The sequence below is a fragment of the Haematobia irritans genome, chromosome 1, assembly GCF_050003625.1.
Source record: "Haematobia irritans isolate KBUSLIRL chromosome 1, ASM5000362v1, whole genome shotgun sequence".
Taxonomy (NCBI): Eukaryota; Metazoa; Arthropoda; class Insecta; order Diptera; family Muscidae; genus Haematobia; species Haematobia irritans.
The window spans coordinates 80,968,592-81,040,680 of record NC_134397.1 but is presented as its reverse complement, the minus strand read 5'-3'; the positions used below and the strand labels follow the sequence as shown (position 1 = coordinate 81,040,680).

Sequence of the window (72,089 nt, the reverse complement as noted above, 5' to 3'; positions counted from 1 at the left end):
CCGGACCCCAATGATAAGCAATATCCGAGCACAGGTTGCACAACTGCCGAATTTCCGAGCACAGGTTGCACAAGTGCTTTGTACGTTAAAAAACGATACCAAAGGTCCTGGACGTCCACGCGCAGCTCCTCAAAACAAAGGTCATGGTAAAAAGTCTTTTTTACCGCCTGTAGAGATTAGCTTTGATGGAGTGGAACGTTTTCCAGAATTTTTGCCACGAAATTGGGGAAAAAAGTCTTGTAAAAATCCACGGTGCGCTTCTGAAACGCAAGTTATGTGCCGAAAATGCAAAATACATCTTTGTTTTTCCCAGCAAAAAGATTGTTTCTTTGATTTTCATCACAAATGAACTTTTCTTCATCTTTTCTTATATTATTTTATGTTGAAACTATTGGAATAATCCCTTTTTGTTTACCGAATATGTTCTTTTTTGTTCAGTTTTAGAATTATTTTTTAAGAAAATTAAAAATGTATGAATTTTACCCACTTTTTTATGTTAATAAACAAAAAAAATAAAATGTTATGTATCGTATTTTTTTGCTTTGTTTCCCAAAACCGCCTGTAGGCGGGGTAAGTATTTGACGCTATAAGTCCAAATTCTCTAAGAATATAACATTTTTCCAGAACAAACATTTCATTTTGAGGCGAAACCAATACAAAAATAATTTTTTTTTTTTTGAAAAATAAATTGGGAACTAGAGGATTAAATGCCTATAGATTTCAAATTTCAGAAAAAACCTTTAGATTTCCAATTGCGGCCTTCATGCCCGCCAATATAAACTATATTTGGCCCAGCTTTATATGGACCTAAAATACATTTCGATTTAAGGAGTAACGATGGCATTTCAGAGTCAGCAGTAGTTCCTAGAAAAAAAATCGGTACTTTAGTTTTGCATATGTGCGGGACCGTTAACTTACTCGACTACGGTGTTAACCTTTAAAATTGTCTTGAGTAATTTGACAAAATGTTCGGCAATAAGGCAATGCCTGATTTAAGCAAAAAGAATAACAAAAAAATTATATTTTATCCAAAAGTTGAATTGCTAAATCAATTATATATATTTTCCTAAGTTTGTTCAGTCAAATAATATAAGGAATATTGTGTTTGAGGTAAAAGTCCCATTTCATAAATTTTTTAAAGGGAAAACATTTCAAACTCCAATACATGTTTGGTGTGAACGTCTTATATCGATTTGAACGGTGAAACAGAGTGAAATATCAGGAAATTTGAATTTCAATAATCTTACCTTCGATTTCGCCATATGAAATGCTATCCTCCCGAATTGAAGACAATTCACAGTTATTATGTACTCAATTCCGATTACTACTTAATCCACTTACTACATTTCCGACACATGTTTTCCAATTCAATATTTCTCATATGACTGCATTTATGTTAACATATTTTTGCTGCCCGAGGTTTTTTTCGAATCTGACAGACAAATTCGTATGGCCTTTCAAAGCCGGTGACCTTGTATGTCCAGGAGTAAATCCTCTGGGCAAAGGCCATTGTTTGTATCAAACGTGAGATTAATTAATAGCAATTAATCACACTTTTTCATGTCAATTGTTATGTTGTCTGTTAAATGTCATGACGAAATGTATTCGAGTTAATTCACTTTTTATTTAATACAGCATATGTCATATGAATGTGATAATACTTCAGCGGATTCGCGTACACCAAAAAATACAAAACACGCACTGAAAAAAATAAACTTTGTCGTCAATCAAGAAATTAATTTATCCAATTAATTTTTAATATGAGTTTCTTCAATTACAGAAATCATCAACGTAAATTGAATTTTTAATTGAAACCTTTTTGAAATTCAATTAAGAATTTTATTGGAATCAATTCCTCCCTCAATTTTGAAAATTGCCTGTACTTGCATATCGCATTTCATTAAGACCAGATCATTTCATTATGTAGATAGTGGTGATCTTTAACCAATATTTCTCGTGTGCCGATTTATATATCGTTCAAAGTTATTGTACAAATGATCTATAAATATGCCTCATCCACCAGATCTTAGTTCTCTATCATCAGATAGGTATCATTTCAAGGAGACGAGTTTAAAATGCCTTCTTGAACCAAATGAACAAAAATGGTGGTTGCCTGCAAGCAAGTCAAGTTCGAAGATGGGTTATATCAATCCAGGCTTTGATATAGCCCCCCTATAAACCTATCCCCGCTATGACTTCTTATTCATTCAAAAGACGCATTTTTTATCAGATTTTCCATTTTGAAATTTGAGATCTACACTGAAAAAATATTATGCAATATAAACTTATCCAATATTAAGGACAAAATTCGTAAAAATAAATGAAAAGACAGTTTATACCCTTTCCTTTAAAAATATTTTCCAATAAGTTTAGGACTCACATCTTCGAAAATTGCGTTCCCCCGTTAAAGTCGTACGTCTTGAGCTAAGGTAATCAATCCTTAAAGTAATTAACGCATTTTTAAATTAAAGAAATTTAAGATAACTTCTATATTGAATTTTTATATTTAAGATAAAAAAACTTCAAATATGGGCCAAGAATTATTTTGAGGATTGTGCATCTTTGGCTTAATGTTGTTTGGAATTGACAAAACAAAACTTTTACTTTGAAGTATCTGTTATAATTTGGATTTTTAAAGTGGTATAAAAGTCCACAATAATATAAAGCCCTCCCAGCTGTCTCTTGGGAACCTCTCGGAGTAGTAACTGTAATCCGATCCGATTGAAATTCGGTACTTGAGGTTACTATATACTATCTAACAACCATGTAAAAAATTTTCCATATCGGTCCATAAAATATTTAGCTCCCATAATTTCATTTCATTTTATTGAGTACCTACACAACAAGATTAAAATCTTATAATTACTGTGCAGGATTATAAATGTTAAAACATCTCCGACTTATAATAAGTATATACAAGTAAACAAGTAAGTAAAGTAGAAAGTCGGGCGGGGCCGACTATATCATACCCTGAACCACCATTACTGAATTAGTAATCGTAAGCATTTGTGGGGTAACATTGATATAGGTCTGGGAGATAAACCGCAGTTGCATATTTAAGAAAATTAAGGGGTACATGTTTATGGATGCTTTGTCTCAATCTGACTATAGCTCATAGTCAATGTTGCCAGGGAAAATGTTCGATTTACCCTACAAGGACAAAAAAAAAGTTCCCTACTTTCCCATACAATTGATTTAAAAAATGTTACAAAACAAAAATGGTTCTAAGTACTTTATTATCTTAAAACATGAATATGCAAAGAATATAACTTAGAATATAAATTTGTATTACCACCACGGTTGCCACAGTTGGTAGAATTCTACCCAAAATAGTAATCTTTTTTGTTAAATCTCTATAAAAATAAAATTTTGGAAAAAGTTTCTATAAACAATTTTTTTTCTATAGAAATACAATTTTGACAAAATTTTCTATAGAAATAAAATGTTGACAAAATTTTCTACAGGAATAAAGTTTTGAAAAAAATTTCTATAGAAATATTTGTTTTGGTAGATTTGTGGTAATTTGTGGTAATCTTAAAATTTTGTTACATTTTGTTTGCCTAGATTTTGTTTCCCCTACTTCTAGCATCACTGGCTGTGTTGATATTGCACCTACGGAGCTAGTATGCCACTAATAATGAGCCCATTATTAAACAAGTGAGTAAAGTAGAAAGTCGGGCGGGGCCGACTATATTATACCCTAAACCACCCCTACTGAATTAGTAAATATAAGCATTTGTGGGGTATCATTGGTATAGGTTTTTGAGAACAAAAAGGGGGGTACATGTTTATGGGTGTCTTGTCACAATCTGAGCAGAAATGTATAATATTAGGAGCTATAGTTTATTTTGCACCAAAAGAGTTAGTATGCCACTAATATTGAGTCCATTATTAAACAAGTAAGTAAAGTAGAAAGTCGGGCGGGGCCGACTATATCATACCCTAAATCACCATTACAGAATTAGTAATCATAACCATTTGTGAGGTAACATATAGGTCTGGGAGATAAACCGCAGTTGCATATTTAAGAAAATTAAGGGGTTCATGTCTATGGGTGCTTTGTGTCAATCTGCCTATAGCTCATAGTCAATGTTGCCAGGGAAAATGTTCGGTTTACCCTACAAGGACAAAAAAAGTTCCCTACTTTCCCATACATTCCCAAACAATTTTCCCTACTATATATTTTTGGTTAAATTTAAAAAATTTTACAAAACAAAAATGGTTCTAAGTACTTTATTATCTTAAAACATGAATATGCAACGAATATAACTTAGAATATAAATTTTTATTACCACCACGGTGTCCACAGTTGGTAGAATTCTACCCAAATTAGTAATCTTTTTTGTTAAATCTCTACAAAAATAAAATTTTGGAAAATGTTTCTATAAACAAATTTTTGTGAGAAATTTTTCTATAGAAATAAAACTTTGACAATAAATTCTACAGAAATAAAATTTTGAGAAAAAATTCCACAGAAATAAAATTTTGAGAAAATTTTTTATAGAAATAATATTTTGAAAAAAATTTCTATAGAAATACAATTTTGACAATTTTGATTTCCCCTACTTCTAGCAACACTGGCTGTTGATATTGCACCTACACTGAAAAAAAATCATACTCGGTTCCAAAGATTTTGTCTTTACTTTAAAAAATTTGGTATTGATTCCGAGCCAAAGAATACAAGTAATGATACTTTTAAGACACAATTCTCTTTTAAATTTAGGTTTTGTGTACTTGCTTCTAGGAAGCAAATTTTAATTTTTCGCTTTCTCAGCTTTTTTTCTTCATATGCTATCAAAGTCCTTTAAAAACGAGTTAACAGCAACTTTATTTTCCAAATTAGGACTCGACTTGCAGTAGAAATTATGCTATGTTTGAAGTAAAAACAGTTTTAAAAAACATGTCCTATATTTGAACGATTTTTTGCTTTGTAGCCAAGATGCAAAAAGACAACAAATTTAAAGACAATTTCATTAAATTTAAAGAATTTTTCTGAATTATTAAAGTCAAGTTGACCTTAGCCTATAAATTTTTTCTTTCATGTTAAGATACCCATTTTTAAGTCAAATCACTTAATTATAAGGACAATACGACTTCATTGAAAAGTTTATCGACTTTTGGACAAGGAAAACAACTTTATTTTGGAGAAATGCGTCTTCTATGCTAAGCAAAATTTGTATTCGTATTTTAAAGACATGAAATCTTTGACCTCACGACAATATTATTTTCAGTGTACGGAGTTAGTATGCCACTAATATTGAGCCCATTATTAAAAAAGAGAAAATCGTTAAATTAGTGTGGGTAATAAATACAAATTTGTAAAAATCGAGCAATATTCTTATGTAAGAGCTACAAGTACGTATAAGTACGATCGGCTAGTACATCAAAATGTGAAATTTGAGTAACATTGGTTAATAGATAAGAGTGCTATGGCCAAATTTGGGAAAATCGAGCGATGCATATATATGGAAGCTATATCTATATCTACATCTAAACCGATTTCGATGAAATTTTGCACATATAGTTAGTACTATAGAGGACTGGATCTAGCCAACTTTTAGTAAGATCGGTTAATAAATAAGGGTTCTATGGCCAAATTTGTGAAAATCGGGCTATACATATATATGGGAGCTATATCTAAATCTGAACCGATTTCGACGATTTTTTGCACATATAGTTAGTGCTATAGAAGACTACATTAAGCCAAATTTGAGTAAGATCGGTTGATAAATAAGGGTTTTATGGCCAAATTTAGAAAAATCGGGCGATACATATATATGAGAGCTATATCTAAGTCTGAACCGATTTGGATGAAATTTTGCAGACTTGAAGGGCGATGGAAAAGAGTACCTCTTGCCAAATTTGATGACGATCCGCTTGAAAAAAAGCGCAACGTGACCCTATTTGTCGAAATCGGGCAATACATATATATGGGAGCTATATCTAAATTTGATCCGATTTCTTCCAAATTCAATAGCGTTCGTCCTTGTGCCAAAAAAAAAACTCCCTGTACCAAATCGGTTAATAATTGCGACCGGAATCATGTGAACAACAAATACATGGACAGACGGACGGACGGACACCAAGCGCTAGATCGACTCAGGGGGTGATTCTGAGTCGATCGTTATATATTTTATGGGGTCTAAAATCAATATTTCTGGTAGGCACAATTTTTGGCCGGTCAAACTTATTATACCCTGACCACTATGTGGTTTAGGGTATAATTAATGGGATCAATTAATTTCGTGATTGAATCCGAAAAAAAAATTTTTTTGTGTACATTAATTTAATTAGCTAAACGAAATAAAACATAAGGATTTACTTTTCTTTCTCACTCCACTCCACCATAGGATGGAGGGTATATAAACTTTATCATTTCTTTTGAAACACATCGAAATATTGGTCTCAGACCCCATAAAGTATGTATATTCTGGGTCGTGCGTCTGTCTGTCTGTTTATATCACGGTAACTGCCGAAACAAGCTATCGACTGAAACTTGGTACAAGTACCCAGTCAGAAATTTACGATGGTTATAAATATTGAGCGTTGTAACAGCGTTGGAAACCAACGTTGAAACAACGCTTGCTAAACAAATTAATTGACGGTTTTTAAATAGTAAATTTTCCATAAAATTATCGTTGAAAATGCATGTTCCATCAATGTCCAATGGTTTTTAATGAGTAATGGATCTATTAATGTTGATATGAATTGATTTATAATAGGATAATGTTCCTTTATCATATAAAGTGAATATGTACATTAACAGTGAAAGCACTAGGAACAACAATTTTGGTTAATTTTACAAATGAGGCAATTGTAGAAAGTTTTAACTAAACTAAACGCTAACATCACGCCAAAACCCAAATATAAGTACTTATTTATCGACTAATTGAAGAATTTTGTTAGACATAATTACTTTTTTTCACATGTTAAGGTGGGTATTAAGTTCGAGTTTAGCCGCCAAAATAGTCATTTTTTCACGATTACTTCTCTTTAATAATCCATTTTAAGGAATACAAATTTTGTGAAAATTTGCTTTGGGATATTCCCCATCAAGTTATAATGAAATCTGCAACAAATATGTATAATTTTATGACTTTTTTACTGCTTTAGTTTTCACTTTTGTGAAAATTAGCCGCTAAACTCGAACTTAATACTCACCTTTAAGGTGAGTATTAACTTCGAGTTTAGTCGCTTAAATCGCTAAAGTGAAAACTAAATCAGTAAGAAAAATGCATAAAATTATACATATTTGTTGCAAATTTTATTATAACTTGATGGGGAAAAGCCCAAAGCAAATTTTCACAAAGTTTGTATTCCTTAAAACGGATTATTAAAGAAAAGTAATTGTGAAAAATTTGCGATTTTAGCGGCTTAAGGTGGGTATTAAGTTCGAGTTTAGCCGCTAAAATCGCACATTTTTCACAATTACTTTTCTTTAACAATCCATTTTAAGGAATACAAACTTTGTGAAAATTTGCTTTGTACTCTTCACCATCAAGTTATAATGAAATCTGCAACAAATATGCATAATTTTATGCCTTTTAAGATTTAGTTTTCACTTTAGTGAAAAAATGCGACTAAACTCGAATTTAATACTCACCTTTAGTGTCGGGAGTTTTCTTTGTATAATTTAGGAATTTGAGATGGTAACACTGAAAAAATGCAACTCTGTGTACAAGAAACAACAATTCATAAACAAACGTGAATAACGGCGAAAACAAGCGTCACTTGGAAATAAGAAAATAAAATAAAGAATAAATATTGGTAAAATGTCTCAAAATCTTAACAAAAGGAAAATTAACACCCTTGGTGCAACTGAAGGTAAGAAAAATGTCGTGTAATAAAGAATTCATTTCTTTATATTTTCAATTTGTTTCTACAGACACTGATAAAAGGTTGGACTCCATTGGAACGATGCTTTTCGTAGGAAAGGCGACAAAAGCTAAAACACAGAAGAGGTACATTTTGAAATCCTGAATTGATATAATTGTTTTAATTCATTTTTCACTTTACAGATGCTATAGATGATAATTTGGATTTTTTTCGAGACGGAGGATCACAATATGCCATCCCATTCCGTAAATAAGGATGACGAGAGTAAGGTAATGTATTTCGCCCAATAGAGACCATTATCAACAAATATTATTCTTTATCTTTCTATGTAGCTTCATTCAGGGATGAAGTTAGAAGAGAGTTAAGGGCTATTAAGGACGAAATTGGAGAGATAAAAAATGAGTTGAAGAATGAAATTTGCAGTTTACGGAGAAGTTTACTTTATAACTTCAAAAAATGGAGGAGTCTATTATTTCCAACGTGAACACAATATTAAATAACCATATTAAAATAATTTTTTTTACCAATTAGAAATGTCAATCTTAATCTTAATTATATATTTTTCCTATTAATTGTTAAGTTTTCTGATGTTCCTTTGTAAAGTGTAAAACACTAATATAAATAAATATAACAATAAAAATTTCAACGTATTTTGTTTTGTTTCAATAACGGGTTTAAGGTACTGCAAAATTATAATTCTAACCCTAATCCTAAAGCATTCTAGAAACAATTGGAAAGACGTATGAAATGTTGTTTTTCAGTGCTTTTTATTGGTTGTAAAAACCATCGATACACCGTATAACGATGTTATCATTTTGGGGTTGTCAAAGCGTTCGTTAAACCATCGGAAAAACGCTTTTTCCCACCGTGTATCAACCGTTCACAACGCTTTTACAACGCTTTTCCGATGGTTTTTTTCTGACTGGGTAGTTATTATTAGTTTAGGTCGGATGGTCGGGCCATATCGGACCATTTGCAATACCACCCGGGCCATATAAACGGAACCCCAGATTTGGCTTGCGGATCCTCTTTGAGGATCCAATTTCATCCGACCCGGTTGAAATTTGAAACGTGATGTTAACATACGGCCTCTAACAACCATACAAAAATTGTTCTATATCGGTCCATAATTATATATAGACCTCATATTAAGCTTCCTGGAGAAGCAAATTTTATTCTATAAGGTTGAAATTTGGTATAACTATATTGACAATGGACTTTAACCACCATGCAAAATTTGGTTCATTTCGGCCCATAATTATATATAGCCCCCATATAAACCAATCCCAAGATTTGTTTTGGAAGTGCAAATTTCACCTCATCCCTTTTAAAATGACGTAAAATGGCCATATATTGTATGACCTCTAATCACCATACTAAAATTGGTTATATCGTTTCATAATTATATATAGCCTGTTTTATATAACATAGTATCCATGTGGAATAAATTACAATTTAGAGGACAATGCTAAGAAGATTTAAGTAGTAGTGGTAGTGTATCTCTTTATTAATACAACATTTTATATACATTTTGTATTTAAGAATTTAGGATATTTGAATGTAATATAATTATTTTTAACATATGGTTTGTAGATTCTAGGTTTTGAAAAAATATATAATGCGATTAATGAAGAGATTATACGGCTATGACCTTTGTCGGCAGCCGGATCTTAAATTGTACTATTTCAATTTGTATTGTAAAGTAGAACGATATAGTTGTAGTATATTCGAAATGAAGTGTGTAATCATCTGAATGCGGTTATAATAAGTTGCCTATAATTTAATGCAGTTTTGACATAGGCTATCATTTTTCTCCAATCTGCAGTTTCTCCACAATTTAGTACCGCTATTACTTCGTCTTCTGATAATTGAACTTTTCCAAGGTAGTGTAATCTATATGTACTCAGCAGCGGACATATTCCCATGAAGTGCTGCAAATTTTCCGTCGTTCTTAGGTTACATAACGTGCAGTGTGTGGTGAATTGTTCGGTGATAGTGCGTCTATTACCATTGAGATATATAAGGTCGCATCTAGCTTTCAGAATCTATGTAATATCTCTCGTGCTGTTTTGACCGTTGAGATATAGATATCCTTTTGTATGATTGAGGTCTCTGTATATCCGTGTATTACTTTGTAGCGCTTTTTGTAGGTTGCTTTGTCTACACCGTTCATTTGAATACCTTATCAGGTTATTAGCGATACAGTTGAATGTAATCTGTGTCAATAGAACCAAATCTATTGGTTGCAGCCCCATTTCTTCCAGAAGACCATTTATATGCTTAACCCAAAACACGTCCTTCTGCATGTTTATGTGTGTAAATCTACAAGAGAGTCAATCTTCGCCATTTTTAAATAGAGTTTTGTTAATATAGTTCAAATGGAGCCTCAGAGTATACAAATGGCCTTCCTCAAGTCTGGTTTCGATAGCTAAGGCGTAATTTGGTGTAGATTCTGGCAGCTGCAAGACTTTTTTCAGGAAATAACGGTGTAGTTTATCTACTTTTGCGAAATTTCCATATCCCCAAACTTGTGCTGCGTAGGACTGTATTGATCGACAGACAGCTTGATAAAAGCTCCACTCTTGTACCAAACTAATGTTGTTTTTTTGTATAAAGTTTTTCCAGCTAGTTTTTATAGCACTTTTAGATTGCGTATTTCTATTTTGTATGTGCTTCAAGAATTTCATCTTGCTCTCCACGAAACGTCCAACGTTCTTGTTCTGGAAGTCTTCCTCCTCTTCTAAATACTAATACTTTTGATTTATTTATGTTTACCATCAGATTCCAATCATCGCGATACTTTTCCAGGTTACGAATCATACTTTGCAGTTCTGTTTTATCTTCTGCTAAGATCACGATGTCATCTGCATATAACAAAACCCTAATGTTCATATCGCTTATTGTAATGCCACCTTCTAATGCCTCATGTATGTCATTCATGTATAGTGCAAATAACAACGGTGAGAGAAGACAACCTTGCTTAACACCTGAATTCGTCTCGAAGTAATCGGACAGTTCCTCTCCCGTCCAAACAGCCGAATGTGTATTTCGGTAGATATTTTCAATCATTCGCACAAACTTTAAATATTTAAGATACCTTGCCATCGACAGGATCTACCACAACCTAAATAATTCGATTGTGCAGGACTACCTTAGTGTGAAGTTTCTATGCAATCCACTGTGAAGCCAGATAAGATTCGCCCTGGCCGAACTTACAGCCGTATCTACTTATTTCCTTTAAATTTTAATTTAACAAGTGGAAACCAAATATCGTATAAAAAAGTTCATCAATTTTTATACCATCCACCATAAAATGGGGGGTATATTAACTTTGTCATTCCATTTGTAACACATCGAAATATTGCTCTAAGACCCCATAAAGTATATAAAGGGTGATTCTTTTGAGGTTAGGATTTTCATGCATTAGTATTTGACAGATCACGTGGGATTTCAGACATGGTGTCAAAGAGAAAGATGCTCATTATGCTTTGACATTTCATCATGAATAGACTTACGATCTGCCATAACGTCGAATTTTCAGTGAATGGGCCCTAGAAAAGTTGGCAGAAAATCCGCTTTTTTATCGACAAATTTTGTTCAGCGATGAGGCTCATTTCTGGTTGAATGGCTACGTAAATAAGCAAAATTGCCGCATTTGGAGTGAAGAGCAACCAGAAGCCGTGGTTTGTACGCTGGTGGAATCATTGGACCGTATTTTTTCAAAGATGCTGTTGGACGCAACGTTACGGTGAATGGCGATCGCTATCGTTCGATGCTAACAAACTTTTTGTTGCCAAAAATGGAAGAACTGAACTTGGTTGACATGTGGTTTCAACAAGATGGCGCTACATGCCACACAGCTCGCGATTCTATGGCCATTTTGAGGGAAAACTTCGGAGAACAATTCATCTCAAGAAATGGACCGGTAAGTTGGCCACCAAGATCATGCGATTTGACGCCTTTAGACTATTTTTTGTGGGGCTACGTCAAATCTAAAGTCTACAGAAATAAGCCAGCAACTATTCCAGCTTTGGAAGACAACATTTATTTATTTATTTATTTATTTCAGTCTTTAGAACAAAAATTCCTTACAGACTATGATGAATAAAATACATCTCTAATTTTCTAAGTTATGTTTTAACTAAATTTAGTAGCAAAATACAATTTAAAATCATTTTTCGAAATGCTAAACTCTATAATCTTCCCAAATTTCTTTTGAAATTTTAAGTTAATAGAATTTATGTAGAAAAACACACGCGTCAGCGGACTATGGGAAGCATAATTCACACGGTGTAGAGGAATTTCAAATATATCAACATATCTCATAGTTCTAGGAGGAACATAAAGAGGAATACGTAATAACAAATCCGGACAATCAATTACATTATTGATCAAATCAAAAACAAAAAGAGCAGACTGAACTTTACGACGATCTTCAAGAGTTTGAAGACCTAATAACAGACAATTAGAAAAATAACTGGAAGGACAACTTATTGGGAGAGATTTCAATGCATATTTCACAAATACTCGTTGAACTCTTTCTATACGAGCTATTTGATTATTACAACGCGGATCCCAAACAATTGAAGCATATTCCACTCTGGACCTAACATAGGCTGTGTACACAATTTTCCAAGTATTTGGGTCCGAAAAATCACCACAATTTCTTTTAATAAAACCAAGCATTTTATAAGCTTTTGGAAGTATATAATTAATATGAGGAATGAAAGACATGTCTGAATCAAAAAATACTCCAAGATCTCGAATACAGGTAACCTTTGTCAAAACATTATCACCAAATTTAAAACAGCACTGAATAGGGTGGAGTGTTTTATGGAAGGAAATATGATAACATTTCGAAATATTCAATTGCAACTTATTTAAATGACACCATTTATAAAAATTATCTAAATCCAACTGCAAATTGGCAACATCAGATAACGAGTCAACTTTAGAAAATATTTTCAGATCATCTGCATATAAAAGGAATTCAGAATTTTTAAAACATAAAGCAACATCATTAATAAATAAATTAAAGAGCAGGGGACCTAATACACTCCCTTGTGGAACCCCTGAAGTTTGAACATATGGATATGAAACATATCCACCAACTTTAACTCTGCAGATCCTCTGAGATAAGTAGGATTCAATCCATGTTAAAAAACACGAGTGAAACCCCAAGCATTGAAGTTTATATATCAGTAAAGTGTGGGAAACTTTATCAAAAGCTTTGGAAAAATCCGTATACAATGTTTCCAATTGACTACCACTTTCCAATGTTGATAAGCATCGCTCACTAAACAAAGTCAAGTTAGTGATTGTAGATCTGCCAGTAAAAAATCCATGTTGATGAGGTGAAATCAAAGACTTCGTAAGAAAAAACAACCTTTTATAGATGATATGCTCAAAAACTTTCGATATGCACGATAACTTAGATATTGGTCTATAGCAAGTAACATCATCTCTTTTGCCGTCTTTGAAAATTGGTGAGATTGTAGCCGATTTCCAACAATTTAAAAATATGCCTTCCTTCAGAGATCTGTTGAAAATAATAGAAAGAGCGTAACATATACTATTACAACATCTTTTAAGAAAAAGAGGACACAGACCATCAGAATCCGTTTTAGTGCCATTATTTAAGTCATTTACTGCCTCGCAAATTTCATCTTCAGTAATGACCATTGCGCCAATATTCAAGATAGTACCCTGTATATCAATTTCTTTATTCACAGCAGTGGGAGCTTCAAAGTTAGACTTGAAATAATCTGCAAAAAGATTTACGGCTTCAATACCTGTTTGAGAAGTCTTGCCCTTAAAATGTACTGTAGATGGAATATCAGTCTGCTGCTTTTTGGACTCTATATAAGACCAAAATGATTTAGGATTCAATTTAATCTCGCTCTCCTTAGTGAGAATAAATTGTTTATATAAAAATTTATTCAAAAAATTGAATTGCCGTTGATAATGAAGAAACATTTCCTTATCCTCATTACAATTAGTCTTCAAAAATCTTTTTTGAAATTTATTACGTAAGTTCTTTATTTTCATAAGACCTTTAGTATACCAAGGTCTCCTGTATGCTCTACATTCCCTTAAAGGGACATTCTCTCTAAGAACATTTAAAACTTTATTTAAAAATATTTCAAAGCAAATATGAATAGACTGTTCGGAAAACAAATCAGCCCAATTTATCGAATTGAATATAGAGTTAAGCAGATCGAAGTTACAAAGATTAAAATTAAAGTTCGAAAAATCATCAGTTAAAGAGCTGGGCAAATATTTGAAAGAATCGATTGTTATAGCTAGCGGGTTGTGATGCACATTAGATGGGGAAATCGAAGTAAGAGCTTCATTAATATTAAATTTGCAATCATCAGAAACGAATACAAGATCCAAAAACCTATTCAATTTGTTAGAGATATAATTAATCTGAATTAAGCTCATCGCCAGAAATGTATCAATAAAGTTTATTTCGTGCTCCTTGATAACATTTGAAGGAGATAAAAATTCGCTGCAACCAAATTGAGTCCATAAAATATTAGGCAAATTAAAATCACCTAAGACACAAATAAACGATTCATTACAAGCATCCCCGTCTAAAGCCGCTATATTATGTAAATGCTTCTCATAAAGGCCTCCTGGGCAACCAGGTGGTATATAAGAAACAGCAACAAAGAGCTTAATCCTAAAACCAAAAATACATATAATAAGCTGATCAAGTAAACCATTATCATCATTAATCGCAAAAAGAGATGCCTTGTATTGATTTTTAACAGCCACAAGAACACCGCCTCCTCTAGAACAACCAGTGATATTTCTATTTCTATCTTTTCTAAACACTTTATATAGACTGGGATCGAAAAATTCAGAACTAAAAAAGTCCGAGTTAAGCCACGTTTCAACTAATACAATAACATCATAATCAAACTGAGATGAAAATTCAAAAATATCCTTAGATTTAGTACGCATTCCTGATACATTTTGGTAATAAATTTTTAAACCAACATTGACATTAGTTAACCTAGATTGTTTTGATTTGGATTCAGTCGAAAATTTACAAATGGGCGAACTTTAATATCTACTGGCCAAATATTTGGATTCAAAATATCATTATAAAAATACGATGAAACGCCAAATTTGAAGTTAATTTTTTTAATACTAGCAGCATCAGCATCTTTCTTTACGAGCTTGAAACAAAGCAGGTGCTCCTTTGCAATCTTCGTCTTATTATGGACATAATCAATAATTTGTTCACTAGAAACAGTTGGTTTAAATGACGACAAATGAACCCATTTCTTTGATATTACAATATCTAAGTCATTTGGTTCAGAGTTAGCACCAAACCCAATATTACGCCTTTTCCGCCTACGCCTCTGCACAGAAACCCACTCAGATGTATTAGCTGCACGTTGCGACGCAACATCAAACGCATCACTGCCACCATGTTCTGTCTCGCTCAAGTTGGATACAACATTAATCGCATTATTCATGTCAGTGTGTATTGTAGACACCGATGAAACTGAAGGAACAGGGAAATCGTTCGGTTTACTTTGACCAATAGTTTTAGTATGCTTTCTTATTGTTGAATTAGAAGCATCGTTGATCGCTTGAATTTGAGCTTTGTTTTGATTTTTACCATTATTGTGGTGTTTATCTTCACTGTCTTGTTTATTACTGTTCATTACTTTCTGTTTTAGATCTTGCAATTGAGCAGACACAGATGTCTTTATTAACTCTCTGAGCTCTCTCACTTCATTCGACAAAGAAGAGACGTGAGAAATTAAGTCAGATGTAACTTTTAAACAGGAATTGCAATTGAATACAATATTAGCATTTTTCAAAAAAAGTTCACTACATTTATCATCAATTTTTGCACAAATAAAATGGTATTTAGCTCTGCATAAATGACATGCGATAAATTTATTATTTAGCGCATTGTAACATTTCGCGCACAAAAGTTTTGATGGAGGATCCATAGAACACAACCGAACACAAAAGCAATCAGTCAAAGACTCGAAGAAATTCGGGCTATTCCGGCCGAAATGCTCGAAAAAGTTGCCCAATATTGGACTTTCCGAATGGACCACCTAAGACGCAGCCGCGGTCAACATTTAAATGAAATTATCTTCAAAAAGTAAATGTCATGGACCAATCTAACGTTTCAAATAAAGAACCGATGAGATTTTGCAAATTTTATGCGTTTTTTTTTTAAAAAAAGTTATCAAGCTCTTAACAAATCACCCTTTATATTGTGGGTCGTGGTGAAATTCTGAGTCGATCTGAGCATGTCCGTCCGTCTGTTGAAATCACGCTCACTTCCGAACGAAACAAGCTATCGACTTGAAACTTGGCACAAGTAGTTGTTATTTATGTAGGTCGGATGGTATTGCAAATGGGCCATATCGGTCCACTTTTACGTATAGCCCCCATATAAACGGACCCCCCAATTTGGCTTGCAGAGCCTATAAGAGAAGCATATTTCATCCGATCCGGCTGAAATTTGGTACATGGTGTTGGTATATGGTCTCTAACACTCATGCAAAAATTGGTCCATATCGGTCAATAATTATATATAGCCCCCATATAAACCGATCCCTCGATTTGGCTGGCGGAGCCTCAAAGAGAAGCAAATTTCATCCGATCCGGCTGAAATTTGGAACATGGTGTTGGTATATGGTCCTTAACATCCAAGCAAAAATTGGTCTACATCGGTCCATAATTATATATAGCCCCCATATAAACCGATCCCCAGATTTGGCTTGCGAAGCTTCAGGGAAAAGCAAATTTCATTCGATACGGCTGAAATTTGGTACATGGTATAAGTATATGGTCTCTAACAACCATGCAAAAATTGGTCCATATAGGTCCATAATTATAAAGGGTGATTCTTTTGAGGTTAGGATTTTCATGCATTAGTATTTGACAGATCACGTGGGATTTCAGACATGGTGTCAAAGAGAAAGATGCTCAGTATGCTTTGACATTTCATCATGAATAGACTTACTAACGAGCCACAACGTCGAATTTTCAGTGAATGGGCCCTAGAAAAGTTGGCAGAAAATCCGCTTTTTTATCGACAAATTTTGTTCAGCGATGAGGCTCATTTCTGGTTGAATGGCTACGTAAATAAGCAAAATTGCCGCATTTGGAGTGAAGAGCAACCAGAAGCCGTTCAAGAACTGCCCATGCATCCCGAAAAATGCACTGTTTGGTGTGGTTTGTACGCTGGTGGAATCATTGGACCGTATTTTTTCAAAGATGCTGTTGGACGCAACGTTACGGTGAATGGCGATCGCTATCGTTCGATGCTAATAAACTTTTTGTTGCCAAAAATGGAAGAACTGAACTTGGTTGACATGTGGTTTCAACAAGATGGCGCTACATGCCACACAGCTCGCGATTCTATGGCCATTTTGAGGGAAAACTTCGGAGAACAATTCATCTCAAGAAATGGACCGGTAAGTTGGCCACCAAGATCATGCGATTTGACGCCTTTAGACTATTTTTTGTGGGGCTACGTCAAGTCTAAAGTCTACAGAAATAAGCCAGCAACTATTCCAGCTTTGGGAGACAACATTTCCGAAGAAATTCGGGCTATTCCGGCCGAAATGCTCGAAAAAGTTGCCCAAAATTGGACTTTCCGAATGGACCACCTAAGACGCAGCCGCGGTCAACATTTAAATGAAATTATCTTCAAAAAGTAAATGTCATGGACCAATCTAACGTTTCAAATAAAGAACCGATGAGATTTTGCAAATTTTATGCGTTTTTTTTTTAAAAAAAGTTATCAAGCTCTTAACAAATCACCCTTTATATAGCCCCCATATAAACTGATGCCCAGATTTGAACTCCGGAGCCTCTTAGAGGAGCAAAATTCATCCGATCCGGTTCAAATTTGCAACGTGGTGTTAGTATATGGCCGCTAATAACCATGCCAAAATTGGTCCATATCGGTCTATAGTTATATATAGCCGATCCCCAATCACACAAAAATTGGTCCATATCGGTTCATAATCATGGTTGCCATTCGAGTCAAAAATAGTCTAGCAAAATTTTATTTCTATAGAAAATTTTGTCAAAATTTTATTCCTATAGAAAATTTTGTCAAATTTTATTTCTATAGAAAATTTTGGCAAAATTTTATTTCTATAGAAAATGTTGTCAAAATTTTAATTCTATAGAGAATGTTGTCAAAATTTTAAATCTTTTGAAAATTTTGTCAACATTTTTTTTTTTCTATAGAAAATTTTGTCAAAATGTTATTTCTATAGAAAATTTTGTTAAAATCGTATTTCTATAGAAATTTTTTTAAAATGTTACTTCTATAGAAAATGTTGTCAAAATTTTATTTGTATAGAAAATTTTGTCAAACTTAATTATATACGTATTTACCCAAGTAATTCGATTGTGTATCTTCATTCTTCAGTAGAAGTTTCTACGCAATCCATGGTGGAGGGTACATAAGCTTCGGCCTGGCCGAACTTACGGCCGTATATACTTGTTTTTTTTTTTTTTTTTTGAAGAATACTGACTTATTTGTGTTACGAGTATATCGGCGTTTATAATAATGTCTAGTTAAATTTTTCTAAAATTAACCTACATTTTCCAGTTAGACTCACTATTTTTACGGTAAAATTCGAATTTGTACCTCATAATCTATGAGAAAAACCTTAACGTAGACAAAAAAGTCCATCTGCCGAAATACTCACAGGAGTGTGGTCGAGCGTAAAATAAAATCAGCTTCGACCGACTTTCCTAGCTTGCTTGTCCTTAATTGTCTACTATTTGGCTCTTGGATGTTATTTACTTTACACGGTGCTTTAACTTTTGAATTCTCAATTAAATTCGAGTAAAAAAAATCAGCTGAGTAATCAGACATTGCTGCGTGACCTACTAAGGCCAAGTGCTTCTTTAGCGTTTGCTGTTTTCCTTAAAACTGTATGGGTTGCATCCTGAAACAGTGTTAAAATAAATATAAAAAAAGTTGGTGATGAAAATATTACAGCACAAAGGAAATACAGCTCAATTGTTTCAAAATAAAATTGGTGTTCGAGTCCACCAACGGATTCCAAACAATATGCAAACGAAGTCCTCAAAAAAAAAAACGCGCCACAAACGAACCGATACAATGTTTTTGATAGTTTAGTTTATGGACACATTCAATTTCTTTTTTTTTAATATTTCAATACATTGTTAAGCCTTTCAGTGTTATGCGACCCAACTAGACCAATCCAACAATGCTTGGAAATTTCCATTTCATACTTTGAGCCCATAAACATGAAATATTCCCATTCCCACAGAAAAAAAAAACAATTGGAAAAAATCGGAAAACAACAGTTTGTAAAGGACAGAGTGAACCAACCACCAAGAATGTAACGAAGCAACGGTAATTTTTGTGGTACCCACCACGACAATGGCAGCGAATTGCCCCGTTCCCAAGGCAACAGTGTCAAAACCTAAACAAACACACGTCAACCCAAACTCGGACTGCTTGCAATACTGGGCAAAGCGGTCGTCGTCGAAGAGGACGACTAGGACAACGACCAGACTCAAGTGTTGGTGGTGGTTGTGTTAACTCGTTGCCGGACAGGCTGGCATTTGTTAATTGCAGTTGGTGTATTCCCTCTCACCCCCCATCCCAACAGTCTTTCTTAAAGTGAAAGCCAACATTTTGGTTGCATAGTTAAAATTTAAAAGAAACCAAAATAAAATATCGGATATCTCGTCGACCTCTGTTTTCAACTGTGGTTAAGTACTTGTGAACATAGGACACAAATTTTATACGGACTTGCATTTAGAGTTTGTACATCCATATTCGTGGCTTTTTGGCTGAATGCGTCACTGGGTGGCGGTGGAGGAGAACAGTCTGTGTATGTGCGCCTCAGTTTGCAAAATGTAACTGCGTAATTGTGGTGACCAAAATATTTCGAAATTCCAGCTAAAAATTAATTACGGTACGGCAATGAGTTCGGAAATTGCCAGAGATGCCTCTGGTAACTCCAGCACATCAACTGTGGAGGCAAATTCAAGTCACATGTTGGCCGTTGCACAAGCTGCCCCGCCACCTCCACCAACAGCCGCCGGCCGACCACCTACATCATTACTTTTTTCGGTAAGTATGGTCTATGGCATTGTCCGTCTGTTCGTCTGGTGATGTTTGTGTGGCTTTGGATGAAGAAAAAGTGTTGGGGGAAAACTCAGTGTCCGTGATTCCGTGTCCATTGCGACCTGGGGATCCGTTTTATTGAATAAAACGCCAGACCAGACACTTCCACGCACAAAAGAACTTTGACTGTGCTGCAACGACCTCACTCATTTTGGACCCAGAGCCAACTGACAACTGCCAACACAGACACACAGCCATACTCATCCATATGTAAATTTGGTTTGAAAATGAATTTAAATTTGCAAAAAAAAAACGAAATTGTTTTACTAGCGTGGAAATTTAGTTAGCAGCCGCTTGGGAGGTGATAAAGGCACACAAGCACGTCCTTCTACGTCTGTACGTGCCGTTGGCTATGCAGCCAACAACAGCGGTTCGGCCGGTCAACGTTTTGATCAATTCTTTGTGGAAAAGGCCAAGCAGCAAACACTCTCCTCAGCCAATGCAGCAGTGGTGGCAAAAAAAGAAGTCAGGTGAGAGTACTGGAAAGAATGAAGTGTCCATATATGGACTGGCCAATAACCTGAGCCCATACTTCTCCGACACAAACACATATATACAGGGAGCGTAATGACACGTTTCTGTTTTTCCTTACAGCCCCCAGGTGAAGTATAAAAATCTTGAAGCTAAAATTGTCAAATTACTGGAATCGTCCATTGTGTTGGCAGCCAAAGCTTCGCCTGTCAATAGGCTGGGCGGTGATTCAGTTGGCCAGGATACAACGGCAACGACTGAAATGAAAGCAGCAGCTGCTGAGGCCCTTAATAAAGCCAAGGAAGCATTTTCCCTGGATAGAACATTGCATAGATTTCGGGATCAACATGGAGAAAATATTTTTCACAATTTCGACCTAACGTATGCAGTAAGTATAGCATGTAGAAAATCATACCAAACATCTTACATGTTCCCCGTTCAATAATAGCATCATGCACATGCAACCAATTTGAGGTGATCATATGCCTTCTCGCAATAAATTTGTGTTTATTTGTTTCTAAAGATATTTGATAACAAAGGGTAATTTCCTTTGTCTAAAATTTCTCTCCGGGGGAAAGTATTTTTTCTTTGTGTGTATGCTACCACACTGTTAGAAAAATATGTTTTTCATATGTTCCAATATAAACAAAATGTGTTTCGGGCACAATTGTTAAACACAATATATTTAAGTGCAAAAATGTAATGCTCCTAAACTAGCATTAAATGTTTGGGATACATATGTTAAAATGTTAGAATCTATTATGTTTACGACAAGAATGTTTCACAAAAATTATATGTGTGAATGTAAACATATATAAATTTACAAATTTCGAGAAAACATATATATGTTGTGATATTTTATTCAGGTAGCGACAGAGAGAGAGTATAGAGAAACAAGCCGGGAGGGTTGACGAGAGATATCAACATAACACAGTGAGAGAATCAAAAGAGAGCAATTTTTGTGAAACTGCTTGTATGTTGTTTCGGAAAACTGTTTTACGTGTTCATTTGTTTTGGTTATGCGCTTGACATGTTAATAAGGCTTCGCCAAAAATTGGCTATGCTTAAGTCTAAATATTATTTAATTTGAACATTAAATTGCGTATTCGGAATAAAGAGAATAGACATTCAGCATTGTTTGTATTACAGAAAAAAGTCCTAAGAACTAAAAACTATCGTGGAAGTGAGAAAGCTGTGAGGGAATATGCAATTAGACAGAAATATATATATATTTTTTTTTTAGCAAAATCTTCTTTGGGAGAAAATTATTCCAAGCATATAATAGTTTTGGGCTCACATAAAACAAACATAATAATGTTTCGGCAATATCCAATAATATATTTGGAACCTATGTTAGAGAAGCATGTTTTTTGAGGGTGCAATATTAGGATAGCTAAATTTACACACCACGTATTTAGCATTTCTTAAATAAAAATTTGTAACAAATCGCCAATATTGGTCTCAGAAACCAATATAAATATTTAAAATTTAAGTTTTTTTTTTTTGTCAAAAATTGGTTCAAATAACGGTGATGGTGTAAAAAAAATGAAGGTATGGGTAGTGATTTTTGAACTAAAAAAAAATTAGCAAATGAAAATGTTAACAATTATTTAAAGTTTTGGGTTTTTCCAACCTGGAAAGGATGATTTACAAAGGACGCCAAAAAACATATCTTTCAATTGTGTTCTCACGCTATTTTTTGAGTGTTTTGTGTTTTTCTCACTCCTCATTTATGACAGCGAAGGGATTTTTGGATGAACGAATTTTTGTTATGTATTGCGTTTTATGTTAAATTTATTATGTTTGAGGCTTCGACTTTAGTTTATGTTTGTTGTTAACTATCATCCACAAAAATAAAATTCTGAAAACTTTCTGTAAATTTTAACACTTTTGCCTTTGTGATCATCTTAGTGGCACTTGAGGACTTGTAAAAAATTAAATGTCTGAATTTCATTTCTTTTTTGATTTTTTTTTTATAATTGTTATTAATTTTCAATTCAAAAAATCAAATTTTGCTAATTTTGAAAATGTAACATTATTTGTGCAAAAGTTTATAAAACAGTTACAATTAACGGTTTAATCAAACTAGAACCATTAAATCAATTAGGTCAATGATTGAAAATTTTAAAATTTTTAATTAAAAAATTAATTGATACACTTAAATTGTTAATCAAAATAAAAACACAAAGTCAATTACAAAAATAATTGATAAAATCATTTTCATAATCCAACCAAGAACACAAAGTTAGTTAAGAAAATGACTGAAAATTGTTGTGGTTTTTATTAAGCAAATTATTATTCCAATTAACAATTTAATTGAAATTAATCGATGATTTACTGACTGATTTAATTAAAAAAGTTTAACTAAATAATTAATAGAATCAATCAATTAAAAACCCGATTGAGTTGTTCAATCGACATCAATTAAATTTTTAATTGAATTAACTAAAAAATTAATTGATTGATGGCCAACATCAATTAAATTTTTAATTGAATCAATTAAAAATTAATTGAAATTTTCAAAACAAATCAATTACTTTGTTAATCAAATTTGTTGACGCCCAATTACAACTGTGATTGATACTAACATTTTCGTGATTGAAGACATTTCAATTAAATAAAAATTTGATCAATTGATTTCGTGATTGAATCAGAAAAATTTTGTTGTGTGCAGTTTTTCGTGCCAGTAATGATATTTTTACTTACACATCTTACAAAATATTTTCATATCAATCAGTTCAATTTTAATAAAAATTAATGACTGTTTCTCTTAAATGCTAGTAAATATTACCATGATTTTGTCCTTAACCGTCTGCGAGCTCAATTATTTGCTATGGTGCACGAAATTTCTGCAAATTTCAATGAAATTTTCTACGGCTAAGTAAAATTATTAATAATAAATTTTAGTACTATTTTTACCTGAAGCGAGTTCATTGTTTTTTACTGCATTTCTGTCAATTTTAAGGAAATTTTTGTACGGTTAAGTGAACTTCTTGTTCGTATAGAAAACTGCTTTGTTCTTAATACATTTTCAATATAGTTCATTTTTATACCCTCCACCATAGGATGGAGAGTATATTAACTTTGTCCTTCCGTTTGTAAAACATCGAGCATGTCCGTCCGTCCGTCTGTTGAAATCACGCTAACTTTCAAACGAAACTAGTTATCGACTTGAAACTTGGCACAAGTAGATCGGATGATATTGCAAATTAGCCATATCGGTCCACTTTTACGTATAGTCCCCATATAAACGGACCTCCGGATTTGGATTGCGGAGCCTCTAAGAGAAGCATATTTCATCCGATCTGACTGAAACTTGGTACATGGTGTTAGTCTATGGTCTCTAACAACCATGCAAAAATTGGTCCATATCGGCTCATAATTATATATAGCCCCCATATAAACCGATCCCCACATTTGAACTCCGGAACCTCTTGGAGGAGCAAAATTCATCCGATCCGGTTGAAATTTGGTACGTGGTGTTAGTATATTGTATCTCCAACAACCATGCAAAATTGGTCCATATCGGTTCGTAATTATATATAGTCCCATATAAACCGATCCCCAGATTTAACATCCGGAACCTCTTGGAGGAGCAAAATTCATCCGATTCGGTTGAAATTTGGTACGTTGCGCTAGTATATGGACGCTAACAACCATGCAAAAATTGGTCCATATCGGTCTATAGTTATATATAGCCGATCCCAAATCACACAAAAATTGGTCCATATCGGTTCATAATCATGGTTGCTACTCGAGCCAAAAATAATCTACTAGAATTTTATTTCTATAGAAAATTTTGTCAATTTTTATACCCTTCACCACTACTGTGGTACAGGGTATAATAAGTTTGTGCATTTGTATGTAAAGCCAAGAAGGAAAAGTCTGAGACCCATCGTTTAGTATACCGATCGTCTTAGAATTAAATTCTGAGTCGATTTAGCGATGTCCGTCTGTCTGTCCGTCTGTCTGTCTGTCTGTTGATGTATTTTTGCGTGCAAAGTACAGCTCGCAGTTTTAGTCCGATTGTCCTAAAATTTGGTATGGGGTCCTGTTTCGGCTCAAAGACGATCCCTATTGATTTTGGAAAAAATCGGTTCAGATTTAGATATAGCTGCCATATATATTTTTCACCGATCTGGTCATAATTGGCGTGTATATCAACCGATCTTCCTCAAATTCCATACATCCCAATATTTTATGAGTCTCGAAAAACTTGCAAAATATCATCCAAATCGGTTCAGATTTAGATATAGCTCCCATATATAGCTTTCGCCCGATTTACACTCCTTTGTCCACAGAGGCCAATTTTTTGCTCCGATTTAGTTGAAATTTTGCACAGGGAGTAGAATTAACATTATAGCTATGCGTGTCAAATTTGGTGGAAATCGGTTCAGATTTAGATATAGTTCCCATATATAGCTTTCGCCCGATTTACACTCATATGACCACAGAGGCCAATCTTTTACTACGATTTAATTGAAATTTTGCACAGGGAGTAGAATGAGCATTGTAGCTAAGCGTGCCAAATTTGGTTGAAATCGGTTCAGATTTAGATATAGCTCCCATATATAGCTTTCGCCCGATTTACACTCATATGACCACAGAGGCTAATTTTTTGCTCCGATTTAGTTGAAATTTTACACAGGGAGTAGAATTAGCATTGTTGCTATGCGTGCCAAATTTGGTTGAAATCGGTTCAGATTTAGATATAGCTCCCATATATATGTTTTTTTTTGATTTCGACAAAAATAGTCAAAAATACCAACATTTTCCTTGTAAAGTCGCCACTGCTTAGTCGAATAGTTGAAAAAATGACCCTTATTTTCTTAAACTTCTAATACATATATATCTAGCGATAAATCATAAATAAACTTTTGCGAAATTTCCTTAAAACTGCTTCAGATTTATATGTTTCCCATATTTTTTTACTAACATTGTGTTCCACCCTAGTGCATTAGCCAACTTAAATTTTGAGTCTATAGATTTGTAGAAGTCTATCAAATTCTGTCCAGATCGAGTGATATTTAAATGTATTTTTTTGGGACAAACCTTTATATATAGCCCCCAACACATTTGACGGATGTGATATGGTATCGAAAATTTAGATCTACAAAGTGGTGCAGGGTATAATATAGTCGGCCCCGCCCGACTTTAGACTTTCCTTACTTGTTTTCTATAGACAATTTTGTCAAACTTTTATTTCTATAGAATTTTTTTTTTCAAAATTTTATTTCTATAGAAAATTTTGTCAAAATTTTATTTGTATAGAAAATTCTGTTAACCTTTTAATTCTATAGAAAATTTATGAAGTACCTCTTAGTTGGAGAAAAATATTTTGCAAAGTCTACCAAAACGTCAAGAATTCAAAAGTTTATTTCCATAGCAAATTTTGTCAAAATCTTATTTTAATAGAAAATTTTGTAAAAATTTTATTTGTATAGAAAATTTTGTCAAACTTGTATTTCTATAGAAAATTTATGAAGTACCTCTTTGTTGGAGAGAAATATTTTGCAAAATCTACCAAAACGTCAAGATCTACCAAACAGTAAAAAATCTGTCATTTGTGGCAAAATTCATAATTGTGTATAGCCGCCGTAAAAAGTGACCCTCATATTTCAATTCTGCCTCTCTAATTACCGCGCAAAAGTTCATATCGGTTCGTAATTATTTGTAGATTTCCCTATATAAATCGGCCAAGAACTAACGTACAATTAAGAAGACGAAGAAGTTTTAAGATACCTTGTCATCGGCAAGTGTTACCGCAACTCAAGTAATTCGATTGTGGATGACAGTCTTTAGTAGAAGTTTCTACGCAATCTATGATGGAGGGTACATACGATTCGGATTGGCCGAACTTACGGCCGTATATACTTGTTCCTACTGTCAAGTACTCGTTAAAATGATGTTAAACTCATTCGAACTAATGCCCTGTTCCTGTATATCGAACGAAAACCAGTTCGAAAGAACGGCAGTCACTCGAATTCGAATGAATTTGGGTTTTTCTATTTTTGAAAGTTCGATTGGTTTGTATGAGAATACATTGATTATTAAAAATGAGTATTTTTAAATTTTTGGCCTGAGAATTCATTCAAATGTTAACAATGCTTTTACTTTTTTCTTGACACTTATTGTATATGTTCGTTTATTACTCGACAACAAAATATGAAGTGACTTGCCTTTCGAAATAAAAGAACAAAAATCAATTTTCTTTCGTTTGGAATACGAAAGAAAGCTTTCGTTCGATATACAGGAATAAGCCATAAGAGTAAGAATATGGAAACTAAATAAAAGCATTTTCGATACTTACAATAAGTTAATGATTTAGCATAGTGAGCATTTCGTGCAACATAGTAAAAAATGAACTTACTGACGGTAAAACTGTATTAAGGACCAAATCATGGTCATTTTTACTAGCATTTACGAAAACTCGTCATTAATTTTAATAAAATCAAATTGGCAGGTATGAAAACAGTTTGTAGATGTTTAAGTAAACATTTCGTTACTTGCACGAAAAACATCATCTGAAATATGTATTTCAATCTGAATCGGTTTGGGCAACATTTCACACTTCTACAAACTCTCTACAATCAAAATTGAAATTGGCTAACGCCCTGGAACGATGTTAGTAAACAATATGGGAAATACAGTAATCCCTCGATTTACGTCGTCTCGATTTACGTTGTTTCGATTTACGTCGTCAAATTGTTTGTTCCATCAAACTTCGATTTACGTCACCATTCGATTTACGTCGTCGACTTTTTGCCCACTTTATGAGAAACGCCTTCCATATGTAAAATAAGTATCAACGATAATGATGGAATCGAAACATGTTTTCTGAAATTCTTACGGAAATTACTAAATTACCTTTATTTTTGAAGTTTTTTCTTATGTACACGCACATACATACATAAATGGACTTAGGAGTAACTATGAGCAATTTTTAATTCGGTTTACGTCGTTTCGATTAACGTCGTCAAATTCCGGAACCAATCACGACGTAAATCGAGGGATTACTGTATATGAGTTCATATCGGGCGAGAGATATATATGGGAGCTATATCCAAATTTGGCACGCATACACCCTCGCTTCTGTAACAGATATTCCCAAACACATTCTGCTTCAAGCATATATATTTTCAGGATTGGTCCAAACTAGAGGTGTGCACGTGACACGAAATTCTTGTGAATCACGAAAAATTCCGTGCCTCACGTCACACTGATGGCAACGGCGTGAGTGTGAGTTACGAAAATATTTTCTTCGTGAGTGTGCGTGAGAAACGAATTTCGGAAAAATACTATCACGAAAAAATCACGCCCGCGGACATAAAACGCTTACAGGATGAATTCATTTACAATTTTGATGACACATGGGATGTTAAGAGTTTAATATCGCTCTCGATTTTAATCATACTCATGTTTTCAAACACGTCCCTAAGGAAAATTAGTCATAAAATTAAATAAGTCATAAAAAAGTCACGACATTTTTCGTGAGTCACGGTATTTTTCGTTAGTCACGACATTTCCTGCGTGAGTACAAATTTTCTTTACGTAAGTGTGCATGAGCATGAGTCCTACCAAATAATGTTGTGCGAGAGTAAGATTTTTTCCGTCGTGAGTGTGCGTGAGTAAAATATTACTCACGTGCACAGTTCTAATTCAAACAAAATATTGTTTGTATTGTTCAAATATATTCTATTTCACCTTAGGCATAAGGCGCCAATTGGTTACTTTACATTTTTTTACTTGCAGCATACTCTCTCGGTCTCTTTTTCTAAACACATATATGTTTATAAGCAATTTTTAAATTAGTATATGTTTGAATCCATACTTATTATGTTTAAAAAATGTTATGTCCAAATATAATATGTTTTAACATATATGTCTCAAACATGTCATAAGCTTTATATACTTGCACTTAAAAATATGTTAATGTGCTTAAAATGTAACTCGTTCAGCCATTATCCATTATTTAAAAGCATGCATGTACGAAAACATGCAAAAGTTTTTATATTCTATGAAAATGTACAAATTTATATTTTACTTGCATTTTTATCTTATTAAAAGTTGACTGAATCAATTAAATTTTTAACTAATTAATTTTCTGTACACAGAAAGATGAATCTTTACCTCAAAGTACATAGTGTTAAATTTGAAAAAAAAAACTAAATTTTAACATTCACTACACCCTCAAAAAAAATCCCTTCTCTAACATATGTTCCAAACATATTTTGCAGGAAGCACATATATTATTGGATACTGCCTAAATAAAGGGTGATTTGTTAAGAGCTTGATAACTTTTTAAAAAAAAAAAACGCATAAAATTTGCAAAATCTCATCGGTTCTTTATTTGAAACGTTAGATTGGTCCATGACATTTACTTTTTGAAAATAATTTCATTTAAATGTTGACCGCGGCTGCGTCTTAGGTGGTCCATTCGGAAAGTCCAATTTTGGGCAACTTTTTCGAGCATTTCGGCCGGAATAGCCCGAATTTCTTCGGAAATGTTGTCTTCCAAAGCTGGAATAGTTGCTGGCTTATTTCTGTAGACTTTAGACTTGACGTAGCCCCACAAAAAATAGTCTAAAGGCGTCAAATCGCATGATCTTGGTGGCCAACTTACCGGTCCATTTCTTGAGATGAATTGTTCTCCGAAGTTTTCCCTCAAAATGGCCATAGAATCGCGAGCTGTGTGGCATGTAGCGCCATCTTGTTGAAACCACATGTCAACCAAGTTCAGTTCTTCCATTTTTGGCAACAAAAAGTTTATTAGCATCGAACGATAGCGATCGCCATTCACCGTAACGTTGCGTCCAACAGCATCTTTGAAAAAATACGGTCCAATGATTCCACCAGCGTACAAACCACACCAAACAGTGCATTTTTCGGGATGCATGGGCAGTTCTTGAACGGCTTCTGGTTGCTCTTCACTCCAAATGCGGCAATTTTGCTTATTTACGTAGCCATTCAACCAGAAATGAGCCTCATCGCTGAACAAAATTTGTCGATAAACACATTTTGAACCGAACACTGATTTTGGTAATAAAATTCAATGATTTGCAAGCGTTGCTCGTTAGTAAGTCTATTCATGATGAAATGTCAAAGCATACTGAGCATCTTTCTCTTTGACACCATGTCTGAAATCCCACGTGATCTGTCAAATACTAATGCATGAAAATCCTAACCTCAAAAGAATCACCCTTTATTAATATGTTTGTTTTATGTGAACATATTATATGTTTGGAAGCTTTTTGAGCCCAAAAATATTATATGCTTGGAAGAATTTTTCCCAAAGACGATTGTGCTCAATCCCTAACATACTCGTAATTTTCACTTTCACGAAATTTTTTAGTTCTTGGCACCTTTTTCTGTAAGATAAATAATGTTGAAGAAATTATTCAATTTTATACATTTTTTAAATTTTACCTTTCGCCTGGACGGAGAATCGAACCGAGGACTATACAGTTTGTAAGCCAACACACATCCACTGGGCTACATAGCTGTTATAGTCACCAGTAGACAATTATCGTTATAAGTTACATTTATATAGCATAGTTTGCAGCGCCCACGAGCCCATGCAAACATAACATTATTTAACAGAAAGATACATTTGTTGGCCACGTGGAGCAGTGGTTAACATGTCTGCTTTGCATGCAAAGGGTCGTGGGTTCAATCCCTGCTCCGACTGAACACCATTTTTTTTTAAATTTATACATTTATATTTATACTATATTAAATTTTTAGTATGAAACTTCGAAATGTGTGTTATTAAAGATTTACAGTCACAAAAGAATAGTGCTTGATATAAACGAAATGGACTGTGCTTTTGGATAAAATATTATGTTTTATTGCAAAAATAACAATTTTATAACAAAAAAAAACTATTTTTGGTATAAAAGTTTGAAATTTTGGAAGGAATTCAAAAACTCTAACAAAAGAAAAACGTGGAGTCGAGTATAAACATACATAAATAATTTTATAATATACACATAAATTTATTTAGGCGTGAACAGTTTTTTACTAGCATTTAACATCATTTTAAATGCATTTAAAGCTTATTGTGTTTTGTACTTAATTTCATGTTTGCCTTTAAGGCCGGTATTAAGTTGGCATTATCGTTCTAAAATGACCCTGTTTTGCCTTTTACTTTTTTTTAATACTTCATTTTATAGAAAAATAAACTTTTTCAATTGTTTTGCAGCTAACTCGAACTTAATGTCCTCTTTTGTATTTGAAGGTATCCGTCAACTCCTCTTGGAATACTTATTAATAAAAAGGAACTAAACTTTATTATTATTTTTTTTGTATATTTTCCACCGTTGTTGTTTTTTTTTTTTAATTTCCTTTGCCTGAATATTTTGACTTACTCCTCGCAAATGTCTATTCTCTTGATTCCGAATGTTTATTCTCTTTACTCCGAATACTCATTCTAACATATCAAAATTTTGGCTAAAGCATATCAACATACAAGCTGTTTCACAGAAATTGCTCTCTTTTGATTCTCTCGCTGTGCTATGTTGATATCTTTAGTCAACCCTCCCGGTTTCTATCTCTATTTCTTTCTCTATACTCTCTCTCTCTCTCTCTGTCGCTCTCTGAATAAAATATCACAACATATATATGTTTACTCGAAATTTGTTAATTTATATATGTTTACATTCACACATATTATGTTTATGAAACATTCATGCCCCAAACATAATATATTCTAACATATTAACATATGTGTCCCAAACATTTAGTGTTAGTTTAGAAACATTACATGTTTACACTTAAATACATTGTGCTTAAAAATTGTGGCCGAAACACATTTTGTTTATATCGGAACATATGAAAAACATATTTTTCTAACAGTGTAGGATAAATTACCATAGTAATGAATGATTGTGATGGGAAAGAGACTTAAGTTATTCGTCAACTAACAGTTTCATTAGCTGAATCATTGCTCGTCCTTACAGATCTCATCTAGTTAAGAAAAAAGCGGACTTCCGGCAAGAGGTTTCTATGCACTTCCTTTTATTTCGCACCTTTAATTTTATTAGCACAAATTCATTATGAACTTTTGTATCATGAATTTTTTCTGTGCAAAGTTAAAACTTAGACCAATTTCATTTTTCATCTGCTGTCTAACGTAACCCCTACGTCACTCTGGCCCGCAACCACTTAGACTATAAGGTATCTTGCTCTCATTGGCGTAGGTAGGAAATTTTTCACATTGAAATTTTTGATTCAAAAATTTCAAATGAACACAGTTGTAGCGATTTAAAAAAATGGCATATACACTGAAAAAGTACAAAATAGTTAAAAAATTCTTTAAAATAAAGAAATATTTTTAAGCTTTGTAGTCAAGATACAACAAATAAATTAAGATAAAGTTTTCATTAATTGTGAAGAATATGCCAGAATTAAGGTACGTATTAAGTTCGAGTTTAACCGCTAAAATCGCCATTTTTTTACGATTAAATTTCTCTAATAATCCATTAAAAAGAATACAAACCTTTTTAAAAAGTTGCTTTGGGATGATCCCAGTCAAGGTTTAATAAAATTTGCATAAAAGACGTACAATTTTATACTGTTTGTACTGATTTAATTTCGGATATAGCGTCTAAACTCGATCTTAATGCCCACATTTTTTATTGACTGGAAGCTTGTTCAAGAAGTTGATATCATCACTTGATTGATAATTATTATAATAATAATTATTATAATTTTTATACCCTCCATCATAGGATGGGGGATTATTAACTTTGTCATTTCGTTTGTAACACATCGAAATATTGCTCTAAGACCCCATAAAGTATATATATTCTGGGTCGTGGTGAAATTCTGAGTCGATCTAAGCATGTCCGTCCGTCTGTTGAAATCACGCTAACTTCCGAACGAAACAAGCTATCGACTTGAAACTTGGCACAAGTAGTTGTTATCGATGTAGGTCGGATGGTATTGAAAATGGGCCATATCGGTCCACTTTTACGTATAGCCCCCATATAAAGGGACCCTCAGATTTGGTTTGTGGAGCCTCTAACAGAAGCATATTTCATCCGATCTGGCTGAAATTTGGTATATGGTGTTGGTATATGGTCTCTAATAACCATGCAAAAATTGGTCCACATCGGTCCATAATTATATATAGCCCCCATATAAACCGATCCCCAGATTTGGCTTGCGGAGCCTAAACGAGAAGCAAATTTCATCCGATCCGGCTGAAATTTGGAACATGGTGTTGGTATATGGTATCTAACAACCGTGCAAAAATTGGTTCACATCGGTCCATAATTATATATAGCCCCCATGTAAACCGATCCCCAGATTTGGCTTGCCGAGCCTCAAAGAGAAGAAAATTTCATCCGATCTGGCTGAAATTTGGTATATGGTGTTGGTATATGGTCTCTAATAACCATGCAAAAATTGGTCCACATCGGTCTATAATTATATATAGCCCCCATATAAACCGATCTCCAGATTTGGCTTGCGGAGCCTAAAAGAGAAGCAAATTTCATCCGATCCGGCTGAAATTTGGTACATGGTGTTGGTATATGGTCTCTAACAACCGTGCAAAAATTTGTCCACATCGGACCATAATTATATATATCGCGCCCATATAAACCGATCCCCAGATTTGGCTTTCGAAGTCTCCAAGAGAAGCAAATTTCATCCAATCCGCCTGAAATTTGGTACATGATATTGGTATATAGTCTCTAATAACCATGCAAAAATTGGTCCACATCGGTTCATAATTATATATAGCCCCCATATAAACCGATCCCCAGATTTGGCTTGCGAAGTCTCCAAGAGAAGCAAATTTCATCCAATCCGGTTGTAATTTGGAACATGGTGTTAGTATATGATCTTTAACAACCGTGGCAGAATTGGTCCATATCGGTCCTTAATTATATATAGCCCCCATATAAACCGATCCCCAGATTTGGCTTGTGGAGCCTCTAAGAGAAGAATATTTCATCCGATCCGGTTGAAATTTGGTACATGGTGTTGGTATATGATCTTTAACAACCGTGGCAGAATTGGTCCATATCGGTCCATAATTATGTATAGCCCCCATATAAACCGATCCCCAGATTTGGCTTGCGAAGCCTCAAAGAGAAGCAAAGTGCATCGGATCTGGCTGAAATTTGGTACATGGTATTGGTATATGGTCTCTAACAACCGTGCAATAATTTGTCCACATCGGACCATAATTATATATATCGCGCCCATATAAACCGATCCCCAGATTTGGCTTTCGAAGTCTCCAAGAGAAGCAAATTTCATCCAATCCGCCTGAAATTTGGTACATGATATTGGTATATAGTCTCTAATAACCATGCAAAAATTGGTCCACATCGGTTCATAATTATATATAGCCCCCATATAAACCGATCCCCAGATTTGGCTTGCGAAGTCTCCAAGAGAAGCAAATTTCATCCAATCCGGTTGTAATTTGGAACATGGTGTTAGTATATGATCTTTAACAACCGTGGCAGAATTGGTCCATATCGGTCCTTAATTATATATAGCCCCCATATAAACCGATCCCCAGATTTGGCTTGTGGAGCCTCTAAGAGAAGAATATTTCATCCGATCCGGTTGAAATTTGGTACATGGTGTTGGTATATGATCTTTAACAACCGTGGCAGAATTGGTCCATATCGGTCCATAATTATGTATAGCCCCCATATAAACCGATCCCCAGATTTGGCTTGCGAAGCCTCAAAGAGAAGCAAAGTGCATCGGATCTGGCTGAAATTTGGTACATGGTATTGGTATATGGTCTCTAACAACCGTGCAATAATTTGTCCACATCGGACCATAATTATATATATCGCGCCCATATAAACCGATCCCCAGATTTGGCTTTCGAAGTCTCCAAGAGAAGCAAATTTCATCCAATCCGCCTGAAATTTGGTACATGATATTGGTATATAGTCTCTAATAACCATGCAAAAATTGGTCCACATCGGTTCATAATTATATATAGCCCCCATATAAACCGATCCCCAGATTTGGCTTGCGAAGTCTCCAAGAGAAGCAAATTTCATCCAATCCGGTTGTAATTTGGAACATGGTGTTAGTATATGATCTTTAACAACCGTGGCAGAATTGGTCCATATCGGTCCATAATTATATATAGCCCCCATATAAAACGTTCTCCAGATTTGACCTCCGGAGCCTCTTGGAGGAGCAAAATTCATCCGATCCGGTTCAAATTAGGAACGTGGTGTTAGTATATGGTCGCTAACAACCATACCAAAATTGGTCCAATCACACAAAAATTGGTCCATATCAGTTCATAATCATGGTTGCCACTAGAGCCAAAAATAATCTACCAAAATTTTAGTTCTATAGAAAAATTTGTTAAAATTTTATTCGGTTCATAATAAAATTTTCATCATTGTCAGAATTTTATTTCTATAGAAAATTTTGTCAAAATTTTATTTCTAGAGAAAAATTTGTTAAAATTTTATTCGGTTCATAATAAAATTTTCATCATTGTCAGAATTTTATTTCTATAGAAAATTTTGTCAAAATTTTATTTCTATAGAAAATTTTGTTCAAATTTTATTCGGTTCATAATCAATGTTGCCACTCGAGCCAAAAATAATCTACCAAGATTTCATTTCTATAGAAAATTTTGTCAAAAGTTTATTTCTATAGAAAATTTTGTTAAAATTTTATTTCTGTAGAAATTTTTGTCAAATTTTTCTTTCGATAGAGAGTTTGTCAAAATTGTTATTTCTATAGAAAATTTTGTGAAAATTTTATTTCTATAGAAAATTTTGTTAAAATTTTATTTCTGTAGAAAATTTTGTAAAAATTTTATGTCTACTTTATCAAACTGAATTATATACGTATTGGATCAATCTTTTTTGATTTAATATATACCACGTATGGACTTACATACGATTTAGAAGATGGTGTTAGGAGGTTTTAAGATACCTTGCCATCGGCAAGCGTTACCGCAACTTAAGTAATTCGATTCTGGATGGCAGTGTTTAGAAGAAGTTTCTACGCAATCCATGATGGAGGGTACATAAGCTTCGGCCTAGCCGAACTTACGGTCGTATATACTTGTTTTTTTTTTTTTTGAGTTAGAAACATACATGGCAATGCAGTTTATACCAGACAATTTTTGTATGTCCTATGAACACATCCTACCAATTTTATTATACCCCAAACCATATAGTGGTCAGGGTATAATAACTTTGATCTGCCAAAATAGGTGCCTACCAAAAATATTGATCTAAGATCCCATAAAATATATAGCGATCGACTCAGTATCACCTCACGACTCGATCTAGCCCTTGGTGTCCGTCCGTCTGAATTTATTGTTCGCAGGATTCCGGTCGCAAATATTCATTTTCATGAAATTTGGTACAGTGTGTTTTTCTGGCACTAGGACGGACGCCATTGAATTTGGAAAAAGTCCGATCAAGTTTAGATATAGTCCATATATATATGTATCGTCTGATTTGAAAAAATGGGGTCAAATACGCTTATTTACTAACCGATCATCTTCAAATTTACCACAAAGTAATTTTTTATGGTACCCTTCATCGAAATCCGTTTAGATTTAGATATAGCTCCCATATATATGTATCGCCCGATTATCGCAAATTTGGCAATAAACCCTTATTTATTAACCGATCTTAATCTTCTTCTGTGATACTAACTATACCTGCAATAAATCCCCGAAATCGGTTCAGACTCAGATATAGCTCTCGTATATATGTATCCCCTAAATTTGACTATAAAATCCTTATTTATTAACCAATCTTACTTAAATTTCAAATTCATGTGTGTTAACCGATCTTATTCACATTTAGATATAGATCTTCGATATGTATATTGTAAGATTTACACAAATTCGTCTATATTAACCACACTAATTGAGCGGTTTCCTCTTTTTGTTTATTAAGGGACCAACTTTACTAATTCTGTAAGTTCAAAATCAAGTATAGCTCCGACTTGTACATATGTGTGTATCAAAGTATTTACATTAATATAGCTCTAACGCTGATCTTATTGCAAAATATCATTGCGGCTCCTCGGATCAGATGCTGGTAAATCTCCCAAAAATATTAGTCACTTAATTTTCTTTTATACTGACATAATATATAGAAGGAAGAAGTATCAGGCACGTCGTTTGATATTTAGGTTTATATCCAAACGTTTTTTAGTAATAACCCCTAATAAGCATAGGTTTACTAGGAGTGGTTTAGGGTATAATAAAGTTGGCCCCGTCTGAATTTCTACTTTACGCACTTGTTTTTAGTTTCAGTAAGAACACAATCTCGTTTAGCAGAAGATGCTTCCAAATATATAATATTGTTTGGGTGAAACTTCTTCCAAACATATTATATGTTCACATGAAATGCTTCGGCAATTTTTAAAAATATATGCGCTTCATGCAAAATATGTTTTCTGGCATATGTTAGAGTAGCGATTTTTATACCCTCCACCATAGGATGGGGGTATATTAACTTTGTCATTCCGTTTGTAACACATCGAAATATTGCTCTAAGATCCCACGACCCAGAATATATATACTTTATATTCTGGGTCGTGGTGAAATTATGAGACGATTTAAGATTCCGAACGAAACAAGCTATCGACTTTTACACAAGTAGTTGTTATTGATATGGGTCGGACAGTATTGCAAATGGGCAATATAGGTCCACTTTTACGTATAGCCCCCATATAATCGGACCCTTAGATTTGGCTTGCGGAGCCTCAAAGAGAAACAACTTTCATCCGATCCTGCTGAAATTTGGTACATAGTGTTGGTATATGGTCTCTAACAACCACGCAAAAATTGGTCCACATCGGACCATAATTATATAGCCCCCATATAAACCGATTCCCAAATTTGGCTGGCGGAGCCTCAAAGAGAAGCAACTTTCATCCGATCCTGCTGAAATTTGGTACATAGTGTTGGTATATGGTCTCTAACAACCATGCCAAAATAGGTCCACATCGGTACATAATTATATATAGACCCCATATAAACCGATCCCCAGATTTGGCTTGCGGAGCCCCAAAGGGAAGCAAATTTCATCCAATCTGGCTGAAATTTTGTACATGGTTTTGGTATATGGTATCTAACAACCACGCAAAAATTGGTCCACATCGGTCCATAATTATAGATAGCCCCCATATAAACCGATCCCTAGATTTGGCTTGCGGAACCTCAAAGAGAAGCAAATTTAATCCGATCCGGCTGAAATTTAGTACATGGTGTAGGTATATGGTCTCTAACATCCATGCTAAAATTGGTCCACATCGGTCTATAAATATATATAGCCGCTATATAAACCGATCCCCAGATTTGGCTTGCGGAACCTCAAACAGAAGCAAATTCCATCCGATCCGGTTGAAATTTGGAACATGGTGTATGGTCTCTAACAATCGTGCCAGAATTGGTCCATATCGCTCCATAATTATATATAGCCTCCATATAAACCGTTCTGCAGATTTGACCTCCGGAGCCTCTTGGAGGAGCACAATTCATCCGGTCCGGTTCAAATTTGGAACGTGGTGTTAGTATATGGCCGCTAACAACCATTCCAAATATGGTCCATATCGGTCTATAGTTATATATAGCAGATCCTCATCACAGAAAAATTGGTCCATATCGGTTCATAATCATGGTTGTCACTCGAGCCAAAAATAATCTACCAAAATTTTATTTCTATAGAAAATTTTGTCAACATTTTATTTCTATAGAAAATTTTGTCAAAATTTTATTTCTATAGAATATTTTGTCAAAAAATTTTTTATATAGAAAATTTTGTCAAAATTTTATTTATATAGAAAATTTTGTTAAAATTTCATTTCTATAGAAAATTTTATCAAAACTTTATTTCCATAGAAAATTTTGTCAAAATTTTATTTCTATAGAAAATTCCCAGCAAAAACTGGGTAAGCACTAGTGATTCTTTCAGTAATACCGGTAATCAAAAAGTTACTACTTGCGGTATTACCTGGGATTTAAAAATAATAACTTACCTGTGTAGGCAAAAAGTGATTCTTTCTATTAATACCGGTAATCAAAATCATATCTTGAGGTCCGGGTTCGGCTCTACAGTGGGCACCGTTAATAGTAGCGAAAAATAGTGCCAAATTACATTTCAGAAAAAATTGCCAATAAAATATACCTTTGTTTTCTAAAGTTGTATAGTACATAATTTATATTACAAAATAACATCATTGAATAGATCCATGCCGTGGAGTGTGGTATAGTGTGATGACTTACAAAACAACAGGGGTGAGTTCGCACTTTTTGGGTATCTTTATGGTAAAGATATTATTTTTAGAGAGCTGGTATGCTTGCGAAGAGGTACTTATTTTTCGACTGCTGGTATGCTTGCACGGAAGTACTTTCCTCCAATGTCATGCCCGTGTAAAAGTATTACTACTGATATATGTACGAGGAAGTTGTTACCAATTTGGTGCAGGCATACTTGTACTCATACCTGGTAATAGGAGTTTTTGCTGGGTTTTGTCAAAATTTTATTTCTATAGAAAATTTGGTAAAATTTTATTTCTATAGAAAATTTTGTCAAACTGAATTATATACGTATTTAATCGGTCGTTTTTAATTTAATATATACTACGTATGGACTTACTTATAATTTAGAATGAGGTTTTAAGATACCTTGCATCGGCAAGCGTTACCGCAAACCCATGTAATTCGATTGTGGATGGCAGTGTTTAGAAGAATTTAATACGAAATGGGTGTTTTGGCATATTATTTTTAAGTACAAGCATATGATATTTATAAACTAGCAAAAAATGTTTACCACATATATGTTAATATGTTAGAACATAACATATTATGTTTCATATATTATATGTGTAGATGCAAACTTATGTCAATTTAGGGAGTGCATATAAACAAATATATGTTTAGAAAGAGAGAGCGAGAGAGTGTTGAGAAAAAATAATAAAAAGTAACGAAAGAGAGGGAGAGAGAGAGATAACGAAAGACATCAACAAAATACAGTGCGGATAATAGTTCAACATGAAGGAATATCTACAACGTAAACATTCTTGTTTGCTTATAGACTTATATATTTTGATTATATATAAATATTTGGTGTATAACATTCAAATAAATTAAAAAAATATTTTGTTTTTGTAACACAAGTTTGTTTAGAACATTTTTCTGCAAATGTTTAAAAAGTGGAAATAACCAATTGGAGTCTTAAAAATATAAATGCCTAAGGGGAAACATAATATGTTGGAACAATACGAGCAATATTTTGTTTGAAGAAATCCAGAAGGTATATATGCTTGAAGCAGAATGTGTTATTCAAAGGTATGAATACTAGACAAAAGTATAAATGTTGGGCGGCTTAGCCCCCCTCCCACGGCCCCTTAGCTACGCCAATGTGTGCTCCACAACTGAGAGTGAATACAACTTCCTATTTCCACATTTATTTTCCGCCTTGGAGCCCAGATGTAATAGTCCTTCGAGTCATGGACGGCAGTTCATACTGACTAACACATTTCCAAGGGTATTAGTTTCCCTTTTTGTAAATATGCCACTTTCACTTGGACAAACTAAGGAAATGGAATTGGTTGGGTGGCTGGAAGAAAGAGCGTTGGTGGCATGGGATTTGTATATTGTGGCTGGAAGAAAGAGCGTTGGTGGCATGGGATTTGTATATTGGGTCAAAGGGTATAATAGACAGAACAGTTTCCGGGGTGGGTTGAAGTTGGAGCAATGAGTTATGGTCACTCTGCCGAATGTCTGAGCAAGTTACTTATTCATCCGTCATCCATTTGCAGGTCTTCTTTAATCTGGCCGAACAGTACGAGAGGAATGACATGCATATTGAGGCATTGAACACCTACAGCATCATGACGAAGAACAAAATGTTTCCACATGTGAATCAGCTGAAGCTGAATATGGGCAATATCTACTATCGCATGGGCATGTATCCGAAGGCGATTAAAATGTATCGCATGGCCCTAGATTCGGTGCCGAACAATTTGAAACAGTTGCGTCTGAAAATTACCCAAAACATTGGAATCCTTTTTGTGCGTATGGGCCAATATGCGGATGCGGCGGCTAGCTTTGAGTTTATCATGTCTGAGAGAGCGGACATACGAAGCGGCATCCATTTGATACTGTGCTACTATGCCATGGGCGATGTGGATAAAATAAAGAGCACTTTTCGAAATTTATGTGATGTCCAACCAATGGAGGCCGAAAAGGATTTCGACAACGAGAATAGCATACTCAAGCTGCAACAACATGTGGTCAATGAACAGCAAAGTAACCACCACCATCAACAGCAGCAACAACCGCCTCAGCAATCCCAGCGTAATTTACATCATCAGAATGGATTCGAGAACTTGCCAAGAGCAGAAATAGAGGTAATCAATAGCGGAAATGGTAGTGGTAGTGGCAGTGGCAACGATGGTGGTGGTGGCAGTTTCGATATCGTGAACGATAAGAATAACGGTGTGGATGGCGGTTCTGGAACAGGACCTACTACAAACAATGATACCAATGACCACCGCCCAAAGACTGGTTTAAGGCCTGTCGACCGTAATGGCTACATATTTCAATCGCTGAAATCCGACGAGCTGGCAATTTATATCAAGCAACGTAAAAACAATGAAAAACGCGCCATAACAATGATTGTCGATTTAATTTCTCCCATCATTGAGGAAAACTACAACGATGGTAAGTTGGGTTGTTTGTGGAATGTGGTCACACACCATCATCCATATGTATGTGATAATATAGGAATGCCAATATATGAAAAATAATTTATTGACTATTAATCCATAGAATAGTTGTAGTATATACATATATGGTTATCACTATAGAATTTGTAAAATGTTATATGTAACCCGCGCTGTAGAAATCGGGTTCCGCTAGATGTCGTTAGATAAGTGGAAACTTGGATCATCTCGAATATGGGTGTGCCATAGGACGGAAATACTCCATTTTTGGATCCTTTTCATAGCTCTAGAAGTTGTGCCTTGGAAGTTAATTTGAATGAAGGAGTTTAGAAAACGAAACAAAAATTTCATTTTTTTTATACCCTCCACCATAGGATGGGGGTACATTAACTTTGTCATTCCGTTTGTAACACATCGAAATATTGCTCTAAGACCCCACACTCAGAGAAGTAATATGATCACCTCAAACATGTTTTAAGAGAAAAATGTTATTTTTGGGTGGTGACCATTTAACATGGTTTTCGCAACCATGTTCTTTTCTCGAAAATCGTGTATCTGATTTCTGCAAGCAGGTTATTTGACGAGAAAATAACATTTTAGTGACAAACATGTTACATGGTCACCATACAAAAATAACATTTTGCTCTTGAAACATGTTTGAGGTGATCATATTCCTTCGCTGCGTGCATAAAGTATATATATTCTGGGTCGTGTTGAAATTCTGAGTCGATCTGAGCATGTCCGTCCGTCCGTCTGTTGAAATCACGCTAACTTCCGAACGAAACAAGCTATCGACTTGAAACTTGGCACAAGTAGTTGTTATTGATGTAGGTCAGATGGTATTGCAAATGGGCCATATCGGTCCACTTTTACGTATAGCCCCCATATAAACGGACCCCCAAATTTGGCTTGCGATTGCTCTAAAAGAAGCAACTTTCATCCGATCAGGCTGAAATTTGGTACATGGTGTTACTATATGGTATCTAACAACCATGCAAAAATTGGTCCATACCGGTCCACTTTTACGTATAGCCCTCATATTAACGGACCCCCAAATTTGGCTTGCGATTGCTCTAAGAGAGGCAAATTTCATCCGATCCGGCTGAAATTTGGTACATGATGTTAGTATATGGTCTCTAACAACCATGCAAAAATTGGTCCACATCGGTCCATAATTATATAGCCCCCATATAAACCGATCCCCCGATTTGGTTTGCGGAGCCTCTAAGGGAAGCAAATTTCAGCTGGATCGGATGAAATTTGGTACATGGTGTTGGTATATGTTCTCTAATGACCATGCAAAAATTGGTCCACATCGACCCATAATTATATATAGCCCCCATATAAGCCGATCCCCAGATTTGACCTCCGAATCCTCTTAGAGGAGCAAAATTTATCCGATCCGGTTGAAATTTGGTACGTGGTGTTAGTATATGGTCTATAACAACTATGCAAGAATTGGTCCATATCGGTCCATAATTATATAAGGCTCCCTTAAAAATCGATCCCCAGATTTGTCCTCCGGAGCCTCTTGGAGGAGTAAAATTCATCCGATCCGGTTGAATTTTGGAACATGGTGTTACAATGTGGTCTCTAACAAACACGCAAGAATTGGTCCATATCGGTCCATAATTATATATAGCCCCCAATAAACCGTTCCCCAGATTTGATCTCCGGAGCCTCTTGGAGGAGCAAAATTCATCCGATCCGGTCGAAATTTGCAACGTGGTGTTAGTATAAGGCCGCTAATAACCATGCCAAAATTGGTCCATATCGGTCTATAGTTATATATAGCCGATCCCCAATTACACAAAAATTGGTCCATATCGGTTCATAATCATGGTTGCCACTCGAGCCAAAAATAATCTACCAAAATTTTATTTTTATAGAAAACATTGTCAAAATGTTATTTCTATAGAAAATTTTGTCTAAATTTTATTTCTATAGAAAATTTTGGCAAAATTTGATTTCTATAGAAATTTTTTTTTAAATTTTATTTCTATAGAAAATTTTTTTTTACCTTGCCATCGGCTTCAGTAGACGTTTCTACGCAATCCATGGTGGAGGGTACATAAGCTTCGGCCTGGCCGAACTTACCGCCGTATATACTTGTTATCAATATTTTTTGTTACATTTTTAGATAATAAGAAAATCTAATTTTTGCTATTTAAAAAACTTTTTCGCTTCTACCAGTCGATCTAGCGATGTCCGTCCGTCTGTGGAACTCACGCTTACTTCCGAACTAAACAAGCTCCTCCTGTGAGAGCAAATCCGATCCGGTTGAAATTTGATGCTTATATGCCCTCTTAAATGTGTCCATATCGGTTCATAATTATATATAGCCCCCTTTTGACTTCAGGATTCTCATGGAGGAACAAATTTCAATTTGGCACTCAATTTCAACCGCATCGGATGAGTAGCCATAGCCATTCATAATTATTATTATAGAATACTTTTTTATGCCTTTTTATCTAACATAGACTCCATATAGACTAACATACAACGTCGGAGACTATTTTTAGAAGTACCTTTCCATCGGTTACTTGTTACCACAACCCAAGCTGTTCGATTGTGAACGACAGTCTTTAGTAGAACTTGATATGCAACCCATGGTGGAAGGTACATGAAATTCGGTCTGACCGAACTTTAGTTTGCATTTACTTGTTACTTTGTTAGTTTCGGCCTATTTTTATACCAATCACCATAGAATGGCGATGGGGATATAATAAGTTGGTCATTCCGTTTGTAACACATCGATATAAAGTATATATATTCTTAATCGGGGAGAAATTCTAAGACGATATAAGCATGTCCGTCTGACCGTCTGCCTGTCTGTTGTAATCACGCTACAGCCTTCAATAATCGTCCTTCGCTATCGTCCTGAAATTTGGCACAGATTCGTGTCTTGTTTGTAGGCAGGTCAGGTTCGAAGATGGGCTATATCGGTCCAAGTTTTGATATAGTCCCCATATAAACCGACCTGCCGATTTAGGGTCTTGGGCTTTTAAAACCCGAAGTTTTTATCCAATTTGCCTGAAATTGTAAATCTAGAGGTGTTTTAGGACCATCAAAGAGTTTGTCGAAAATTGTACCTATAGGTCCATGTTTTGGTATAGCCCCCACATAGACCGATTTCCGGATTTTGCTTCTTGGGCGTTCAAAAAGTGTATTTTTTATCTAATTTGCCTGAAATTGAAAATATAGAGGTAATTTAGGTCCAAAGATTGGTGTGTCGAAATGGGGTGTATCGGTCCATGTTTCGGTATAGGCCCCATATACACCGATCTCCCGTTTTTACTTCTGGGGCGTCTAGAAATTGTATATACAACCCGATTTGCCTGAAATGGAAATCTAGAGGTGTTTTGGGACCATAAAGAGGTGTGTCGAAAATGGTTCGTATCGGTCCATGTTTTGGTATAGCCCCCGTATAGACCGATCTCCCGATTTTACTTCTTGGGCGTCTAGAAACTGTTTTTTTCTATCCGATTTGCTTGAAGTTGAGAACCTAGTGGTATTTTAAGACTACAAATAGGTGTGTCGAAAATGGGGAGTATCGGTCCAAGTTTTGATATATCTCCCATATAAACCGATCCCCCGATTTGGGGGTTTGATCTTCTAGAAACCGTAGTTTTTATTCGATTTGCCTGAAATTGGAAATCGAGATGTATTTTAAGACTACATATACACCCTCAAAAAAAAATCGCTTCTTTAACATATGTTCCAAACATATTTTGCAGGAAGCACATATATTATTGGATACTGCCGAAACATAAATATGTTTGTTTTATGTGAACATATTATATGTTTGGAAACATTTTGAGCCTAAAAATATTATATGCTTGGAAGAATTTTTCCCAAAGACGATTGCGCTCATTCCCTAACATACTGGTAATTTTGACTTCCACGAAATATTTTAGTTCTTGGCACCTTTTTCTGTAATACAAATAATGTTGAAGAAATTATTCACTTTTATAATTTTTTTACATTTTACCTTTCGCCTGCACGGAGAATCGAACCGAGGACCATACAGTTTGTAAGCCAAAACACTATCCACTGGACTACGTAGCTGTTATAGTCACCAGTAGATAATTATCGTTATAAGTTACATTTATATAGCATAGTTTGCACCGCCCACGAGCCCATGCAAAAATAACATTATTTAACAGAAACATACATTTGTTTGCCTCGTGGAGCAGGGGTTAGCATGTCTGCCTTGCATGCAAACGGTCGTGGGTTCAATCCCTGCTCCGACCGAATTTTTTTTTTAATTTACATATTTATATTTGTATTATATTAAATTTTTATAATGAAACTTCGAAATGTGGGTTATTAAAGATTTATAGTCAGTAACAATGCTTGATATAAAGTAAATTGACTGATTTTTGGATAAAATATTATTTTTTTATTGCAAAAATAACAATTTTGTAACAAAAAACTGGTTTTGGTACAAAACTTTAAACTTTGGAAGGAATTCAAAAACTCTAACAAAAGAAGAACGTGGAGTCGGGTATAAACATACATAAATAATTTTATAATATAAACATAAATTTATTTAGGCGTGAACAGTTTTTTACTAGCATTTAACACCATCGCTCTAAAATGCCTTTTATTTTTCTTTAATAATTCATTTTAAAGAAAATAAAGTTTTTAAATTGTTGTAGCAGCAAAACTCGAACTTAATGCCCGCTTTTATATTTGAAGGTGTCCGTCAACTCCTCGTGGACTACTTATTAATAAAGAGGAACTAAACTTTGTTTTTATACATTTTACTGTGTAATTTTTCACTATTTCCTCTTTATTTCATTTTACTGTCCCAACTCTAAAAAGAGTATAGTACCCTTTCGTTATTTTTATGAAGACCCCTGATTTCTTTTAACGAACCAAGAAAAAAATTGTGCCCATAATGCCAAAATGATAAACAAAACACATGTCCACACATACATAAAATGCTGTCCACACAGAAAAAAATATCACCAAAATATTTCCAATTAAAAAGTTAATTGAAGTTGAAATTTATTTCAATTAATAAACTAATTGGTACAATTAACTTTTTAATCAAGATAGAAACATTAATTAATTAAGTCAATGATTGAAAATTGTAAAATTTTGAATTAAAAAGTTAATTGATACAATAAACTTTTAATCAAATTCGGAAGACTAAGTCAGTTAAAAAGTGATTAAAATTTTTTTAAATTTTTAATTAATTTTTTTTTTTTCAAACAATCAATTGTTAATCCAAATAAAAATTCTAAGCCAATTCAAAAGGTAATTGAAAATAGTTACCTTTTTGTAATTAATAAATTAATTGGGTTTTGCAATCAACATCAATTAAATTTTAATTGAATCAATTAAAAAATTAATTGAAATTTGGTAATGAAATCAATTAATTTTTTAATCAAGATTTTTTTCTATACCCAATTAAAACTGTGATTGATACTATCATTTTCGTGATTGAAGACATTTCAATTAAAAAATTAATTGGACCAATTAATTTCGTGATTGAATCAAAAAAATTTTTTTTGTGTGCACATATACATAAAATGCTGCAAGGCGAAAACATATGCTGTTTGTTTTTCAAATGTCTATTCTCTTGGTTCCGAATGTCTATTCTCTTTATTCAAATTAAACAATATTTAGACTTAAGCATATCAAATTTTTGGCCTTATCATAAAACAGTTTTCCGAAAGAACATACAAGCGGTTTCACAGAAATTGTTCTCTTTTGATTCTTTCGCTGTGTTATGTTGATATCTTACGTCAACTCTCCCGGTTTCCATCTCTATTTCTTTCTCTATACTCTCTCTGTCGCTTTGAATAAAATATCACAATATATGTATGTTTAATCGAAATTTGTAAATTTATATAGGTTTGCATTCACACATATGATTTTTATGAAGCATTCATGCCCCAAACATAATATATTCTAACAAATTAACATAGATGTCCCAAACATTATATTTGGTGGAAATCGGTTCAGATTTAGATATAGTTCCCATATATAGCTTTCGCCCGATTTACACTAATATGACCACAGAGGCCAATCTTTTACTCCGATTTAATTGAAATTTTGCACAGGGAGTAGAATTAGCATTGTTGCTATGCGTGCCAAATTTGGTTGAAATCGGTTCAGATTTAGATATAGCTCCCATATATATGTTTTTTTTGATTTCGACAAAAATGGTCAAAATACCAACATTTTCCTTGTAAAATCGCCACTGCTTAGTCGAATAGTTGAAAAAATGACCCTTATTTTCTTAAACTTCTAATACATATATATCGAGCGATAAATCATAAATAAACTTTTGCGAAATTTCCTTAAAATTGCTTCAGATTTATATGTTTCCCATATTTATACCCTTCACCACTACTGTGGTACAGGGTATAATTATACCCTTCACCACTACTGTGGTACAGGGTATAATAAGTTTGTGCATTTGTATGTAACGCCAAGAAGGAAAAGTCTGAGACCCATCGTTTAGTATACCGATCGTCTTAGAATTAAATTCTGAGTCGATTTAGCGATGTCCGTCTGTCTGTCTGTCTGTCTGTCTGTCTGTCTGTCCGTCTGTCTGTCTGTCTGTTGATGTATTTTTGTGTGCAAAGTACAGCTCGCAGTTCTAGTCCGATTGTCCTAAAATTTGGTACAGGGTCCTGTTTCGGCTCAAAGACGATCCCTATTGATTTTGGAAAAAATCGGTTCAGATTTAGATATAGCTGCCATATATATATTTCACCGATCTGGTCATAATTGGCGTGTATATCAACCGATCTTCCTCAAATTCCGTACATCCGAATATTTTATGAGTCTCGAAAAACTTGCAAAATATCAGCCAAATCGGTTCAGATTTAGATATAGCTCCCATATATAGCTTTCGTCCGATTTACACTCATTTGCCCACAGAGGCCAATTTTTTGCTCCGATTTAGTTGAAATTTTGCACAGGGAGTAGAATTAGCATTGTAGCTATGCGTGTCAAATTTGGTTGAAATCGGTTCAGATTTAGATATAGCTTCCATATATAGCTTTCGCCCGATTTACACTCAAATGACCACAGAGGCCAATTTTTTGCTCCGATTTAGTTGAAATTTTGCACAGGGAGTAGAATTAGCGTTGTAGCTATGCGTGCTAAATTTGGTTGAAATCGGTTCAGATTTAGATATAGTTCCCATATATAGCTTTCGCCCGATTTACACTCATACGACCACAGAGGCCAATTTTTTGCTCCGATTTAGTTGAAATTTTGCACAGGGAGTAGAATTAGCATTGTAGCTATGCGTGCCAAATTTGGTTGAAAACGGTTCAGATTTAGATATATCTCCCATATATAGCTTTCGCCCGATTTACACTTATATGACCGTAGAGGCCAATTTTTAACTCCGATTTAGTTGAAATTTTACACAGGGAGTAGAATTAGCATTGTAGCTATGCGTGCCAAATTTGGTTGAAATCGGTTCAGATTTAGATATAGCTCCCATATATATGTTTTTCTGATTTCGACAAAAATGGTCAAAATACCAACATTTTCCTTGTAAAATCGCCACTGCTTAGTCGAAAAGTTGTAAAAATGACTCTAATTTTCCTAAACATCTAATGCATATATATCGAGCGATAAATCATAAATAAACTTTTGCGAAGTTTTCTTAAAATTGCTCCAGATTTAAATGTTTCCCATATTTATACCCTTCACCACTACTGTGGTACAGGGTATAATAAGTTTGTGCATTTGTATGTAACGCCAAGAAGGAGTAATCATAGACCAACCTTTTAGTATACGGATCGGCTTAGAATTAAATTCTGAGTCGATTTAGCGATGTCCGTCTGTCTGTCTGTCCGTCTGTCTGTCCGTCTGTCTGTCTGTCTGTCTGTCTGTTGATGTATTTTTGTGTGCAAAGTACAGCTCGCAGTTTTAGTCCGATTGTCCTAAAATTTGGTATAGGGTCCTGTTTCGGCTCAAAGACGATCCCTATTGATTTTGGAAAAAATCGGTTCAGATTTAGATATAGCTGCCATATATATTTTTCACCGATCTGGTCATAATTGGCGTGTATATCAACCGATCTTCCTCAAATTCCGTACATCCGAATATTTTATGAGTCTCGAAAAACTTGCAAAATATCAGCAAAATCGGTTCAGATTTAGATATAGCTCCCATGTATAGCTTTCGCCCGATTTACACTCATTTGCCCACAGAGGCCAATTTTTTGCTCCGATTTAGTTGAAATTTTGCACAGGGAGTAGAATAAGCATTGTAGCTATGCGTGCCAAATTTGGTTGAAATCGGTTCAGATTTAGATATAGCTCCCATATATATGTTTTTCTGATTTCGACAAAAATGGTCAAAATACCAACATTTTCCTTGTAAAATCGCCACTGCTTAGTCGAAAAGTTGTAAAAATGACTCTAATTTTCTTAAACTTCTAATACATATATATCGAGCGATAAATCATAAATAAACTTTTTCGAAGTTTCCTTAAAATTGCTTCAGAATTAAACGTTTCCCATATTTTTTTACTAACATTGTGTTCCACCCTAGTGCATTAGCCGACTTAAATTTTGAGTCTACAGATTTTGTAGAAGTCTATCAAATTCTGTCCAGATCGAGTGATATTTAAATGTATGTATTTGGGACAAATCTTTTACATAGCCCCCAACACATTTGACGGATGTGATACGGTATCGAAAATTTAGATCTACAAAGTGGTGCAGGGTATAATATAGTCGGCCCCGCCCGACTTTAGACTTTCCTTACTGGTTTTTTACTAACATTGTGTTCCACCCTAGTGCATTAGCCAACTTAAATTTTGAGTCTATAGATTTGTAGAAGTCTATCAAATTCTGTCCAGATCGAGTGATATTTAAATGTATTTTTTTGGGACAAACCTTTATATATAGCCCCCAACACATTTGACGGATGTGATATGGTATCGAAAATTTAGATCTACAAAGTGGTGCAGGGTATAATATAGTCGGCCCCGCCCGACTTTAGACCTTCCTTACTTGTTCTTTTATCAGTTTGTTTCTTATATACACGTTTTTCTTATATGAAACCATTTTCGCAACAAAACACAGCAAAAAGACATGGTGGTTTTGTTACATTTTCTTAAATGCGTTTTTTCTCTTATATAAGATTTGTTTATATCCGTAACCTACTATAATGGATTTTTACGCCTAATATATAAAAACTCTCGAATCAAAATCTAATTCCATCACACTGCACACTTACACTGGAAAAAATATTGTCGTGTGGTCAAAGATTGTCCTTAAAATGCAAATTTTGCTTAGCATGGAAGACGCATTTCTCTGATATTCTGTTTTTTCCCCTTATCCAAAAGTCGATAGGCTTTTCAATAAAATCGTTTTTTCCTTATAGTTAAGTAATTTGACTTAATTCTGTAAAATTCTCTAAAAGCAATAAAATCGTCTTTAAGTTAGGTGACATTTTGCATATTGACAACAAAGAAACAAAATCGGTCAAAAATAGGAGATATCCTATTTTAAACAGGGCATGCTAATCAACAGTGATGCTAATCAACAAGGACAGAGGGTTACAACAAACGAACATCGTCATTGGCATCTCTACTACAAACGTATATTGATAGCATATGTGCCATTGTATGTGTTCTCTCTCTTTCTCTCTGTCTAGCATTCTCTTTTACATAAAACTACCAAATCCAAACGATTCATATGCTTGCAATTTGTTACAGGATACAACTGGTGCATTGAGGTCATTAAAACGTCCAATCTATCATGGCTGGCCAGCGAATTGGAATTGAATAAGGCTTTGGTCTATCTGCGTCAGAACGATGTCAATCAGGCAATTGAAACTCTACAAATGTACGACCGCAAAAGCGAAGGATCCATGACTGCCAGTGCGCTTACCAATTTAAGTTTCATTTACATCAACGTAAGTATGTGGTTAAGTTAAAAAAAAAACAAAAGGTTAATGTTAATTTGACCAACATAAAGCGAATTTATTTTGGCCTGCGGATAGCAGATAACATTTGTAAAATGTGCGAAGAACGCATTTCTGTATGTACCACTCATTAGAATGCGAAATGTGGGTGTGAAAGAGGTACCTTTTCTCACTTTTGTAAAATGTGCGAATAGTCGCGAGTGGTATGCTCAGAAATGTGTTGAATATACAAGTGATGAGAACTAAATAAACCAAACAATAAAACTTTTGGTTAAAGCAAAAAACAGAAAGAACTGAATTTTTCGTACAATTCGGTAATTAGGATGTGTGACATTGCATAGTACTATATAAAACTTTTAACACAAACATGAAAAGAACAGTACTTGATGTAAACGTAATCGACTGTGATAGAAAAAAAATGTTTTTATTTACGGCAAAAATAAAATTTGTGTATTAAACAATTTTGTTATGGTAAAAGTTTGAACTTTATTTAATATCTTGGCCATCTTTTCAACTTTCGTCATTGACTTCATCGTCCTGTTTTCTGGACCGGAGTAAATTTGGTTCGCCAAGATAGTAATAAAAGGTGATATTAGCTATAATCTTTTTGGCAACACCGCTTTCAACAGATGACGCACGTTTCGTGGTTTGTTTCACCGGCAAACATCTTCAGTTTGGTCTGAAATTTAACTTGAGTTCGAACTGAAGAAAATATTGCAGCCGCATTTACAGTTTAACGATGACCATCAATAGGGGTTTCTTTTTCCCGGACTTTTTGCATTCCCGGAAAGCGGGAATTTTTTTTCGAATTTCTCTGGATCCCGGTCAAAGGGAAACCTGCTTTGATGTGGAATGGTTAGTTTAGGTGGCAGCCCGATATATCAGGCTCACTTAGACTATTCAGTCCATTGTGATACCACATTGGTGAACTTCTCTCTGGAATACATTTAGACATTTGAATAAATTAGAAATCGCCTAAAGCTACGGTTATACGGCGCTCTCTGGACAACTAATAATATATATTATGTTGTTCTCTTACATCAGCCATAAATCATACTAAAATACGAAATATTTTGTAATACAAAACATTTTGACAATGGTTAAGGCAGTCTCTTTCGGTATAGTTTTCGGAAGAAACTGATTGGAAATGAAAGAAAGTTATTTCGATTTCACCATCGTTAAACGGGGTCAATAAATGCACATGTTCAGCCAATATTACCAAAAGGGAAATACTACCATGTAATACGACATTCACTTTACACTTCCAAAATCCACTTTAACTAGATTTCAGTTGTAGTATGCCCTATAAATAAGAGCTTTAAACCCCAATTTTAATAGATTCCAAGCCTTATGTGTATAAGGTATAAATTAGAAATTAAAGTAACAATCTTAAAAAAGTTGGAATTTTCTTATTTCATAAAAAATATCTTTGCAATAATTATGAAATTATGCAATTGCCCACGTGGGTTACATAAGATAAAATGTCCCGTTGTTTTTAAAGGTTTACTCAGTCTACTAGTCTTTTGGAATGTCGGTTTACAGAAATATGACAATCATAAATTAGGAAGTGCAAACTTCTTTTTAACAATTGGGAGCCCATTGGATTCTGGATTAGAACCCACGACTATGTATGTTCCACAAGGCAACTACTACAACTTGGTACCATAGCTATTCACATTACACTTCCAAAATTCACTTTAACTAGATTTCAACTGTCAGTTGACTTATAAAACCCTCTATTATACATACAATATTGTAAAGAAAATTTCCCGGGAATTTCCGCACTTCTTTTCCGGGAAAGCGGGAGCGAGAAAATAGCAATTTCCCGGGAGTTCCCGGGATCCCGTTCCCGAAAAAAACCATCAAACATTCCCTCAGAAAAAATTTAACGAAATTTTTATAACCGGTTTAACTTCAGTTTAGTTTAGTTCATTAAGTTCAATTTTACCAAATGTGAAAAAACGTTCCTTATTTCAATTATTTTCCACTTACTTTAATTACGTGAACTAAAAATGGGCGAACAAGTTGTATACAAAGGAGGTATACAATTTTACTAAATTTGAAAATAGTTCATATTTTCCTAATATGAGTGAAGTTTATTTAAATATGCGTTCATAAGTTTCTGAAATGAGTAAATTTTCCTTAAATTGTGTCTGTCTTGAACTAAATGCAACAATAAAGACATTTTAACAATCTGTAACTCCAATTATTTCGATCAATATTATTTTTAATAAATTTTCTTCAATTTGACAATATTTATAAACTTATTTGTGTCATATTGCAATTAGTAAAATATTTTTGTTAAAATTTTCTAGAATTAACCTACATTTTCTTTCACATTTTTCTGGGTTTCGATTACACCGAAAAAAAAGTTTACTATTTTTTATGAAAAATGAACTAACCCATAGTAAGAATGACAATGATTTGGCGCCAAAGATTTTTTTCATCTAGATAAGTTCATGATTTTCTTATAAATTAGTTCATGTATTACATCGTATTTTAGTTCATTATTACTATGCTGTGGGAAGAATATAGTTAAACTCATTCAAAATATTCCTGCTATCCGGAAAAATTAACAATTTTTTGGGAAACCTGTATTAAGAAATTGGTTTGAAATAAACTGTTTGTCGGTATAATTTTCAAACAAGTAGAGAAATTGAGCAATCAAAGGTACAACAAGCCTGTATACAACTAAGAAATTTTTCGTACAAAACAAGTCAATTTTCTATAACCACTAGTATTTTATTTAAAAAAATTATTATTATATTACACAAAACTATGGCTTATGATATACAATAAAGGAGATATTTTTATTAGTACGTTGGACGCATTTACTTGTCGGTAGTTAGTAATTGCTTCTTCAAAAGAGTAATATTCTATGTTATTAGGACTAAACTAATTAATTTAAATTTCCATGTTTTCTATCCATATGAAAGATATATGTGGCATAAGTTGCTATATTCAATTGAATTGTCCAATTTCATCGATTTTGGCTAACTTTTGTTGGGGGGATTTGGCTTATAAGCATCTGAAATTGCAAAGTTATACAAAATATAAGAAAAATATTATTAATTAATTAATTCTATCGTTCATATTGATCTTTAACTTACGGTTTTCAAGAGTATTTCCTAGAGCCAATAAGGATATCAGCTTAATTAGTATTACACAGTAAGAATATTCAAAAAATTACCATTACGAGACCTGTCTACCTGCAAGTGAAAAAAATAATTTTTAATAAATTGAAATTTTGGTTTTATTAAAAACGGACAAAATACCGTTTATAGAAAAACTTACCACATTGAAAAATCCATCCAGTAGGTACATTATTGAAATAATAATGGACAAATGGGACGTTATTGAAATTATTCTCAGAATATATTTGAAATAAAAAATATTATAAAATTAGACATAATTTCCACTTGTCAGTATAGTATTTAGTATTTAAGGTGGATATTAAGTTCGAGTTTAGCGGCTAAATTGCAATTTCCATGATAAGTTTTCTTTAATAATCCATTATAAAAAATAATCTTTATAAAAAACTTGATTTGGGCTATTCTCAATCAAGTTATATATAAATTTGTATCGAAGACGTATAATTTTATACTTTGCTTAGTGATTTATTTTTAATTTTAGCGGCACAACTCGAACTTAGTACTCACCTGTAGGAATTGCTGTAACATAAAAATATAGATTCAAAAAATGGATGATTCTCAACCTGTGATCCAGATGTAGAATAAATATAAATCATCCTGTTGTATATTTTGTATTGTATATTTGTTGTATATTTTTTATGTAAATCAATTTAAAATCCGCACTAATGTTAAACTAACATATTAACAGAAATATACAGTTCCTTAATCTGTTATTTGTTTTTTATCAATAAAAAGCGTTTTTGATTCCTCTAACATCACATCATTCACTGCACTCACATTTTCCAGACACATTTTTTATTGATTAGTTGGAATTCTATCTATAAGTTAAGGTAAAATGTATACCAAATCTATGAGGAATGTATAAAAATTATATACACCTGTCAAGGATTATATTAACTAATTTTTATTCTATTTTAACTAAAATGTTCAATGTGAGCAAAAACACTCCAACATATAATAAAAAGGGAAATAATCTGTAGGTAGTCATCGTACGAATCGGTAATGTCGTTAAGTTAATTTTTACTACAAAAATTTTTTTCCATACAATTTTTTTTCTTAGTAAATTGTCCACATTTCCTAGTAAGATTTTTATATTGCCCATGTATTTTTATAATAGAATCAACGATGCATTAACTACTGTGTTGGAAATTTATTTAAGGAAAAATCCTTCCCATTTCGTAGTTAGTGAACTAAAAAACATTTACTGAATTTTTATAAGTTTTGCTTTAGCTAAGTTAATTTTCGTTGTCGTTACGAAAAATGAACTATATTACAGTAAATTTGTTGAACTATGTGGAAGTCAAAATGGTCCTTAAATTTACAAGACACTTTTTTTTCTGTGTAGTTACCGTTTGCAGCAATTGGACCTATCTTAGTCAACAACGTGGAGAAACGTCCTTCAAACCACAGCTGGTTTAAGAATTGAAGCCGAAAGACCTACGGCAATGCAGAATTTTTTCTGAAAGGTCTCTTGGAAAGTTGGCCTAAGATTTCTTTCGAAGGGCGGGAACAACATATCTTCACTTCGCCCTTTCATCTTCCTAAATATTTTTTAACAAAAGCAATAGCATTGGCTTAGACTACATGTGCCAATTTAGCCAAACCTGTAGGAGTTTTTTGAGCTTGCAAAACTTTTCTCATATACACAGATAAAATTTTCTGATCAATCACGAATTTCTGATTCAATTAAATATTTCTTAATGAAAATTGATTATATCATGAAATCACAGACAAACAAAAAAAGTATGCCCGGTTCCAAAGATTTTGTCTTTACACTAATGATTTTGGTATTAATTCCGAGCCAACGAGGCGGAGAATTAAAGTAAGGATAACTTTAAGATACATTCTCTTTTGCGTACTTGATTCTAGGAAACAATTGATAAGTTATTCGTTTTTCAACTTTTTTTTCTTCACGTGATATCAGAGTTAAAGACAACTTAAATTCTCAAATTAAGACTCCACTTCAAGTAGAAATTATGGTATGTTTGAAATTAAAATCGTCTTTCAGTGAAAAACTTCTCCTATTTTGGAAAGTGTTTTTGCTTTGTAGTCAAGACGCAAAAAGTCACCAAATTTAAAGACGATTTCATTAGTTTTGAAAGAATTTTCAGAGCTATTAAGGCCAAGTTGACCTTAGCCAAACAATTTTTTTTATTACACACAAAAAAAAAAATTTCTGATTCAATTACGAAATTAATTGATCCAATTAATTATACCCTCCACCATAGGATGGGGGTATATTAACTTTGTCATTCCGTTTGTAACACATAGAAATATTGCTCTAAGACCCCATAAAGTATATATATTCTGGGTCGTGGTGAAATTCTGAGTCGATCTAAGCATGTCCGTCCGTCCGTCCGTCTGTTGAAATCACGCTAACTTCCGAACGAAACCAGCTATCGACTTGAAACTTGGCACATGTAGTTGCTATTGATGTAGGTCAGATGGTATTGCAAATGGGCCATATCGGTCTACTTTTACGTATAGCCCCCATATAAACGGACACCCAAATTTGGCTTGCGATTGCTCTAAGAGAAGCAAATTTCATCCGATCCGGCTGCAATTTGGTACATGGTGTTAGTATATGGTCTCTAACAACCATGCAAAAATTGGTCCATATCGGTCCATAATTATATATAGCCCCCATATAAACTGATCCCCCGATTTGGCTTGCGGAGCCTCTAAGAGAACCAAATTTCATCCGATCCGGCTGAAATGTGGTACATGGTGTTAGTATATAGTCTCTAACAACCATGCAAAAATTGGTCCATATCGGTCCATAATTACATATAGCCCACATATAAACCGATCCCCCGATTTGGCTTGCGGAGCCCTAAGAGAACCAAATTTCATCCGATCCGGCTGAAATGTAATGCATGGTGTTAGTATATTGTCTCTAACAACCATGCCAAAATTGGTCCATATCGGTCCATAATTATATATAGCTCCCATATAAGCCGATCCCCAGATTTGACTTCCGGAGCCTCTTAGAGGAGCAAACTTCATCCGAATCGGTTGAAATTTGGTATGTGGTGTTAGTATGTGGTCTCTAACAACCATGCAAGAATTGGTCCATATCGGTCCATAATTATCTATAGCCCCCATATAAACCGATCCCCAGATTTGATCCCCGGAGCCTCTTGGAAGAGCAAAATGCATCCGATCCGGTTGAAAGTTGCAACGTGGTGTTAGTATAAGGCCGCTAATAACCATGCCAAAATTGGTCCATATCGGTCTATAGTTATATATAGCCGATCCTCAATCACACAAAAATTGGTCCATATCGGTTCATAATCATGGTTGCCACTCGAGCCAAAAATAATCTACCAAAATTGTATTTTTATAGAAAACATTGTCAAAATGTTATTTCTATAGAAAATTTTGTCAAAATTTTATTTCTATAGAAAATTTTGTCAAAATTTTATTTCTATAGAAAAATTTTTCCAAAGTTAATTTCTATAGAAAATTTTTTCCAAACTTTACTTCTATATAAAATGTTGTCAAAATTTTATTACTATAGAAACTTTAAACTTAATTATATATGTACGTATTTAATCGGCCTTTTTATACCCTCCACCATAGGATGGGGGGTATATTAACTTTGTCTTTCCGTTTGTAACACATCATATATCCCAGGAAAGTGGAGGGAAACAAAAGTCGTTTTCATACCTAAAGCGGGAAAAGCCTCTCACTCGAGGGCGAAGGATTTCCGACCAATCAGCTTATCCTCATTCCTACTTAAGACTCTGGAGAGGATGATAGATATTTATCTTAGAACTAGCATCGATTCAAGTTTGTTCTCGAAACGACAGCATGCATACTCGAAGGGCAGGTCTACTGAGACCGCACTACATGAACTAGTCAGCTTTATTGAAAGCTCACTATCTGTCAAAGAATACACAATCGTGGCGTTTCTAGACATCGAAGGGGCGTTCAATAATGTCCATCCGAGCTCGATATTAAATGGACTGACAACTCTGAATGTTGATCCATGTATACTCAGGCTGTTAGACGAACTGCTAATGAAGAGACGTATTTCAGCCACACTAGGACAAGCAAACATACAAAAGTATGTGAACAGAGGCACTCCTCAAGGAGGAGTTCTATCACCTCTTCTTTGGAATGTTGCTATAAACGACCTTCTGGTTTCCCTAGAAAAAGAAAGGATACAAGTGGTGGCATACGCAGATGATGTGGCGCTAGCAGTCAGGGGAAAATTCCCATCAACAATTAGAGATATTATACAGAGAGCCCTCCGGATGACTGAGAAATGGGCGAAAGATAATGGTCTTGGGGTAAATCCTGCAAAGACAGAAATAGTCATGTACTGCAAAGATCGCAAAACTCCCACAGTTAGGCCCATTTCCTTAGGGGGTATTGAAATTCCCTTTAGGGAGTGTGCAAAATACCTTGGCGTTATTTTGGACAGGAAGCTGAACTTTAAGCTTAATATTGAAGAAAGGGCGAGGAAAGCAACGGTAGCTTTATACTCGTGCAAAAAGGCAATAGGGAAAAAGTGGGCACTGAAACCAAAAATTGTACATTGGCTATACACGGCAGTGGTTAGACCTATAATGCTATATGGTGTTGTAGTCTGGTGGCCGGCACTTCACCAGCCGACAAGTTTAGACAAAGTTCAGCGTATGGCGTGCTTGTGTATCTCAGGTGCATTCAGCAAGACAGGAACAAACTCCCTTAATGTCATACTGCATCTATTGCCTTTAGACATTTTGGCCAAACAGTCAGCTGCAACAACGGCTGTGCGGTTGCGCGAGCTATCGCTGTGGTCGGAAAAAAGTTACGGTCACAGTTCGGTCCTCAAAATAATGCCAGATGTGCCTAACGTAGTGGATTACACTTTGGCGAGTCCACTTTTCGACAAAAAGTTTGAGACTCTAATTCCCAACAGTGAGGCGTGGTGTACACGGACCCCGGGGAATAAAAGATGTATAGATTTCTACACTGATGGCTCCAAATTGGATAGCCAAGTAGGTTTCGGAGTATATTCTAAAGATCTGGAACTTCGAATAGCGAAAAGATTACCTGATCACTGTAGTGTTTTTCAGGCTGAAATATTAGCAATAAGAGAGGTGGCGAATTGGCTGAGAAGTAATGTTCCAAAAAATGTGGGCATTAATATATACTCAGACAGTCAACCTGCAATAAAATCCTTGGACTCTGTGTTCCTCAACTCGAAAACGGCCATCGATTGCCGCAAATCTCTCAATGAGATGGCTGAGCAGTACAATACTCACCTAATATGGGTGCCTGGCCATAGGAACATACGGGGGAACTGCGAAGCGGATGAGTTGGCAAGGCTAGGGACTACCTTACATATTCCAAGGGAACTAGAATTTGTTGGTATGCCCCTAGCTACCTGCAAGCTCATGCTGCGTGAGAAGGCTGTTATGATGGCAAATGTTCGATGGGAGAATTGCAAGGGTTGTAACGACACCAAGCAAATATGGCCCCATTTCAACTTAAACCGCACACTAGATATGCTAATGTTCTCGAGACGTCAGATATCACTCCTGATATCTGCTATAACGGGTCGCTGTCTGATAGGCGATTTTGCAAAAACTATTGGCGCGAAGTATAATGACTATTGTATGAGCTGTCATGATGCGGAGGAAAGAGAATCAATTAAACACCTCTTGTGTGAGTGTCCTGCATTTTGTGTAAAGCGCAAGCAACTTTTAGGAGCTTCAGCTTCAGATTACTGGCGGATCTGGAAAACGTTAACTTAAGCAGTCTGCTAATATTTTTGGAACAATCTGGTTGGTTCAACAAAGAAAAATAATCAAGAAGGTTCAGCGGTTAAAACTAGAAGTGCCCATATGTAATAGGTACTTTTAGTTAATGTGGTATCACAATGGACTGAATAGTCTAAGTGAGCCTGAATCTTAATCGGGCTGCCACTTTAACCTAACCTAACCGAACACATCGAAATACTGCTCTAAGACCCCATAAAGTATATATATTCTGGGTCGTGGTGAAATTCTGAGTCGATCTGAGCATGTCCGTCCGTCCGTCCATCCGTTGAAATCACGCTAACTTCCGAACGAAACAAGCTATCGACTTGAAACTTGGCACAAGTAATTGTTATTGATGTAGGTCAGATGGTGTTGCAAATGGGCCACATCGGTTCACTTTTACGTATAGCTCCCATATAAACGGACCACCAAATTTGGCTTTCAAACCCTCTAAAAGAAGCAAATTTCATCCGATCCGGCTGAAGTTTGGTACATGGTGTTGGCATATGGTCTCTAAAAACCGTGCAAAAATTGGTCCACATCGGTCCATAATTATATATAGACCCCATATAAACCGATCTCCAGATTTGGCTTGCGGAGCCTCAAAGAGAAGCAAATTTCATCCGATTCGGACGAAATTTGGTAGATGGTATTGGTATATGGTATCTATCAACCATGCAAAAATTGGTCCACATCGGTCCATAATTATATATAGCTCCCATATAAAACGATCCCCCGATTTGGCTTTCGGAGCCTCTAAGAGAAGCAAATTTCATCCGATCCGGCTGAAATTTGGTACATTGTGTTGGTATATGATCTTTAACACCCATGCAAAAATTGGTCCATATCGGTCCATAATTATATATAGCCCCCATTTAAACCGATCCCCAGATTTGGCTTGCGGAGCCTCGAAGAGAAGCAAATTTCATCATATCCGGCTGAAATTTGGTACGTGGTGTTAGTATATCGTCTCTAATGACCATGCAAAAATTGGTCAAAATCGGACCATAATTATGTATAGCCCCCATATAAACCGATCCCCAGATTTGAACTCCGGAGCCCCTTGGAAGATCAAAATTCATCGGATTCGGTTGAAATTTGGTACGTGATGCTAGTATATGGTATCCAACAACCATGCATAAATTGGTTCATATCAGTCCATAATTATATATAGCCCCCATATAAACCGATCCCCAGATTTGACCTCCGGTGCCTTGTGGGGAAGCAAAATTCATCCGATCTGGTTGAAATTTGGTACGTGGTGGTACCAAATTGGTCCATATCAAGTTCATAATTGTATATAGCCCCCATATAAGCGACCCCCATATTTCAAATCTGGCTCCCTACGTACCGTGCAAAAGTCCATATCGATTCGTAATTATTTGTAGACTTACATACCTTTTTGTCTAATATATACCACGTGTGGGTTAACTCACAATTTAGAAAACGATTTAAGATACCACAAACCAAGTATTTCAATTGTGTATAACAGTCTTTCGTAGAAGTTTCTACGCAATCCATGGTGGAGGGTACATAAGATTCGGCCTGGCCGAACTTACGGCCGTTTATACTTGTTTTACAATCATTGTGTTTCGCCCTAGTGCATTAGCCGACTTAAATTTTGAGTCTATAAATTTTGTAAAAGTCTATTAAATTCTGTCCAAATCGAGTGATATTTAAATGTATGTATTTGGGACAAACCTTTATATATAGCACCCAACACATTTGACGGATGTGATATGGTACCGAAAATTTAGATCTACAAAGTGGTGCAGGGTATAATATAGTGGGCCCCGCCCGACTTTAGACTTTCCTTACTTGTTTATTCTGTAATATAGTGGTAAATAAATATGGGAAAATGTTAACTAATGTATAAAAAGATACATATGGGAGCTATATCTAAATCTGAACCGATTTCAATCAAATTTTGCAAACTCGACTATACTACCAATTGTACTCCTCGTGCAAAATTTCAAGAAAATCGGGATAAAACTCTGGCTTCTGGATCCATATAAGTGCATATCGGGCGAAAGATATATATGGGAGCTATATCTAAATCTGAACCGATTTCTTCCAAAATCAATAGGGTTCTATTCTGACCCAAAACAGGAACATGTGCCAAATTTGAAGTCGATTGGACTTAAACTGCGACCTAGACTTTGATCACAAAAATGTGTTCACAGACAGACGGACGGACATGGTTATATCGACTCAGGGAACCACCCCGAGCATTATTGCCAAAGACATCATGTGTCTATCTCGTCTCCTTCTGGGTGTTACAAACATATGCACTAACTTATAATACCCTTTTCCACAGTGTGGCGCAGGGTATAAATATGGGAAAGATTTAAATATGAAGCAATTTTAAGGAAACTTCACAAACTTTTATTTATGATTTATCGCTTGATATATATGTATTAGAAGTAGAGGAAAATTAGAGTAATTTTTACAACTTTTCGACTAAGCAGTGACGATTTAACAAGGAAAATGTTGGTATTTTGACCATTTTTGTCGAAATCAGAAAAACATATATATGGGAGCTATATCTAAATCTGAACCGATGTCAACCAAATTTGGCACGCATAGCTACAATGCTAATTCTACTCCCTGTGTAAAATTTCAACTAAATCGCAGTAAAAAATTGGCCTCTGTGGTCATATGAGTGTAAATCGGGCGAAAGCTATATATGGGAGCTATATCTAAATCTGAACCGATTTCAATCAAATTTGGCACGCATAGCTACAATGCTAAATCTACTCCCTGTGCAAAATTTCAATTAAATCGGAGTAAAAGATTGGCCACTATGGTCATTTAAGAGTAAATCGGGCGAACGATATATATGGGAGCTACATCTAAATCTGAACCGATTTCAATAAAATTTGCCACACTTGACTACACTACTAATTGTACTTCTAGTGCAAAATTTCAACCAAATTGGGGTAAAACTCTGGCTTCTGGGACCATATTAGTCCATATCGGGCGAAAGATATATATGGGAGCTATATCGAAATCTGAACCGATTTCAATAAAATTTGGCACACTTGACTTTAGTACTAATTGTTTTTCTTGTGCAAAATTTTAAGCCAATTGGGGTAAAACTCTGGCTTCTGGGGCCATATAGTCCATATCGGGCGAAATATATACATGGGAGCTATATCTAAATCTGAACCGATTTCTTCCAAAATCAATAGGGATCTATTCTGAGCCAAAACACATACTTGTGCCAAATTTGAAGTCAATTGGACTAAAACTGCGACCTAGACTTTGATTACAAAAATGTGTTCACGGACAGACGGTCAGACGGACATCGCTATATCGACTCAGGAACCCACCCTGAGCATTTTTGCCAAAGACACCATGTGTCTATCTCGTCTCCTTCTGGGTGTTACAAACATATGCACTAACTTATAATACCCTGTTCCACAGTGTGGCGAAGGGTATAATGAACTCATTGTGAAGAAAGTTGAACTTCCTGTAGCGTCAAAGACATTTTTATTTGTTTGGACGATGTGATTTTCGTAGAAATTAGGTAGAATGCATTCCATATATTAGTTAACATTTTACCATATTTATGTACCACTATACTACAGAATGAAAAAATTTAACTGAATTGAATTCATATATGGAATGATTTTATTGAACTTTTTTCATTCATTTGGACAAATCTTACATATTTGTGGTAAACCTTTTACTTCAAAATTAGAACTGCTTACCTTCGTTTTTATACCCTCCACCATAGGATGGGGGTATATTAACTTTGTCATTCCGTTTGTAACACATCGAAATATTGCTCTAAGACCCCATAAAGTATATATATTCTGGGTCGTGGTGAAATTCTGAGTCGATCTAAGCATGTCCGTCCGTCCGTCCGTCTGTCCGGCTGTCCGTCCGTCTGTAGAAATCACGCTAACTTCCGAACGAAACAAGCTATCGACTTGAAACTAGGCACAAGTAGTTGTTATTGATGTAGGTCGGATGGTATTGAAAATGGGCCATATCGGACCACGTTTACGTATAGCCCCCATATAAACCGATCCCCAAATTTGGCTTGGGGAGCCTCCCGGAGCAGCAAAATTCATCCGATCCGGTTTAAATTTGGTACGTGGTCTTAGTATACGGTCTCTAACAACCATGCAAAAATTGGTCCATATCGGTCCATAATTATATATAGCCCCCATATAAACCGATCCCCAGATTTGACCTCCGGAGCCTCTTGGAGGGGCAAAATTCATCCGATCCGATTGATATTTGGTACCTGATGTTAGTATATGGTCTCTAACAACCATGCAAAAATTGGTCCATATCGGTCGATAATTATATATAGCCCCCATATAAACCGATCCCCAGATTTGACCTCCGGAGACTTTTGGAGGGGCAAAATTTATCCGATCCGGTTGAAATTTGGTACCTGATGTTAGTATACGGCCTCTAACAACCATGCAAAAATTGGTCCATATCGGTCTTTAGTTATATATAGCCGATGACTTATTACACAAAAATTGGTCCATATCGCCAAAAATAATCTACCAAAACTTTATTTCCATAGAAAATTTTGTCAAATTTTATTACTATAGAAAGTTTTGTCAAAATTTCATTTCTATAGAAAGTTTTGTCAAAAGTTTATTTCTATACAAATGTTTGTCAAAATTTTATTTCCATAGAAAATTTTGTCAAAATTTTATTTCTATAGAAAATTTTGTAATCTACCTAAACTTTATTTCCATAGAAAATTTTGTCAAATTTTATTACTATAGAAAGTTTTGTTAAAATTTCATTTCTATAGAAAGTTTTGTCAAAAGTTTATTTCTATAGAAATGTTTGTCAAAATTTTATTTCTATAGAAAATTTTGTAAAAAATTTATTTCTGTAGAAAATTTTGTCAACATTTTATTTCTATACAAAATTTTGTCAAAATTTTATTTCTATACAATATTTTGTCAACATTTTATTTCTATAGAAATTTTTGTCAAAATTGTATTGCTATAGAAAATTTTGTCAACATTTTACTTCCATAGAAAATTTTGTCAACATTTTATTTCTATAGAAAATTTTGTCAAGTTTTTATTTCTATAGAAAATTTTGTCAAATTTTTATTTCTATAGAAAATTTTGTCAAAATTTTATTTCTATAGAAAATTTTGTCAAGGTTTCATTTCTATAGAAAATTTTGTCAAAATTTTATTTCTATAGAAAATTTTGTCAAACTATATTATATACGTATTTAATCGGCCTTTTTTTGTTTAATATATACCCCGTATGGGCTACCTTACAATTTAGAAGACAGTGTTAAAAAGTTTTACGATACCTTGCCATCGGCAAGTGTTATCGCAACCCAAGTAATTCGATTGTGGATGACAGCCTTTAGTAGAAGTTCCTACGCAATCCACGGTGGAGGGTACATAAGATTCGGCCTGGCCGAACTTACGGCCGTATATACTTGTTCACTTTCACTTTTAATAAGATTCTGTGTAACGATTTTCACATTGCAGTGAAACAACTTAGAGAAGCTTTGAAACCCTCAGAAATGTCACCAGCATTACTGAGGTGGGATAATCCACCGCAGAAAAACTTTTTGGTGTTCGGTCGTAGCAGGAATCGAACCCACGACCTTGTGTATGCAAGGCGGGCATGCTAACCATTGCACAACGGTGGCTCCCACACCAAGCGCTAGATCGACTCAGGAGGTGATTCTGAGTCGATCGGTATATATTTTATGGGGTCTAAAATCAATATTTCTGGTAGGCACATTTTTTGGCCGATCAAACTTATTATACCCGACCACTATGTGGTTTAGGGTATAAAAATTCCATTCATATTATGTATACATTCGTAGTCAATGAAAACCTGTATTTTATATTTTATGAATTATTTTCATATAGTTTATGAATCCCGTATTTGGAAAAATTTTGTGAACACTATTCATAAAATAAATGTAGTATTTTTTTGTGTGTATATAGCGCCCAACACATTTGACGGATGTGATATGGTATCCAAAGTTAAGATCTACAAAGTGGTGCAGGGTATAATACAGTCGGTCCCCTCCGACTTTAGACTTTCCTTACTTGTTTAAATTGATTAAAAAGTTAATTGCATCACTTTATTTTTTAATTGACTTCGTTTTCAATTGGATATATTTTGTTGATATTTTATCTCTGAACGAATGACAAAACCTTCAACCTAAGCCGCGGATAATGTGGTCCCTAAAAAATTTCAGAGTTTATTTTAAGTTTATTTCGAACTCTTAAATTTATATTAAACTCTTAACGAGTATTTTAAATACTATTACTTATTTAAAATGTATGTGTATATGCAAATGTAAAATGCCACGTAATTCAATTCAAAAATATTTAATACATCAAAATGAAAATAATATTTTATTTATTTTTTTAATATTTAATACTATTAAATACAATAAGCATTACTCTGGATGTGGATTTTTACGGATTCGTTTCTATTGATACATTGTAATATTAAATTGTTGAACAAATTGTTGTTTTGCAATTCAAGCTCAAATTATTATCGTTATTCGTTTCAAATAACAAAAATTTAATTCACTTTTCTCATTCATTTCTCCCCTCATGATTTTCAATATTTCCAAAAAATTGAATCAAATGCAATTTTAATTAACTCAATTAGTTGGGCAATTTGGAGATGGCAACACATTGCATCCAACAATTGAATGAGATTGGAGCATTGCAAACGAATGCCATGGCATTGGTGAATGCCAGCATCATTGATTATCAGAAGCAAAACTACACAGCAGCCCGCAACAAACTCGAGAGAGCATTGCAGATACAGCCGGACAATTTCGAGGCCAACTATAATCTAGGCCTTGTGGCCATGCAGGATAATGATTTTGCTTTGGCTGAAGAACAATTTGAGAATTTAAAGGCACAGCTTATGGTTCCACATTCGGTGCAGCATAGTCATGTGTACTACCAGTGTGCCAAACTGCAGGAGAAGCTGAACACAACCACCATAGGCGGAGGAAACTTCAAACTGAATAGTACATCGACAGCTCTGCAGTCATATCTGCAAGTTTTGGGCATATCGGCAGGAGAAATTGATTCCCATCTGTTCGAAAAGGTGGGCGCCATCTATGAACAATTGAATGATCACCAGGAAGCCAATCAGTATTACAATGAGGCCTATCGCATTAATCCCAGTGACATCAGTATTGCCAGTTCAATTGGCTCCTATTACATTAAGTTGCAGGCAATAGAGAAGGCCCTCTACTACTACGAGAGGGCTGTATTGGCAGACCCCAACGATCCCAATTTGATGTTGCGCATAGCCAGTTGCTTTCGCAATTCCTATCTGCCTCCAAAGCAGTATTTGGGAATGTTTGAAAAAATTTACGCCTTGTTTCCCGATAATCTCAATTGTGTACGAGCATTGGTACAGGTAACAAAGAGCCTGGGAATGATGGAGTTAAATGAAAAATACTCCCTGGAATATGCCCGCTTGCATAAGGCCCAAACGGAAAGGGAAAATGAGCAAAGATATCAACAGCAGCGTTTGTCCTCAGCTGCCTCGGGGAGAATGGGAAGCAGTCGTTTAAGAGGTATAATTAATTATTTTTTAATTGAAATTACTGCAATTTCGGATATTATGATCGCAATTAATGAAATGTTTAATCCAATTAAAAATATAATTGATTAAATTAATGAATATGATCGATACTTGTTGGGTACATTTTGGCTTCCAGATTCAGTTGTCATATTAATTAAGTAATCCAATTAACCCTTTCACTACCGATGTCCACCTAGAAGGACATTCGAAAACGACACCAAACTCTATTTTCCCACTTAGTTTCGATTTATTTCTTGATGTTATTTTAAAGTAAAGACTTTAATCTAAATAAGCTATAAATATTTTCCATATTGGTGATCACTAAAATTAATTTTTATAAACTTCTTTAAAAATAAGCAAAATATACGAAATGTTGAGTCCATTTTCCTACTGTATGCCTCTAATAAATGGACATTAATACAAAAACTATAGTTGATTATTTTTTTGGGCCCTTTTTTGTATTTTTTCTCATACTTCGAAATATATTAAAGACCAAACAGCGCGCTTATTTTCCTCAGGCCATTTAGTTACAATTCAAAAATCAAGTTTTCAGAACAAGCTCATATAGCTCTTGAAGTAATTGTGGTAGGTTCTCAAAATGACAATTTTTGTTCTACATGATGTTAGTACAAGTAAACCCAGAAGAAAAATTAAAATTTTTAACATTAGGTCTATTTCGGTAGTGAAAGGGTTAAAAAATATAATTTAGTCAATTAATGAATATAATTGATTCTTGATGGGTCCTGATCGCAATTAGAAAATTAATTAACCCAAATAAAAATATAATTGAGTTAATTAAAGAACTTTTTTTGACTTCTAGAGTGAAGTTAAGTGATTCAATTAATTTTTAATTAGGATTTATACATTCATTGATATAATGATATTAATTGCTGAAGGAAATTAAAAATTAGTGCAATTGATCTAATTAAAACTATAATCGATTCAATTAATTTAATTAAAGCGATGTAATTAAATGATTCACTTATACTAATTACTGATAGCAATTAAAAAAAATTAATTCAACAAAGCAAAAATATAATTGATTCAATTAATGAATGCGATTGTTTCTTGGTTTTGTTGAAAATTAATTGAATCATTTAATTTTATAATAAAATATATTTTCAAATTTGATCACGATTTTTGTAAATTTTTCTAGTAGGTGCTATTTGTTGATGCATTATATTTTGTCTTCCAGCATTTCGTAACGACAGAATACCCGATCAGGACATTGGTTTATCGCATCCCATCTCGGATAATTTTAATGGCGAACATTATGTTCGTACCGCTGAAGCAGGATATTCCGGTAATCACCAAAACAAAAATCTTCTACCTTAATTAGCAAACTTTTTTTTAATTAAATTTTACTCTTCCACAGTGGCTCAGCATACGGATCCTTTGGGTCCTCCCGCACAACGTCCCCGTACTGGTGCTATAAAGCACGACAGCACCCCCGACTCCGATGATGAGGATATGAATGCCGAGAGTTTGTTGCCCATATAAATGTTAATTGTACTAAGCAAACATCCAACAAACCAAACAGAAAAGACATTTATTTGAAATTCATCGACGCAATGAGTTGCTAATAAGCGTGTGTGTGTGTAATTTCCACGCAAATTCGTATTTTCTCTCATTATTGTAAATAAATATCTAATTAACACAAAATACACTCCTGTAGTGGTTTTTAATAGGGTGTACCACAGCTTAGATGTTGAAATAACTATGAGAAGTTTATGAAATTATACACGCTAAAAATTCATTTATTTTTATACCAACCACCATAGAATGGTGATGGGGGTATAATAAGTTTGTCATTCCGTTTGAAACACATCGAAATATTGATTTTCGACTATATAAAGTATATATATTCGTGATCAGGGAGAAATTCTAAGACGATATAACCATGTCCGTCTGTCTGTCTGTTGTAATCACGCTACAGTCTTCAATAATGAAGCAATCGTGCTGAAATGTTGCACAATCTCGCCTTTTGTCTGCAGGCTGGTTAAGTTCGAAGATGGGATATATCGTTCCAGGTTTTGATTTAGTCCCCATATAAACCGATTTCCCGATTTGGGGTATTGGGCTTAAAGAAACCGTAGGTTTTATCCAATTTTCCTGAAATTGGAAACCTAGAGGTATTATAGGACTATAAAGAGGTGTGTCAAAAATGGTGAGTATCGGTCCATGTTATGGTATGGTTCCCATATAGACCGATTTCACGATTTTATTTCTTGGGCTTATAGAAACCGTAGGTTTTATCCAATTTTCCTGAAATTGGAAACCTAGAGGTATTTTAGGACTATAAAGAGGTGCGTCAAAAATGGTGAGTATCGGTCCATGTTTTGGTATGGTTCCCATATAGACCGATTTCACGATTTTAATTATTGGGCTTCTAGAAACCGCAGTTTCTATCCAATTTACCTGAAATTGGAAATCTAGAGGTATTTTCGGACCATAAAGAGGTATGCCAAAAATGGTGAGTATCGGTTCATGTTTTGGTATAGCCCCCATATAGACCGATCTCCCGATTTTACCTCTTGGGCTTCTAGAATCCGTAGTTGTTATCCAATTTGCCTGAAATTGGAAATCTAGAGGTATTTTAGGACCATAAAGAGGTGTGCCGAAAACGGTGAGTATCGGTCCATGTTTTAGTATAGCCCCCATAAGAACGGGTTTCTAGAAAAAGTAATTTTTATCCGATTTGCCTGAAATTGTAAATATTCTGGTATTTTAGGCTCACAAAAATGGATTAAGTTTTTATCGGTCCACTTTGTAAGGCCTCCATATAGACCGATTTTACTTCTTGTATAGAAGGCGCACTGATCATGAAAATTGCTTAAAACTCAATGTAAAATTTTCAGATTTTACACGCAAAGAAAAAAAACGTTTGGAAAACGTGTACCGAAAACGTTTTTCTTTTGTTAGAGTTTTTTGAATTGCTTCGAAAATTTTAAACTTTTATCACCAAAAAAATTCGTTTGTTACAAAATTTTTATTTTTTCAATAAAAACAAGTATATACGGCCGTAAGTTCGGCCAGGCCGAATCTTATGTACCCTCCACCATGGATTGCGTAGGAACTTCTACTAAAGGCTGTCATCCACAATCGAATTACTTGGGTTGCGATAACACTTGCCGATGGCAAGGTATCGTAAAACTTTTTAACACTGTCTTCTAAATTGTAAGTTAGCCCATACGGGGTATATATTAAACAAAAAAAGGCCGATTAAATACGTATATAATCTAGTTTGACAAAATTTTCTATAGAAATAAAATTTTGACAAAATTTTCTATAGAAATGAAACCTTGACAAAATTTTCTATAGAAATAAAATTTTGACAAAATTTTCTATAGAAATAAAAATTTGACATAATTTTCTATAGAAATAAAAACTTGACAAAATTTTCTATAGAAATAAAATGTTGACAAAATTTTCTATGGAAGTAAAATGTTGACAAAATTTTCTATAGCAATACAATTTGACAAAAATTTCTATAGAAATAAAATGTTGACAAAATTTTGTATAGAAATGAAATTTTGACAAAATTTTGTATAGAAATAAAATGTTGACAAAATTTTCTACAGAAATAAATTTTTTACAAAATTTTCTATAGAAATAAAATTTTGACAAACATTTCTATAGAAATAAACTTTTGACAAAACTTTCTATAGAAATGAAATTTTAACAAAACTTTCTATAGTAATAAAATTTGACAAAATTTTCTATGGAAATAAAGTTTTGGTAGATTACAAAATTTTCTATAGAAATAAAATTTTGACAAAATTTTCTATGGAAATAAAATTTTGACAAACATTTGTATAGAAATAAACTTTTGACAAAACTTTCTATAGAAATGAAAATTTTGCAAAAGTTTCTATAGTAATAAAATTTGACAAAATTTTCTATGGAAATAAAGTTTTGGTAGATTATTTTTGGCGATATGGACCAATTTTTGTGTAATAAGTCATCGGCTATATATAACTAAAGACCCATATGGACCAATTTTTATATGGCTGTTAGAGGCCATATATTGACAAAATGTACCAAATATCAACCGTATCGGATGACTTTTGCTCCTCCAAGAGGTTCCGGACGTCAAATCTGGGGACGGTTTATATGGGAGCTATATATAATTATGGACCGATATGGACCAATTTTTGCATGGTTATTAGAGGCCGTAAACTAACATCAGGTACCAAATTTCAACCGGATCGGATGAATTTTGCCCCTCCAAGAGGCTCCGGAGTTCAAATCTGGGGATCGGTTTATATGGGGGCTATATATAATTATGGACCGATATGGACCAATTTTTGCATGGTTGTTAAAAACCCTATACTAAGACCACGTAGTAAATTTCAACCGGATCGGATGAAGTTTGCTCCTCCAAGAGGCTCCGATGGTCAAATCTGGGGATCGGTTTATATGGGAGCTATATATAATTATGGACCGATATGGACCAATTTTTGCATGGTTGTTAGAGGCCGTATACTAACATCAGGTACCAAATTTCAACCGGATCGGATGAATTTTGCTGCTC

General features: G+C 34.4%; 1 protein-coding gene across 1 annotated transcript; it reads left to right on the top strand.

Moving 5' to 3' along the window:
• The first annotated feature begins 19,146 nt into the window (after positions 1–19,146).
• Positions 19,147–69,221, top strand: nompB (intraflagellar transport protein 88-like protein nompB). The gene is made up of 8 exons (XM_075290964.1): positions 19,147–19,948; positions 20,273–20,472; positions 20,597–20,861; positions 40,262–41,165; positions 50,871–51,070; positions 66,620–67,547; positions 68,751–68,858; positions 68,931–69,221. Exons 1-8 carry the CDS (start codon positions 19,799–19,801, stop codon positions 69,053–69,055), a joined length of 2,880 nt encoding a protein of 959 aa, XP_075147079.1. The 5' UTR covers positions 19,147–19,798; the 3' UTR covers positions 69,056–69,221.
• Positions 69,222–72,089: the final 2,868 nt, after the last annotated feature.

Bases quoted from the DNA above. Each gene is read 5' to 3' on its own strand.
- nompB (XM_075290964.1), top strand. From the start codon at position 19,799: ATGAGTTCGGAAATTGCCAGAGATGCCTCTGGTAACTCCAGCACATCA. The intron at 67,548-68,750 runs GTATAATTAATT...TTTGTCTTCCAG, and splicing joins GGGAAGCAGTCGTTTAAGAG to CATTTCGTAACGACAGAATA. The intron at 68,859-68,930 runs GTAATCACCAAA...ACTCTTCCACAG, and splicing joins CGCTGAAGCAGGATATTCCG to TGGCTCAGCATACGGATCCT.